Source organism: Clupea harengus, chromosome 8 (genome assembly GCF_900700415.2).
Source record: "Clupea harengus chromosome 8, Ch_v2.0.2, whole genome shotgun sequence".
Classification (NCBI taxonomy): domain Eukaryota; kingdom Metazoa; phylum Chordata; class Actinopteri; order Clupeiformes; family Clupeidae; genus Clupea; species Clupea harengus.
In genome coordinates this window covers 12639829-12711917 of record NC_045159.1, presented here as the reverse complement: position 1 = coordinate 12711917, position 72089 = coordinate 12639829, and the positions used below count along the sequence as shown (strand labels likewise).

General features: G+C 44.8%; 3 protein-coding genes across 6 annotated transcripts; 2 read left to right on the top strand and 1 right to left on the bottom strand.

The window, feature by feature from the left end:
• Positions 1-36462: 36462 nt before the first annotated feature.
• gigyf1b (GRB10 interacting GYF protein 1b) lies at positions 36463-57499 on the bottom strand. Of its 4 annotated transcripts, none has more exons than XM_031571920.1 (25): positions 57038-57499; positions 56669-56732; positions 54906-55035; positions 54620-54736; positions 54215-54335; positions 53869-53974; positions 53134-53414; positions 52366-52562; positions 49410-49500; positions 48939-49127; positions 48324-48472; positions 47577-47874; positions 47190-47356; positions 46894-46994; positions 46569-46711; positions 46303-46379; positions 45980-46120; positions 45417-45641; positions 44900-45138; positions 44597-44760; positions 41876-42051; positions 41624-41668; positions 41399-41507; positions 37720-41264; positions 36463-37399 (listed from the first exon to the last, which is right to left on the bottom strand). In XM_031571920.1, exons 2-24 carry the CDS (start codon positions 56701-56703, stop codon positions 41197-41199), a joined length of 3369 nt encoding a protein of 1122 aa, XP_031427780.1. In that variant the 5' UTR covers positions 56704-56732; positions 57038-57499; the 3' UTR covers positions 36463-37399; positions 37720-41196. The 4 variants fall into 4 exon arrangements, with proteins under 4 accessions (XP_031427780.1, XP_031427781.1, XP_031427783.1 ...); XM_031571921.1 differs by having other exon boundaries at positions 46569-46708; XM_031571923.1 differs by having other exon boundaries at positions 48939-49124.
• Positions 57500-59721: 2222 nt separating this feature from the next.
• zgc:172339 (uncharacterized protein LOC564384 homolog) lies at positions 59722-62540 on the top strand. Its single transcript, XM_012829971.3, has 2 exons — positions 59722-60041; positions 61251-62540. Exons 1-2 carry the CDS (start codon positions 59757-59759, stop codon positions 61842-61844), a joined length of 879 nt encoding a protein of 292 aa, XP_012685425.2. The 5' UTR covers positions 59722-59756; the 3' UTR covers positions 61845-62540.
• Positions 62541-63252: 712 nt separating this feature from the next.
• LOC105902368 (endonuclease domain-containing 1 protein) lies at positions 63253-65219 on the top strand. The gene is made up of 2 exons (XM_012829946.3): positions 63253-63782; positions 64157-65219. Exons 1-2 carry the CDS (start codon positions 63477-63479, stop codon positions 64763-64765), a joined length of 915 nt encoding a protein of 304 aa, XP_012685400.1. The 5' UTR covers positions 63253-63476; the 3' UTR covers positions 64766-65219.
• Positions 65220-72089: the final 6870 nt, after the last annotated feature.

Sequence of the window (72089 nt, the reverse complement as noted above, 5' to 3'; positions counted from 1 at the left end):
ACCTCTCCAGAATAAATAAAACTGTCCTTCTACCTTACCTCTTCTCTCTTCTCTCCTCTCTTCTTCTCCCCCCTCCCCTCAGTTCTGAGCAGGTCCACCTGTCGTGTTGGAGAGCGTGTGGCAGATGCGCAGTGTGGCGGGCGTTTGGCGCGTCACTGCGCACTGTGTGCCCCCCCCCCCCCCCCAGGCTGCCACGACAGGGAGGCATCAAACAGCTGCTGACTGCTGGGTATTATTAGACCTGAGAAACAGCTCTATCTCCACTCTCTCTGTCTTCTATCTCCACTCTCTCTCTGTCTGCCTTCTATCTCCACTCTCTCTCTCCCTCTCTCCATCAACGCAGAGATGGTCTCTCTGCCACCAGCAACACCCAGTGCCCTCCAACAAGTAAATAAATAAATGAAAGGGGGAGATGGAGAGAGACAGAGAAAATGAAAGGAATTAAATGAAAGCAGATTCCAGGCTACTGCTGGTGCTTGTTTTTTGTGGGTATAGATGCTGTGTGTGTGTGTGTGTGTGTGTGTGTGTGTGTGTGTGTGTGTGTGTGTGAGGGGTCATCTGAGTTGTTCTTCAGCGGAGATTTTACTGTCCCTGTCAAACTGTCTGTCTGATTTGGAATGAAAATGACATGGAGCTAGACACCAACTGTTGATGTGGAGAGGAGCCAGAGGATACTGAGGGAGAGAAGGAGGGAGAGAGAGAGACAAAGTGAGAGAGAAGGAGAGAGAGAAGAGAGAGGCAAAGTGAGAAAGAGAGAGAAGAAAGAGAGCGGCAAAGTGAGAAAGAGAAGAAAGAGAGAGGCAAAGTGAGAAAGAGAGAGAGAGAGAAGAAAGAGAGAGACAAAGTGAGAAAGAGAGAGAGAGAGAGAAGAAAGAGAGAGGCAAAGTGAGAGAGGATGCAAATAAGGGAAGTAGGAGAAGAGATAAATGCAGGCGGGAGAATAAAAGAGAATAGAAGAAAGAGGGAGCAAGTTCAAGGAGAGGAGAGAAGAAAGACATACTGAGAACGGCGAGAACAGAGAGAAAAACAGAGAGAGAGCGAGAGAGACAAACTGCGAGGCAGTGATCACACAATTAAAATGCCAATGATGTCACCCTGTGCTTACAGCAAGGCAGCAACCAACCCTGACGAAACTGTCTGCTGATAAACAATAGAGAGAAAGAGGCCTGGGAACACGGAGAGAGGGAGAGAAGGAGAGAGAGAGAGAGCAATCAGGTGAGACAAACAAGGCCCCTCTTAGCCCAAACATACACACACTGTTGGCTAGAGCTGGATAAACCACACAGGAGGCAGGTTTTATTGCAACGGTATTCATTTTTTATGTCAAACGTTCTTCCATAGCTGGAATGTACTTTTATTTTTGAAGGAGGGTGATTCTGGGATGGGACAGAGAAGAGAGGAGGAGCCCAGGAGGTAACATGACCCACTGATAACGCGTCTGACCCAAACCTTCGCTCTCCATTAATACACACACGCACGCACAAAAACACACTCGATGGTCCCCTTGCGTCCTGCAGCGTGCCTCTAGCCTCCCAGAAGTCTAGCCTGGCAGCCCTTACCATTAACCCCCTGGTGTCAACATCAGGACCGCATCTACAACAGCCTCTTCAGGTTTCCTATAACTATCTCCGGCCCCGCAGAGGAGAGCGATGGAGCTGTCTAACTAGGCCAGCCATCCTGCCAGACAAGCCAACATGAACCCCACACGTGCATCTGCTGCCGTCCTCTTTACCTGCATGGCCTCTCACTTCTACTTCCGACTGCAGCCTCGTGACGGATGAGCAGTCTTGTGTGGGTAATGCTGTTATCTTTCCCACCTACAAGTAGTGCCCATTTTCACCACACTAGAAGAGTCCCAACCAACGGTGCAGCACAATGCGCTCCAGACTCCAGTCAAATAATCAAGCTGATAACAGCCTTTTAAATGTCTGATACTGAAGGTGGCGTCTGGAATCGATGCTGCTGTTTAGCATGATGGCAAACCCCATGCCACAAAGGCCTAACACAGGTATAAGAGCCCCCCCCCTCCCCTTGACCTAATAAAACTTAACAAGTGCTTTCTAACGGTAGCATCATTTTTGTTATGTATTGAATATTAAACCTAATTTAAATCCCCCCCCCCCCTCCCACAGGTCTCCTAAATGCTACAACCCACTAGCCATCTTCTCTCGTGCCTCTGCCACCCCCCTCTCCTGCTTTAGGCAGCATTCTGGCTGCCAAAGCCTGTCCACAGCGCCTGTCTCAGCTCATCAAGGTCTCTCTCTCTGGGCTGGCAGTCTCATCACGACTCCGTAGGTCTCTATGCTGTCTCCTCGGCTCCAAGCCGCATCTCACCAACATCTCGCCTGCCTAACACGAGTAGGAAAATAATAATAATAATAATAATAATAATAATAACAGTAATAAAATAAAAAATAATCAGGGCCCCTCCGCCTCCATTAAAACACAGCTCTTGGCACAAGAATGAGTGGAGAGTTATCAGGTGATGGGAAGACAGAGAAAACATCCTCAAAAAAATATCCATGAAGAAAAGAACCATTTACAATACAATACAAAGTGTCAATGTAATAGCCTTCAGGCAACAGTACTAGGGTTTTGAACTGCGGTGTCCAGTATTCTCATGGTGATTTCTTGAAAAATACAAACGTATTGTTACTTTTAGGATTATTATTGTTATTATTTTGTGAAAGGCTGAGTCGTGTGTTGCCTCTGCATGGCCACAGAGGTAGAGAAACGTATGCTGGGATGTGAGATAAAAGCCTCTCTCGCACACACACACACACACGCATGCTCCATGTCCACCTTCCAGCTGTCATCCGCTGTCAACGTAACAGCGAGTGCCGATGAGATGCCGTGGCTAGTGAGGACGTGGAGATGTCTGGCGTGATGGGAAGATGTATGCGGGGCGAAACGCTCGTTTTCCAGAGCGGCTGGTATTCCCTCGTGCAGCGGAACGGACTTGACTGGAATGACACGGAGCAAAGGAGAATGTTCCTCCGGAGAGTCGTATTTTTAGTGTCGTTTGTTGTTTGTTTTTCATTTCTTTTCTCTCGTTTTTTTGGAAGGGGAGGGGGGTCGGGGTAGGGGGCTAAGAGAGAAATTAGTCCATGAAGGATGTTGTCTTCAAATGCTGCACGTTGCTGTTTCTCAGCCTTCACTCAGTGGAACACTAGACCAACACACAGAGTCTCTCTTTGTGAAACAAACACAAAACTAAAATGTCCACGGAGTATGCATGTGTATGTGAACCATGGCCCTCAGTGAAGATGGCCCCAAAAAAATAGTCCTCTGACAAGAAATGACAGTGATATGGTGCTGTTTGTGTTTTTGCTAGTGTTTTGTGTTTTCTTTAAATCTCCAAGTTAAAAGAAATCATTAAATGATTTGGATGTGTGGACTCCTGCGGCTGAGTGAGCGAGCGAGTGAGTGATTTGATTGTGTATGGGTATGAGTGTGTGTGTGTGTGTGTGTGTGTGTGTGTGTGTGTGTGTGTGTGTGTGTGTGTGTGTGTATGTATGGGTATGAGTGTGTGTGTGTGTGTATGGGTATGAGTGTGTGTGTTGTTCAACAGAGGCCTTTTTTTCATGGCAACCTCTGACCTCCAGAACTGATTTGCTGTCCTCTCATCTTGCCTGTGATGTCCACTGAAATCAAACACACGCTTGGCCTCTGATTGTTCCTCTAAGTCATCTTTTTTTTTTTCCTTTCGTTTGACCCAGCCTCTGGTCGAGTCTCTGTTCAAGTTCGTTTCGACTCCATTCTGTTTATTTATATTCTTTCCTTCTTTTTTTCTTCTTCAGAGAAACAAGAATCCAAAGGAAAGGCATCCTGAAGTGGTGGTGGTAGTGATGAAGCCAGACAAGTAGAGGACAAAGTCTTCTTTTTTTTTTTTGTCACAAACAAATCGACAGAAAGAAATAACAGCACCAAAGGGAGTTACGGCTGGGCCTCTAGTTCTCAAAACAAGTAGAGCAACAACACAACAAACACGTCATTGACAACTGAGTTAAAACAAATAACAAACAAAAAACCTTGATGGAAGAAGTTAAAAGAGATTTACAAGGTAATTATATTATACTGTATATATATAATCTATAAATGCTGACAGTGATCTGAAAAAAGGGAAATGTAATCTTGCTTTTGACTAAAGCTTGTTTTTGTGGTTTGGTTCTTTTTTTGTTTTTTTTCTTCTTCCTCATTTACGACAAAACCACCCATGCGCACACGCACACACACACACACACACACACACACACACACTCTACAAACTCAAAATTTTCCAGAAAAAAAACACAGATATACAAGCACACGGGTACGCACTCACACATAAACAACCACCCACACACATACACATACATACACCTCCACACATTTTTTTTCCTACGACACTTTTAAATCTGATTCACTGTAGACCCTACAACGTTTCATAAAACGCATTGCGTAACCCGCCCAAAGATGACGGTCCAAGGGTTCTCCTACACATCTAGTCAACTCCAGAAGGAGTAAGAAAGAGAGAGATGAAAAAAAAAAAAAAAACACAACACCCGCTCTCATAGTTCTCACTGTGTTGGTGCCCACTGCTTCCGTCTGCACTGTGCCCTCCATTGGCACATAAGGGTGGGCAACACCACGTTGGCATCAGGGTGATCACAGGGGGCTGGAATTGGATAGGGGCAGCAGGGCCGTGAGAGAATAGGCTCGGAAGCTACAAGTCTGTTCGAATTAGGGTTGTGTGTGTGTGTGTGTGTGTGTGTGTGTGAGAGAGAGAAAAAGGCAAGGTGAGGTGTGGGAGGGGGAGGAGGAGGGGAGGTCTCGGAGCAAGACCACAGTAGCGTAGCACAGCAAAGTCTCTGTCTTTCATTTGAATTCTTTTGTTACGTTGGGGTTTGCCTCGTCCTCATACTTTGTAGTAGATGTTGGCGGGGCTCTGCGGGGGCATCTCCTGCACGATGTACACGGGGTGGCCGTAGTCCCCGCTCACCTTCTCGTAGTGCGGGCAGTACGCCGAGTCGGAAGTCCTCAGCGGGATGATGATATCGCTGGGCTCCGAGCCATTGTTGTTGCCGCTGCCACCGCCGGCCGTGGCGCCGGTCGCGCTGGTGCTGCCCCGCTTGGGCGTGAGGGAGGAGAGCGAGAGCGCCGGGTGGTGCGTCTCCGAGTGCTTGGCCTGATGTCGGCGGTAGCAGACCACGGCGATGATGGCGGTGACCAGGAGGAGGAAGGCGGCGCCGCCCACCCCACCGGCGATCAGGGCGATGTTGGTGGCCGCCATGGAGCCGCCACTCTCGCCTTTGTCGCCCTCGTCCCCTGTGGTGTCCTTCTCCCCGGAATCTACAGAGACGGCAAGAGAGGCAATGAAGGAGGCGAAGAGAGAGAAAATGCAGCAAGGCAGAGATAGAAAGCAAGAGAGAGAGAGAGATAGAAAGCAAGAGAGAGAGATAGTAAGCAAGGGAGAGAGAGAGATAAAGCAAGTGAGGCAAAGCAAGAAACCTTAACCATTCCCATAATAATAGGTATCATAATAATAATACGAATAAATAAAAAAACATTAAAGTCCAATACACAATGCTACCAATCAATAATGAAATAAGTATCCCATCCGTACCGATTGAGAAGACAGAAAGAGAAAGGAGTGAGAGTGAGAGATGGAGAAGAAAGAGGGCAGCAGTTGAACAGAGATCACTTCAAAGGGAGTGCGTCCTGAGATAAGGATGAATGCACTTAAACATGAGAGATGAAAGAGGCCTCTACTGGATGAGCCTTACCTGTGGTCTTAGGCCGAGCAGGGTCTGTTTTAGGTTTTGGTGGGAGGCCATATGGAGCTGACAGAAATACACAACATGACAGTCAGACTTCTGCACACACTATAAGGTCTACTGCTACCTCTATACCGCTATCTGTGACCTCTACTGTTATAACTGTTACCTTTACGCTAGCTTAGAAATATGTGAATATCTTTTGTTGTGATATTATTAACTAAGGATGGAAATATTCAGTTTGATACTTAATAGAGACTAATCATTGACTAATGAGTCAGCCTGTGAAGGCCGAGGTAGTTAGCCTATTTCCACAATGACACAGAAACCCTTAATATTTAGGAATGTGTGTGGATTCGGGGATTAATAAGGAGTTATTACCATATGCCGACGGGTTAAGGAGAGATGTAGGGTGTAAGTAACCAAATGAAGGGGCTCTCAGTGCACATTAAGGGGTGAGGCGGCATGGTTTCAGGGGAAAGCATTATGAATGCAATTATATTTTGAGGAGTTTTAGTCCTAACGGGAACAGGGAGAAATAATTTCACAGCAGCAGCTAACACAAGCTCACTGGTCATTAGACCAGTACTTGTGGGAAGAAAACGCTGAGTTGTTTGTTATGCAGGTGTGCAAGTCTAATGACTATGATGGTAGATTCAAAATGAATAAAGATGTGCCATAGAGATAAATATAGATGTAGATGTAGTGAAGATGTAATGGATGAGCTGAACACTGAGAGGTGGCAGGGAGGCCGAAAGGCGATGGTCCTGGTGGTACTCACTCTGGCCTACTTTCAGCACCACCTTCATCCCTCTCGTCACACACACGCCCCCTCGCATGCTGTCCAGACCTTGTCTCGAGCTATCCGAAGTGGCTAAGGGGAGAGAGAGAGAGAGAGGGAGTAGGAGAGAGGGAGGGGTGGGGAGAAAGACAGAAATAAAGAAAAAGAGAGGGAGGGAAACAGAGTTAAAGAAAGAAAGACGGAAAAGAAAGGAAGAGACAGCGTGTAAGAGTCAGTGAGAGGGAGAAGGGAAAGAGAGAGGGACAGAGAGAGAGGGAGAGAGAGAGAGGGAGAGAACGAGGGAGAAAGAGAGACGAAAATTAATGTCCTGTAGGTACAGTGCTGTAATCTTATTGTTCTTGTTACACTGCTGTAAAAGGAAATCCACCCCGATCCAGCTGTCTCTGCCTAATCCTCTTGCAGCTCCACATTACTGTAATGTGTCACTGATTCAGTGCCCAGCCACAGCATCCACTCCCTCTGTCTCAAACTGTCTGTAGCTCACTTGGGTTACTCCTGCCGAGAGGCAATCTTGCCAAATGAGAGCCACACACCCACACACACACACACACACACACACACACACCTTGCACACTGTATACAGCATAAGCGCATACACACACACACACATATATATATAGTATACACAGAAATACACAAATACCCTGACACTCAAAAACAGCTATATGCAGCATACTGTTTGCTGCACCCCCCCCCCCCCCCCACACACACACACTCACTCACACACACACAAACAAACACACGTTCACACAAACACTACCACCTCCACAAAACACATTAACCATAACCTCATTCCACAGCTGGCTCTACTCAGCTTCATGAAGGGGAAATCAGGTCAGGCCCACTCCCCATTGCCCTGACAGCCACGCCAAAAACAATATCCAATCACCCAACCACACAGCAAATACACAAACAAACAAACAAACAAAAATGACACTGTCACCGCACTGTGAACATCTCTGAGGGAAGAAATAAGAATGGGACTACTCAGTAATCAGCCCCCCCCCCCAAAAAAGAAAAGAAAGCCATCTGCAAACCACTAAAAATACCACAGTTCTGTGTAACCTTGGACAGAAAACGACACAAAACTAAATAACAAAAACCCAAGAGGGAAAAAAGAGCAAAAGAAAAAGAAAGAAAGGCACTGAGTCTACTGACCCCTGAATCCCTCCAAAATAAACCTCTTAACTCCTTTGAGAGGCGCTCATCGCATCCCCCGAGGTCTGCAGTTCTTGTTCCGCATCTACAGGCATCAGGCTCCTGATTACTCTGCAGTATCCAACACCTCTGCTCCTCACCTCTTCCCATCCCATGATGGAGGAGTGAAATGGAGAGAGCAAGATGGACAGCAGGAAAGAGAAGTGTAGAAAAACAAAAGTAGTCATATTCAATTGGGGGGGGGGGGGCTTCTTGAGCAAAGGAAGGGTAAGGCTTGCAAATGCAGACAGAGGAGAAACAAATTAGATGGTTGACAGACAGGAAGGATAGGTTGATTACTGATGGGCAAGAAGAATGCTTATCATTGAAAAAGTTTCAGCTTTTCTGACATGAGACAAAAGTTGACAGACATGGACACGGCGGGAAGACAAGAAAAAAGTGGGTTGCTAGGACGTCGAATTTGGGGATGGATGGAGGCATGGAGGAAGCGTGAGCAGTGGAGGATTAAGTAATTGAGACGATGATCTGCAGCGATGGGGAGAGCGAGGGGGAAAGAACGAAAGAAAAAAAAACAGAAAAAAAAAGGAGTTCAGAACTGTTGGTAAAAACCAGGCGGAGAGACAGACACAAAACTGTTCATGTGCAAAAAAACTAAAACAAGGGAGGTCACTGACCCGTGCAGCCATTACCACTGAGAGCACAGAGGGTGGAGTGTGTGTGTGTGTGTGTGTGTGTGTGTGTGTGTGTGTGTGTGTGTGTGTGTGTGTGTGTGTGTGGGGTGTGGTGGCCCGTTCCTCTGCGTTCTGGGACATCCTTACACGACCCCTTTAGTGACCCACTTAAACCCCCTCGCGTGGCCCGAAAACGTCCAACCCAAGAGAGAGGAAGAGAGAGCGGGAGAGAGAATGAGAGAGAGGGAGAGAAAGGGAGAGCAAGAGAAAGAGAGAGAGAAAGAGAGAGAGGAAGAGAGCGAGAAAGGGAGAGAGAAAGAGAGAGAGGGAGAGAGAAAGAGAGAGAGAAAGAGAGAGAGAAAGAGAGGCGCTGCAAACGGATTGACCCGCACTAGCCACGGATAGGCGCGAGGCCTCTCGAAAAGATGGGCTTAACCCTCAACAAATGAAGGGCTAAACTATGCCAACCGTCTAACCCCGGGGGAATTAGAAAATCTGTTTGCTGCGCGGAAAGCTCCGTGCCACCGTGTCGGCACACACACACACACACACACACACACACACACACACACACTCCACACTCCACACACACAAACACTCTCTGCTCTGCTGACGTCGACAGCCCCAAGGGCTAGGAAGGGAAGGGAAAGACAAGGAGAGGGAATGCGATGGTGGCTCCAGACAGGGACAGTTAGCGATGTTAGCCGATGCGCGCACACTGACAGGGGGCAGTAGCAAGCGAGCCAGTGAGCTAGTGAGCGAGTGTGCACAGAGTCAATGTGTATTACAGCCATACTCCATTAGAAAGGGGGGTGGGGGTGGGGGGCGCACACTGTAGGTGGTCCTGCAAATGGTGCGCAGCAGCAACGCATCAGATTTTTGGTCAAATATGGCCACAGGGGTTTGTCTGTTTGGAAAGCGCAGCCAAATCGGTGGCCCTGCCTCACTTAGTAGGATGCCATCCAATTTTTTTTCCTCTCTTCAATTTTCTATTTAGACTGAGGGGAACACACACTATTACATGTTGATGTCAGACCTCATCTCTCTGGCTGGCTGGCTGGCTGGCTGGCTGGTAGTCGCTGTGAAAGAATGCGGAGTACAGCCAGTGTGTTTGCTTCTCCCAAGACCCCCTGAGGTGGCCTTCAATCGGGTTACGCTGGGCGATCTGGGCCCACGTGACCGAGGGCAGGGCTTAAGAGAGAATCACTCTCCGACTGTCCCCAGCTGGCCCTCTGTGTCCAGAAAAACCTGGGAGAAATCTGATTGCGGAGGGTGGGGGGTTGGGTTGGTTGGGGTGGTTGCAGGCCTGAGGTCAGCCTTCCTGAGCAAGGAGCTCACCTCCATTTTAACCTCATTTAAGATGTCAAAGGCCACCGTTTGTTTGTGCGATCAAGATATTAAAGCGTAAGAGGATAATGTTGGCCAACAGCCTTCAACTATGCTAAATCAAGATTAATGCTTTTTTTCTCCAATTTCTTTCTCTTTTTTTTTCTCTCTCACTCCTTTTTTCTTTCCTTGTTTCTTTCTCACTTCCCTGGCGTTCCCCTCATTTGTACTTGAAAAGAGAACAATGAAGATAAGTTGAATTTAGTATGCAGTATAAAGTGAATGTAAAGTGTTTTTAATTAATTTTTCAAGACCAGAAAGCAAGAAAAATCTGCATACTTGCAAAATGTATTGTTGATTCAATTATATTAAATAGGTCTACATTGTGAAAGATATACTGTTACATTCCAAAGTTACAATGTTATGTATATTTTCTGAATGTACTGCATTTAAAATACTTGGACCGTTTGCTTCACATGCTGGTTCCTGGGTGTAGTCATTGTAGTTGATATTCAAAAACATGTTCACCATTTCCATTTTCGCCAACACCTATATTAAAACCTAAAAGGGCCGCATGCAGAAGATAATTAAAGTAACATGTTAACGTTCTGGAGACTCAAATATGTCTACCAAAGCTTCGAGCGTTTACGTCTCAATCACACATGTCCAGCAATAACGCGTTATCCACAAGTGTAAACATTATGACAAAATTCACCATAAACAATCACCCTCATCACTGAAAATTAAACAAATACTCCCTATTTTCTAATACGTCAGTTTTACGTTGTACTACAACCCATGATATCTCTAAGCCTGAAAATATTATGTTTCAAATTTGACTTTTGATTTGACTTTTCCTATTTTCCATACATTTAGTGCAAAGAATCACGGAATGTAACTGTTCTAGGTAAGCGCCGCCGCATAATCATGCGATAGGAATCATAAGGGCTCCCCTGAGACCTTCAGGAAGAACCAGGTGTGTGAAATATTCCCTTTATGCATTTGCCAACCTTGTCCCATATGAATACATTCATGCAAGAACACAGGCCAGAGAGTGAGTAAAGTTAACCCGATAAGGACAAAAAAACCCTGTTTGAGAATTGTGCTCAATTGCATCAATTGACGCAGACACCAAAGAAAGAACAGCAGCAAAGAGTCCATGGCAGAAGGAAAGCAGAGTGAAGAAGAAAATGGTAGGTGGAGGAGGAGGAAGAAGGAGAAAGAGAGAGAGAGGGAGTGGAAAACAGAGGGAGTGCAAACGAGGGGAAGCGACGGAGAGAAAAGTCTAAATTAAGAAACGGCAAATGTGTAATGCAGGGGAAGAGAAAGAGAGAGCGAGAGAAAAAAGAAAGAGAGAAAGGAAGGAGAGAAAGTAAGAGAGATGAGAGAAGACAAAGCAAGAAAAAAAAAAAAAAAAGTGGGAGAGAAGGAGACTAAGAGGCACAATCTGAGCCTGAAATCAGAAAGGTTTTTCTGGGTCATGTTCTTGTCAGCTCGGGTTGGGTGCAACACGGGGAGAGAGATCAAACCAGCGGGGACTGCGGAGACAAGGCGTGAGGGAGCTGAACGAGGGAACACACAGACGCAGGAGTGTGTGCATGGACGGGCCTTCCACTCCACAAGCAGCACTCCCTCCCTCCCTCCCTCTTTCTCTCTCTCTCTCTTTTCCTCCGCACTCCACTGCCAGCCCCACACCTGTCTGCCACCACACCTGCTCTCACACCACACAAACAACCTGAAGTCAGGCCACCCATGCTGCTATTGTTGGGTCTCTACCAACATTAACACGGCTTGGAAAATGTTCATCAAATTCCCTTCAGACTGATGTCTGTTCATTACAAGCCTTTAAAAATGGGTTGGCAGCACGTTGTCATCTGTTCTTTATACGGCTGATTCCTCACAAAATTACTAAATGACTTATGACTTTTGACAGCTACTCAAATCTCTCACACTTACAGATCCACATGTCATTCGGGAACAGACTCTCGCACATATATGAGTGTGTGTGTGTGTGATCAACAGCCCCATCATGCATTAATACTCTCATCAAAGACGGATGCCTGCACTGTCACTCAAGTAGAATGACACGCTTGCGCTTTGAGAGCGCAGAGTACAGCGTCGCCAAGGCCTCATCTCCCCTCGAGTACATACAAAAAAAAAAGAAAGAACGAAAGAAAGGAAAGGGAGAACGAGGAGAAGAAAAAAAGACCCCACCCCCACAATGCAACCCTATTTCACAAAGAGCACAAAATAAAGACACATTATAGAGAAGCATCCAGCCGCAATAACTCCCTCTGACAACTGAGTCAGCGTGCACCCATAGGGGAAAAGGAAGAGAGAAAGGGAGGGAGGGAGACAGGGAGAGAGAGAGGGAGAGAGAGAGGGAGAGAGAGAGAGAGAGGAATGCAATAGAGAAAGGGAGAGGCAGACAGAGTAAGCAGAGGCATGGGAGAATAAAGTAAAGAGAGAGAATGAGTGAGTGAGAGAGAGAGAGAGAGAGAGATTATCTCCATTTGTGGCGGCCGTTATGTCTCTACAAACCACAGATTAACCTGGTGGTTGTGTCTTAATGAAAGTGCATGTCCACACATACATGCGCCAGAATCTGCTCCATTTTCGCTGTCAAAATCTCTTCAAACTCAACTGTGTTAATAGCCTCTTCCTCTCTCTTTCACTCTCTCTATCTATCTCTCTCTCTCTTCCTCTCTCTTTCCTGCCTAGAGGCCACCCTGGTAGCCATGCACTCATTTAAGTCTGATTAGAGAACATCTCAATTAGCACTGGCGTTTGCTCCGACAGCCACTTAGTGAGATACAGGTCTCTGCAGCTCTCTAACTAAGCAGCAAGCCTCCGAGAGGCCAGTTGTTCTGCGCTTTCCCTTCGTCTGGGCGGCCGCTATGTACAGGCAGGTCACACGCTGTGCGTACGGCATGAAGCACATCAACGGGGCACCGAAAAATAAATACATAAAACTAAACTCAAATAGATAATAATCGACTATCTACAGCTTTTACAGGCTACTATACCATTAAACCGACGCAGGCAATACACTCTATATTTTCCTGAAATAATCACATGAAGGATTGTTGTGCCACCTCCTCTCACAATGTGGTTTGTTTTGATTGCGCCAACAACCCGTCCCTTATATGGTGCCGATATGAAGACTATAGGCAACAATTTACGAAAGACATGGTGGGAAGGAAATTTGTGAGCAGAGAAGAGAGAGAGAAAAACAATGCTGGATGACGATATTGCATCTCTTGAATACTGAAACATTAGCGTACACAAAGGCATGCATACCAGGCAAGAAACGTCCAAGTTTCCTTAGCTAATAGTAGAAAGCTAAAGATCTTATAGGCTAGATTTGACTTAATTTCCTAAATTCCCCTCAGGATTAATAAAGCATCCATCTATCTATCTATCTAACGTTACAAGCCTAGTGTATGAGGCAAAATAGTTAATGAGTGTGTGGTTTATTCTATGACTGATTAACACATCGGCCTACCGTCCGCAGCCTACGGACCAGTCTCTGATGAACTCCTTACCTCAACAGACACAGCACCATTTCATTTAGTGCAACACTTCCCAACCATATATACCAAAAGCGGTCCTCCCATATACTGTATCATCTTGGTAAAAGGTAAAAATATGAGAATGTAGCCTAAACCAAATATCTAAGTAACAATACATCATTAATCAATATGTTATCATACACCATCAATTGGCGACATTTCTTTTTAACTGAATATTTTTAAAACAGTAAGCAAAGAATTTGAGGATGGCAAAATATGTTGCAATCACAACTGAATAAAGATGAGAAAATCTGTACAGGCTAGATTCTAGGCCCTAGAAGGTATATGCCTCACACATTTATTTGCTTAGTTGTTTCAATTAACATTTATGTGATGTTCATTTATGTTTTTTGTCTATAAATGGTTTATATTTATTCTGCCAAGAGATTCACCTATAAATATTATAATATTATTTATTATTTTGGGGGACACAGTTTTGCTTAGGGCAGCCAAATTGCCAGCAGTTCTGATCTCGGGGCCCATATGGTTTAGATGCGGGTGGATGGCTATGCGCAATGCCGCCTCGAAGACTAGCCACCCTGGGACCAGCAGTAAGGCTAGCAGGCCTCCTGCTTTTCTTTCTTGCCGAGTTAATGATCGTAATTAGCCGCTTAATGACACATATCAAACGTGTGTCGCTAATGATGGAAGGCCTGATGACAGGGGTGAGTTGGGAGGAAGTGAGCAAGCGAGAAAAAAACGACAAGATAAAAAGGAAACAATCTGAGAATCAAATTAAACTAATGAGACGGGTACTAAGGGGGAAGCAGGTAATGAATTCTCTGTGATAGATCTCCAACGGACATCCCGGAGAGTCCTGCTGAGGTGAACTTCTCTCATGTTCCCGCGGTGACATTTTTTCTTTTTAGCGCATGACAATGTAGCAAGACTTTAGCCTTCTGTGCCACCCTGAGACGTCTGTGTCGGATTTTAAACTTGACCAGGGGAGAGCCGCCTCCCCCGCGGACATGACGAGAAGCACCCCCTCGTTCGCAGATTGTGCTGCATTTTTAGCGACTGATTTGGCTCGGGTGGCCGGGTGCCATGGCGAGAGCTAAAGCCTCTGGCATGAAACACAGATCCCACTGAGTCGACATTGCCAACGCTGGCAGGCGTGCTGAAACACTCTTGTGGGTGTTTATGTGTGTAAATGTGTGAGTGGGTTTGTGTCAGGTAGTACTGGAAGGTATGATTAGCGTGCTATGAGTGTGTTGCATTGTAATGGGTTATGTTTGCAAAAGAACAAGCGGGTGAGTGTATGTGCTGCGAGGGAGTGCTGCTGTGTGAACATGTTAATAAGTGAATAGGCTTTTGCTGTTCAGAGCGTAGTGTCATATATATTTCAGAGTTCGTATGTGTTTTTGGAAGTTGGTTGACATTTGCCTTGTCCTCCTCTCCTTTGCACTCTCTTCCTCTTCACAGCTTTCTGATTCTCCTCCACTCTCTATCTCTCTTTCTCCTCCACTCTCTATCTCTCTTTCTCCTCCACTCTCTCTCTCTCTTTCTCCTCCACTCTCTCTCTCTCTTTCTCCTCCACTCTCTATCTATCTATCTCCTCTACTCTATCTCTCTTTCTCTCATCGCCGCTCTCCTGCTCTGTCCCTCTTTTCTCCCCCTCTCCCTGTCTCTAGTGAACAGCTGGTCAAGAGAATTCCCCAAATCCCCCCTGAACACTGTAATCTCCCTCAACGCAAATGTCTGTCTGTCAAAAGGGCCTTTATACTTCTATGCTCTCCATGTGTGTGTGTATGTGTGTGTGTGTGTATGTGTGTGTGTGTTTGTGTGTGTGTGTGTGTGCATGCGTGTGTGAGAGAGAGAGAGGAAGCATGTATTTGCAGTTTTGCTTGGATGATGACAACAAGCGGTTTTATTGTAGAAGGTTATTACTTTGCTATCAAAAGGAAGCTGGAAACAGGTTAATTCTACAGTGATCGTGTGTGTGCGTGTGTGTATGTGTATGTATGTGTGTGTGTATGTATGTGTGTGTGTGTGTGTGTGTGTGTGTGTGTGTGTGTGTGTGTGTGTGTGCGCATGCGCGTGTGCATGAGTGAGTGAGTGAGTACGTGTGAAAGAGAACGAGCCCGTGTGAATGTGTGTTTGAGCATGTATATGAAGAGGTAAGCCTGTGAGTGAGTGAGTGTGTGTGTGTGTGTGTGTGTGTGTGTGAGAAAGAGAGTGAGGGAGTGTTGCGAGCAGCTGGAGCAGCCAGAAGGTTAATGAATCGCTGTGTTAAACCTTCTCTATCCAATTAGTCTAGGAGTCCTACAGCATGACCTTTATCAGCGAGACATATAAACCTGCACACTTCTGAATCAGCGCAAACACACACACACACACACACACACTAAGATATTCTGAGATACAGATTCTTGCGACACAGCCGTGTCACAGTCATACACAGACACACAGACAGGCACATGCAGGACCCGCAGAGCTGAAACACAGACAAACCCATAAACATTGATGTGCGGGCGCGCACACGCACACACACACACACACAGTACACTGTAATGCAGTGCAGTTCTGATTGCTGACCTAGATTGGGTAGGCGACATGTCACTTTATATTACTCACAGTCACTACACAGCAATCTTGCCATACTCATGCGCGTGCATGCCCTTGCGCATGCACACAAACTCCCCCCAAACAAACACACCAACAAACACACACAAACACACACACAAATACAGCAGCAGCAGAAGTGGATTCTGGTATTTTGAGTTGCGTTCACCTCATTCACCCACCCTTTCTCTCCCTTTTTAAAATGTGCAAGTCGATCTAAAGACATCAGACAGGACAAGACAGACAAGCTTGCTCTGTCTCCTTTGCTTTCTCTCATTCTCTCAGCCACACACACACACACACACACACACACACACACACACACACACACACACCTTCAGGGGCCAACAACACGCTTGATTTAGTGAGTTATTTCAACTTAACCTTGATGAATAAACCAGTGCACACTTTTAAATAATTAAAGTCTCTTTACACCACACACTGATACAGTATGACACCCACCCGAACACACACTGTACACTAGAACAACCACATCTTTCCACACGCGCACACACATACACTCGAGCCAATAACACAATGAACTCAATGGGCTCGTCCATCCCAAACATGCCTTGCACATATAAACACACCACACACACACTGTGCAGTCACAAGAGCAAAAAAACAACAACATGGAAGCAACCTTTTTTCTCCTGGTAAATAATTGAGCTTGTGTGTGTTTGGCTTGATGTGATCGGCGTGCTTTGTTTGACAATGGAGCGCCGGTGCGCTGTGCTGGGGGGACTCTAGTAGAGGGGCCCCTCTGGGGGCCGTCTGCGTGCTGAGCCATCAAACACAAACGCAAACGCAAGCCACACACACACGCACACACACACACACACACACACACACACACACACACACACACACACACACACACACACACACACACACAGAGAAAAGAAAAGCTGCAAGCACCGCCACACAAGTTCTAATGCACTCTGTGATCTCACAACGAGACAAACAGAACCTCGAGCCAAGCCTCTAACTCACAAACAATCACATAAGCCTGCAGCAGACATGTTGTACGCACTCACATACCCTCTCCTTCACACACACACAATGTAAATATGTGGCTATTCCCAAGAATACACATACAACACACAATCAGTGCATGGAAACACACACAAACACACACACACACAGTCATATACTGTATATGTATGCACGCACACAAATACACACACCTGCATGCCCCTAATTCCAGTGGCACCTTGGCTGAGTTGGGGTGGTTTGCCCTGGTCCAATCATTTTCTTTCTCTGTTTCGCCCCCTTAAGCACATTACAGCCCATTACGGGCAATTAAGCCTCAGTGCACAAACCACCTTTACATGTTTATGCAAAAATGGAAACCAGAGGTCCGGAAAAAAGTAACTCTCCCTCCCTCCGTGTCTCTCTCTCTCTCTCTCTGTGTCTCTGCAAGCCAACTCATTACTGGCATATTGTATAAATTATCAAATGCCAAGATAGGTTAATTAAAAGTGATTTCCCTGCGGGAAAAACACTCAAAAACACACACATGCCACACACCGTCCCCAAACGCTATCTGTTTTTTTCCCCTCTCCCCATCTTACTGACTGCAAAGGTTGTGAAAACACTTTCCCAAGGTTCCAGAGCTTCCAGGCCACTCACTGGTAAATGTTAACCAGATAGAGGCTTGAGAACGAATGGCAAACAGATCCAATATATATATTTATCAAGATTCCACCAGGGTATGAAGGTCTGCCTCAGTACATTCCAGGAAAAATGACTGGCACTGGCAAATGTAATTTACCACATACAGTAATTGCCTTCGGTAAGATGGGATATTAGGACTATTCCCTTTCATAGGCAAAACACTAAGATGTCAGAGACACACACTGAGTGCCAACAATATGTAAGTTGTGATGGTCATTCCATTACTAATCACTTAACTGCTTTCACCTTTTCTTTCATTCTTCCACACACACACACACACACACACACACACACACACACACACACACACACACACACACACACACACACACACACACACACACACACACACACACACACACACACACTCACACTCACTCAAAAACATTAACATTCTCAGCCACCTCCCAAACACAAATTCTCCAGAAAATGTTACACAAACATGGGCAGAGCTAAATATCCCAAACCTGCTAACAAAAGTTCACCTGTCTCCTCACAAACTACTCTCTTCCCCACAAGATCTCTTTAGTTGCTGGCATGTTCCAGAAACTCTGAGAGCCTCGTATCGCCTTCTGTGTCTGCTCTAATCCCTAACCTCCACCCCTGCTTCCAGTGCCCCCAGCTCGTGCTTACAGATGATAAAGTAGTCCTGCAGGGTCTTGAACTCGTGGCCCCACAGGTTCGGGGAGAACTCCTGGAACTTAATGGTGAAGCGCATGTCGTTGTTGGGCTTGTCGCAGGTGAGCAGCAGATTGGGCGGGCCCATCACCTCACAGCGGTCCGCCTGTTCGCGGGTCGCCACCAGGTACAGCTTGTAGTACTCGTACTCGCCCGTGGACCGCGATCCGGGCGGGTTCGACGCCGGGCAGATGAGGTCCAAGCGGTCACCGATCTGGGGGTAGAGCACGTAACCCCTCTCATCTCCAAATCTGAAGACAGACAGATTGATAGGTAGAGAAAGAGAGAGAGAGAGAGAGAGAGAGGTAGATAGAGAGATGGAATGAGGAAGAAGGGAAAAGTGGGAGGCGTTAGGTAATGATCATTTCCATGGAAACCTAGACTGGCAGAGTGATATTTACCCCACGCTTGGGTTGGACAGACAGCCTGCTGTGTTTGACTTTGAAGCTGTTCTTTTATTCATCAATCTGCTTTTTTGGAGACACATACACAGCCCCTTGGTGCCAACAGGCTGTGTAGAATGAGTGTGAGTGTGTGTGTGTTGGAAAGAGTGAGAGAGTGTGTGATTGTGTGTGAGTGTAATAAAGACACAAACATTAAAACAAGACAAGCCAATGATGAGTGGTGTGTGCATGTGTGTGTGTGTGTGAGAAGAGAGAGAGTGTGTGAAAGAGAAAAAAATAAAGCCAGAAACTGAATGATGAGTGTGTGGGTGTGCAAGAGTGTGATGAGGGCAATCGAGAACCCTTGAGGCTCGGCACATTATTTTATCATTAAGGAGGCCCTCCTAGAGAGTGACTCTGCTCAAACACGCTGACGAGAGCGCAATTAAAACTGGAAAACAGAAATCAATAATGATTCCGTAAATAAATAAATAAAATCAATAAAAAAACAAACAAACTAAAAGAACGCCACACAAGGCCTTGGATAAAAACACCAGATAAGACACAATTTATGGAACATCTGTACTTCAACAATGTGAGACCGCGTTATTGTCCACATTGAAAAAGTCCAGTTTATTCAGTTGTTAATGTAGAAACTGGCATTGTGGGACCTCACCATACACAGTGCATTATAAATATATAATGAATCGATGGCGCTCCTGCGATGAATGCCGAGGCTCACACTTGTCCTTCGAAAGGCGTCGTGTGGCATTTTCGACTCCATTCAATTCAGTGTGCTTAACAGAAATTTACAGGCTGACATTTCCATCTAATTCAGCCCTTGCGTAACCGTGGGACCATTTACTGGGGGTGTGGGGGGGTGTCTGCTGATCTGGCGCGGAAATTACCCTTAACGGAGATAAAGAGAGCAGTCAGAGCGTTTGCCATGCCCTCTAGTGAGGGGGTTTTAACACCCAGAGAATGCTGTGGCATTTCGCCTCAGCGGGCGCATACGGGCAGGAGGGGAATTAACCTGAGACGCATGTCGACACATAAAGATGCCGTTTAAAAACGTGAGGAAGAGGGGTGAGAGACCGGGAGAGAAAGAGAGACAGACACAGACAGAATGGGAGATGGAACCTGAGAGACAGAGAAAGGCTAACAAACTGACAGAGCGAGACAGACACAGACAGAGAGAGTGAGGGAAAAGACAGACATACAGACAATGTCAAAGCGAGAGAGAGAGAGAAAGAGAGAAAAGAGGGATGTCAGGTTGTACTCACTAGAAATATGAAGTAATTTAGATCCTGCTTCCTATCACATGACTAGAAAGTACAGAGGAAATATCACATGACAGGTTGAACACCTGACACACACACACACACACACAAAGCAGATACAAGCACACCAAAAGAAAAGAAACAAGCTGTAACAGCCACTCGTATGCACCATGTTAGTACCTGACCAGTGGTCCTCGATGCACAACAAACACACATTCAAGGCATGAGCAAAACTGTTTTCAAGACGGCTTAATCTGATCTGTCATCCTCTAAAGCACATGCATGTACGTGCACACACACACACACACCCACCCCTACCCCCTTCAGCATTCACCTCCTCTCCTCCTGTGTGTGTGTGTGTGAGAGAGAGTGTGTAAGCCTCTATAAGTGCATTCTAGTTGCCAACACTGCATTTATCATAGGGCTGAACGATTTGGGAAAATAATCTAATTGCGATTTCCCCCCCCAATATTGCGATTGCGATTTCTTTTTATTTTATCCTAATTTTTTTCCCAACAAATCGTAATGAATGATTACAATATGACCAACACAATATTAGATACATTTAGTGTAAAATATTATTTCCCACATTTTACATTTTTATGCTGCTCATTACAGAATCAAGAACAACAAATCGGTGGCTTTGCCACTGTGCATTTAAGTAATTTAAACAAAGTAATTGTAAGAATAAACACAAGGCATGCACTTTTTAAACACTGTGTGCAAAATTTACCATCTTTTGGTTTTTTTTAGACCACGTTTTTAAACGCGAACGTTGCGGTTAGAAAATCGCGTTCTATCATATCGCGATTAAATCGCAAATGCAATGAATCGTTCAGCCCTAATTTATCATAGTAAATACACAGTGTCATAGTATGCTAAGTTTACATTTACAGCTTTTTTAACTATTATATTGTTATATTTTTGCACAACCTGTTATAAAGGGCTCTTTATCCACCTAGTACTGGACGCCACTGCCCTGTCCCTTACTGGACCTACCTCAGTACATTTTATAGCGCGTTGCACTGTTTGGACACGTGCACTTTATGTGGTCCTGTGTAGGTCTGTGTAGTATTAGTAAGTTCTGTGCAGTCTCTTGTATCTCAGTGTTGTTCTATGTAGCACCATGGTCCTGGAGGAGTGTTGCTTCATCATCTCACTGTGTACTGGATTAGCTGTATATGATTAAAAAGTCTACAGGTACCTGCTCTCTCTCTCTCTCTCTCCTCCTCCGAGATCTCCGCTCTGAGATCTCTGACATGACAACTCACTCAGCCAGCACCAGCACTCAGACTCTCTGAAGATCATCATGCGTGTGTGTGCGCACATGGGAGTGTGTGTGGAAGAGAGAGAGGGAAACTTTCCACAAGTACCTGTTTTGTCCTCATCCCCCCTGACTTCATGTTCAACCAGACATCAAGACACTCCGAGGATCACTACATGAGTATGAATGTGTGTAAGCATGCGTGTGTGTGTGTGTGTGTGTGTGTGTGTGTGTGTGTGTGTGTGTGTGTGTGTGTGTGAGTGAGAGAGAGAGAGAGAGAGAATTGGTTACATTGGTTACTGCTCTCTCCTCCTCCCCACTCCACCTTTGTTTAACCAGCACCCAGACACTCCAAGAGTCATCACATGAGTACGAGTGTGTGTGTGTGTGTGTGTGTGTGTGTGTGTGTGTGTGTAACCCTCCACAGGTATCTGCACTCTCCTCTCCCTACTGCACTTCCCTGTTTAATCCAGACACTCAGCAGACTCCCGGCACACAGCAGCACACCGAGGAACCTCACTGTAGTGCTGTAGTACACCTCTTAAAATGCCTCAGCGTGCCAGACACTCACACACGCACGCACGCACGCACATCTGCCTCCACTAGTGTTGACTCACACACCTAAAGAGAGCCAGAGGCTCTGCACATTGACACGTACAGACATAAAGGTGTCATCTGCACTGAAACCACAGCGCTGCCTCATTGCTCTCCTCCCCCTCCGCTGACTTGAGGATGTAATGTATAGTTCTCACGGTTTCTTTATGGAGGACTGTCAGCTCTCGTCACGGATGCAGTACCAGGGGTGCAGCTTGACTAATCTGAGGCGTGGATGTGTCAGGAGGGACAAACAACTAATTATTACGGAAAGAAAAGCATCATGAGAGAATTGGGCGGGGGCAGGGGCATTAGATGAAGCCATCAGGTGACGTTGGGTAAACCTCGACACGAGTGTGATGGCCATGCCCACCGCTGCCTTGGCCCACACATGGGGATGGTGGCTGCGGGAACGTTATGTATGCATCCCAAGATGCAGTCCCCACGGCTCTTTCTGTGGCTATCCATTATTAAAGAAAAAAAAGAGTCAAACTAGACTTTGGGCTCTGGGGCCTGCCAGACCAGTTCTATGAGTAATGTGAACTCAATGCTATTTGTGTTAAAGTACTATCCCAACCTTGGGGTTTTCTTTAAAAAAAGGTATGTGTGTGTGTGTGTGTGTTTGTGTATGTGCGTGCGTGCCTGCGTGTGTGCCTGCTGGTGTGTGTGTTAAGGGTGCACATATTTACTGTGCTCCTCCACAGGCTTCTTTCTACGTTTCCCAGGTTGCCCGGAGTAATCACCTCCTAGCCGCGGCGGCCCAGGCCTGAACAGCTCCCCAGAGCAGCCGTGGCACCAGAGCCTGTCGACTGCTCAAGCCTGCGGCCGCGAGCGCGACTCAGGCACACCTGTCCGGACCACAGAGGGTCCAGAGGGGGTCCACAGGCATTCACTTCAAAACGAAACACTAGGTTTCTATTATATTTAGTCACTCGGCAGGCACTTTTATCAAAAGCGAAATGTAATGACACATTCTTCAGTCTTTCGGAAGCCGGGGAAAGTCCAACTAGGGATTTTCCTGTAGAATTTCGGGCAGTTTTGATCAAACTGAGTGCCTCCTGAACAAATTGGTACTGGCAAGGCAAAACAGTCTAGTTATTCAAACAGGCTGGATACGGAAGACCTCTGTTGCGCTCCATGGAACACTGTTAATAGCGATTCTGAAGTAGCATCACTCCGCTATGGTGCTACGATGTACTTAGTACACTAAAACCACAAAGGGAATAGTTAAATTACCTATACAGAGAATTCTCTTCCTTTGTACCCCATCAAATTATTGACAGTTGTTGTTCAATTTCCAAAATTACATCATATGAGTTTAATATTATGGCTTGTAGATTTAGTTAAAAAACATTCTAAGATTAACAAGGACAAGGACATCAGGACAAGGACACAATACATCATTAAAACATAGCCGCAAGCGGCAATCGTGGGGTCCACGCAGAATGTGCGAAGCGCCCCAAGTCCTTTCGAGTTTTGAAGATGGCTAGAAAATCTGGCTGATAAAATTTGGAGTGAATGGATGTGTTAGATCTATGGTCCCCGAGATATGAGCAAATCAGACATGTTCTTATCACAATGCCCCCTACGAGCAAAAATCTGTAATTTCATATGCCTGAGAAGATGCACCCATTTTTAATCTATGGTGGAGATTTGGTGCGTGTGCAACCCACGGTTTGTGCTGCTCAGTGGGTTTTGCGGGAGAAAAATGAGGAGGAATAATCACAACAGGGATCCAACAGTCTTTAACCCCAAACTATAATGAACAACCCGACCTTATGCATTAAGAGCATACATTATATGATATATATCTATATAATGTCTACTGACATTATTCCTAAATTTCCCTCGGGATTAATAAAGTATCCATCTATCTATCTATCTTATGTATATAATTGTGGTGAGGATCTGACACTACTTATTTAGTGCCTCTTCCTAAGACTTCATAAACACAGAGCTGCAGGTCGTGGCCCTCACTGCCTGAAGGCTTTCATCTAGTTCAGAGCATAATGAAGAGGGCATGACATGTTATGCCAAAAACACTGTGGCTCCACGCTAGACTGGGGTGTGTGTGCGTGTGTGTGTGCATGTGTGTGTGTTGGGTTGTTGAGTATAGAGCAAGGGGAGCTGGGGGTTGGGCAAGTTACTAGACTGAAGAAGAATCTTAAAGGTTTACATTTTTCGTCTTTTGTTATTTTTTGCATTTATGCGTTTGTTATTTCTGAAGGTGGTTAATTTAAATGTATATACGTATGTACCGTCCGTGACTTTATCCCACACTACTCTTTACACTGGAAGCCTTTTTATTCTGTGTATAAGTGAAATGAACTTGAATTGAATACATCACGGCAGTTTGCGTGCACACAATGTCTCACTCTGGTTCAGTAACCAACTCTGTCCGCTGCAGGTAAACTCACCCCGGGTCTGCTCTTGTCTCTGTGACCATACGGCTGAACTGTGTGAGTGCTGCATTCACTCCCAGTCTTCCATCTCCCCCCAAAGCTACACTGAGGTCTCTTTTATAATGGGCTCTGCATGAACGACAGTGCTGTGATGACTACGGGGCCGTCGCTACAAACTCGCATGAAGCAGCTGCGTGATGCAGTGCTCTGGGAGCGCAAAGCTCACGGTGCATCGCTGCACCAGGAGCGCTGTACGCAAAAGCTTGCTCTTCTTTTTCTGTTTCTTTCGATTTATTTTTCAGCCTCATACCGTCTCGCATGCAAAAGGACTTTTTTTAGAATTCCAGAGTGTTGTTTGCTGTTCTAGTGCGTTATGACAGCTGGGTTCAGAGTCCATCACATGTTACAGAGGGTTGTTGACCTTGGAACTGAGGAAAAAGTAAATTGATGTGGTTCGTGCTCTTGCCCCTTTCAGCTTGACACCAAAACTAACGCTGTTTAGATCACTGGCGGTCATGTTTTCAAAGGTAGTTTTAGCGTCAAGGATTTTGCGGATGCTAAGAGTGATACAAAGGGATATTGTGAGTGTGGCCTCTTAATGAGGACTGTAGCAATACTCCAGATCACTGCTGAACAGATGGCTAGCAATCCAGGCTGGAAGACTGTATGAAGGGGCTTTAACAAAAACACCATCCCTCTTATAGGATTTTACTTGCTTTCTGCGAGATGTATTACACACTTTCATTTAATTTTATATTTTGACACTATCTGATACGTTATATCAAAACAATAATTTCCAAATGTCCAAATGTATTTAGCGTAATTGGGCGTGATTTCTGCTGTATTGTACACACTTGCTTGCGCTGCTGAAAGTAGGTTAGATAAAAATGGTAGTCTGTCTTTCATATTCTGAATGTACTTCCAAAAATGCTCGACTGCTTTAACAAAGATCGCATAGAGGGAAACTACTGTGCTGAGCACAGAACAAGTTTGAAGGCCGGCACTGTGATCGCAGTGCGTGCAATTCACATGACTGATTAGAGAGATCGGCCTGCGCTCCGGAAACCGTTTCACAAAAGAGAGCCCGCGATAGAAAACATTTGAAATCTCTTGAAAATACACCCCTATTCATCGATTTTCTCAAACACAAATAATAGCGACCGAAGTGACAGAAGTAGAGCATCAACAAATTACGCATTGTGTGGAAACTACACCCCAAATACTGTCCGATTTGATCGCATGAAGGGGTGGGGGGCGGGGGGTGTTCGACGAGACTAAACGTACAGAGACACAGTCCCTTTTCTTGTTGACCTAGAGTGGCCTGAGACTCAGAAAAACACTCGCCATGCTTTGGCCAAGCGGAGCACCGTGGCAATCACATTATGGGTGTGAACCGCACAGACCTCACGGGTCAAGCTTCAGCCCGCAACCATTTAAATAACATGTTCCGCAGATGCCATCAGTAATGGAACAGCTCTGTGACATCTCTCTTAGACTGAGACTGAGAGGAAGAGGTCTGAGCTTTGAATGGGGCTACAAAGAGAGAGATGGCTTTGTGGTATTTAAATTATTTGACTAATAGTTCTAAAATAAATAATTAATTCATTAATTAATAAATAAAACTTTTAATGATATGGTGAAGGACTACTTAATTTGTGAAAGGGCCAATTCAAAATGAACTTGACTTGAGCGGGGTACTCTAGACTGTCTTACAACCATAGTGAAATTATTTTGAAGATGTTCCACCGAATCTGACATGGCTATATGCAGTAAATGTCTCATCTATCTGAGAATTTCAATTTATTTCAAAGTCAAATGACAATACCCCTGGTAAACCTATAGTATACGAACAGCAACAATAAACCTACCTGTCAGAGAGGTTTGCGTTTGCTACCTTGAAGCTACTGCTGCCTCTACACTCATCCTTGTCAGGTATGGGTCTCCTGAGGGTTGGGTTTGTATTTATGAGTGTCAAACCTGCTACAGAGCCTGGATGTCTACTTAATTAAAAAAACTCACAGGGGAACAGTGACGGTGGCCATAAGCTCATATCAGCGATACACGCCAACGCGATGACAAAGCAAAACATTAGATGAACTGAGAAAACAGGTACTAATCCAGACAGGCATTCTGAACTTAAGTTGACCTTGAGGTGAGCTATACTGTACCATTTGAAAACGAATACCTCAGAGCCGACAGCGCGGTAAACCCCTTTAGCGCAGGGTATTACACATCATAATAATAAAAACACTTACAAAGCCTTTGCAATTACGGAATCATAAGGGCACATTGCATAGATAGTGATAAGGTGTAAGGGTCAGGTCAAGAACTCTCTTGTTGACCATGAAAGACTAAGCAAATTATGGTGAAGATACTGAACTGGGTTGAACTAGTCATTTTGTACTTTTTTTTAACAAATTTTACAAATTATTCACAGTATCCAAGAAAAAAATGATTAAATTCATAACGATCACTGCTTTTAGAGAAGTGCGCTGAATGACTGAACAACTGTGTGCTCATTAGTTTTAGCAGCGCTTACGCCCTCATTGCATTAGACATTAGAGAGAACATTAACCAAACTTTGGCAGAGGCAAGGGGTCATGTGGTAAATACCACAGTAGCGAACACATTAAATACTCTTTTAAGATGGATGATGACCACATGCGGTTGACCTGGAAAATATGTAAATGGCATAGATGGAAAGCACTTGGTAAGAGATGAGAACGCTAAATATTTATTGAGTATATGGTCCAAAATAAAATCCACAAAGGGTTTAAATTATTTAGAACACAAAAGTGCATTTACAGGATGGTATACAGGAGATACATTTATCCATAGTGAATTTCTGTATTCATTTTATGAGCATCATCATGTTCTCACATACTTTCACCTGAAGGTAGCAAACTAGGATGCAGTCCATAATTGATCTGAAATATACATTATAGGCCTACAAATTGCTCTGGAGTACAAGTGAGACCTTAGGTGAACCATAGATGTACTGTGTCTTCCAAGAAAGTCACTTTTGTACTTAAACTGGTTTAAGCAAGTAGTGATTTCAATCTCTAAATCTGTTGTGACTGAAATCCAGCTTTCATGTCAGTCACATTGCCGAGGTTGTCACCTACAGACACACACACACACACACACACACACACGCGCACACACACACACACAAAACACCCAGCTTTGGATAATGTTGGCCTTGTCAAAACAGGAGGGAGAGAGAGAAAGCGAGTGTGTCGGCAGTCCCTCTTTTTAGCAAATCCATGCTCAGCTACCAGTCAGCATTTGCATATTCAAATCCCAAGGAAGGCCCTTCTTGGTGTTCGGCATGGGTGGTCGTCGGAGACACTTCTGTGCTCCTCTCTCTTTTTTAATTAGACACGTAAACGTGCGCTGTGAACAAATGCTGAGGCTCAGCTCAGTGTCACAGCGAACCAGGAGTAAAGGGGGGGGGGGGGTAAGTGATATCCCCATCTGTCTCTGTTTCTTAATTCCTTTAATTGCCATCCCAATTTTTTTTTACAGCAAGTGTTTGTTTTCTCTTGATGGTGCTCTCCGGGCGCTCACAGTCCGGAGGTTCAGACGGCCTCCTGAGGCCCCTGGGAGCCGCGCTGAGTGCCGTGCTCCTTTATCCTAAGTGCTGTCTGAGTGTTGTTTCGACTTGTTATCGGCGTTATTTAATGAGTTCGGGGGGCACGGAGATAACCGCTGCATTTCTGGCAGATGACTCATGGTTCGGCCTGCAACACACTTGCATCGGTTAACTAAAACCGTCGCTGTGAACAGAGCGCCGGGACCGCCGGGACCGCCGAACGGCGCGCCACGGTGCTTCGGCTCCCCCTGCAAAGGTCTCTTGTGAGGGGCTCGTCGAGAGCCCATGGGTTTTCCTCCGCCCTTCATGTTAATTGACTATCCTCAGGTACGCGGACACAGGGGGCCAGCAGTGAGAGAGGCCCCCCCCACGGCCTTCAAAAAACACACATGAAGACTCATCAAGCCCAAATCACAGAGATGATTAAAAATGAAAGGGAGGGGGCTATAAATACCGTTGCCTTTGTTTTGAGGATAAAGTACTCGATGGAGGGAAGCGGAGAGAGGAAGGGAAGGAGAGAGAGAGAAAGAGAGTTAGAGATAGCGTGTGTGTGCATGAGAGAGAGAAACAGAAACAGAAAGGGAGGGAGGTGCTGGAAATATACCTCACAATTCCCTGTGGTCTATCCCATCTCTTCCTTTCTCCACTCCTCATTCTCTTCGACTCTCTTACACATTGGCCTGCACTGGGGAATTCTGTGATTCACATTCTCTTGAAAGTTTCTGAATAAAACGTTAGAGACTCTGTGTGCTGTGTGCTGTGTGTGTGCGTTGAGAGAGAGAGAGAGAGCGCAAGATGGAGGGAGGAGAGGAACACATGACAGAGAGAGGAGAGCAGGAGGAGAGAGAATGAGACAGAATGGACTGACAGACGGAGAAAGAGATGGACCTAGAATTTAAATAAGCGACTTGAGAGAGGAGAAGAAAATAGTCATCTAAACAGTGAAAGAGTGCATGCCGACCTGAGACATGAGAGACAATGAAGCTCTGCATTTCCAGCAGTTTGTTAAAATAACTACATGTCATTCCCAATAAGCTCGTTTTTTGTGTTTTCTTTTGTCCCGTGGACATTGTTATTGTATATAATTTGACATTTGATGTTTACCAATTACCTATGCCCGTTATCTTAGCGTATGGAGCAATTTTTCAAGCCACTTAACCTTTATCAAAGAAACACAGCAGTGGGGGAGGAAAGAAGAAAAAGAGAGAGAGACTAACAGGCAAGAGAGTCCATTGAGTCCATTAAAGGGAGAGAGAACTGACAAATAGAAACACAGTGACTGAAACATAAATATAAGGGCAGTAGTTTGTGGACCGGGAGCGGGTAAAATAACACCCTTGTTATTTATCTTAAACGTCTGTCAAAAAGATATTTGCTGTTTTGCTATATGCAGCTAAGATAGTGGCTTGCTATTTGACCATCGGATGACATAACACAGTTGAATTAGTATTCAAAAGATATAAGTATTTTATCAGTTGCGCTTGGGTACTTTTGAAATGCTCTTTAGAAGCAAGTCTTAAGAAGAATGACAATCTACCTTACTAGCGACTAGCTACACATAGTACTTGCACTTTCGCCAGTATCCCATCTGAACAGCAATGATAATCCAGTTCAAATGTATTTGTATGTCTTGCTGTAGCACAAGTTGATATATGTATTTAATATATTTGTGGTTTTGCTACAATACAGTCACTTCGGGCGGTAGAGAAGACAGACAGTAGTACAGAATACAGAGTATAGAATAACAAGATAAAAGAAAAGATTTGTAATGCTTTCTGACTTTTGTTTTAGTAGGTAACTTGTTTTTGTAACATCCTCAAATTAATTTTGATGATATGTAGTCATGCGAAAGACTAAGAAAACTACACCTGCCATTTTCACTAGCCGCCCCGGCTATTCACTATGTAGTTTTGTGATTCAAGTCACCGCAAAAATCTTACAACAGCTTTTACGGCACATTGGCCATAAGAAATATATGGCCAAAATAGATTATGGTAAACAAATCCATTAAGCTCACATAAACATTACCATTTTGGGCTCAAATGAATGATGTATTAACCAATTAATATGCTTGTTATTACATACCTCCTGCAATTTTAAGTCAATAAGATAATTGCATACTCAGATATGGGTATCCATGAGTTCACACTTGCTGGCGGCCATTTTGAAAGCTGTCCGAAAACTTTGACAAGAATGTTTATTTATTAAGAATGTTAACTACGCATAGTATAACTTGGAACTTGGATGTGGGAAATAGTTACAGTTAAATAAAAAGACTGTTTTAGAGACATAGCACAGGCACAGCAGTATATAGTTAGCATTACAGCCTTAATACCATACATTTCCAATGTATTGATGGTCAATAGTTTTAATAGTTTTCATTTAATAATTTTTTAAGAATTTATATCATTGTAAGGTGAGCTTAAAGGGCATAGTACTATAAAACCTGATCAACAAGGAAGAGTAATTGAATAGACCTTATCAATATTGTTTGTTCATATTAAACTATTGTACAAACTTGATGTATAACCTAGATCATTAAAATGTAATATAATATTTTCATTAAAAATGGCTACTAATCCAGTTAGACTCAGTGTGCTCCCTTTAAACTTATTCAACGTCTATGTAAATATTTCATCAACAGAATTTAAACATTCACTAATGGTTGTCACTAATCATCCAAAAAATTATAAATACATTATTTTCGCAGCCTTAAGATGACAAAAAAATTATAATAAAATTAGTATTGTAATTATAAAAAAATCAAGTGGGGTTTAAAGAGAGAAAAAAATTCACTAAATTTCTCGCAAATATTTGGAAATCTCCATCACAAAATCTGTTATTTTGATCGCACAGAAATTTCGTGAAATCCTAGAGCGTTGGTGCTGCCGCTGGAGATATATATAATTTGTAGTGCTCGAAAATCGATGTAGTGATTGAAGAAAGCAAAATATTAACTTGTATGTCCATAGTTCCTGCACCGCAATGGAAACTGAAAGGCTGAAAAGGCCGATTATGGGGCCAATCCTTGCACCACCTGGTAAGAACCCCAAATTCCAGCAGTGGAAAAGCACCTTATGTAACTGGGTGGAGGTGCCCATCTCTCTGGGGTTTGTGGGCCGCGATGAGTACAACCGGACATGCCCGCCCGCCCCCCCCCTCCCCCCGAAAACCATCATCAGTATAATCTTAAGACTGTAATTACACTGTGCTCGACAACAGAGCTCTCAAGTTATGCCAGAGCTTTGATGGCATGCCAGAGAAGCACCTTTGAAACAGAAAATTGAATCTGAGAGATAATTTCATTGTGTTTAGGGTATTAGGATGACATGAAAATGGGCAAAAACTCAGGGATAGTTCTCATGACAAATGTCATGCGAGCAAGTGCATAACTGTGTTTGGAGCAACCTAATACAACAAGTATAATTCTTGTAACCTCTAAATTATATGTTTTTTCCCCCTCTCTCCCTCTGGCTATCCACACACACTTGCTTGCTTTTTCTTTCTTTCTTTCGCTCTCCCTCTCTTTCTCCATGCATTCTCTAAAGTGGTTGAAGAAGACCACAGGACCAGGGACCTAATTTACATTTATTTATACACATCACTTCAATGAGAACAAATGCCCCTGTGATAGCAATGACCTCCTGGGTTTCCATGTTCTTCCTGCTATGTTTCACGCCCGTTGTTATCATTCCTTTACGATAGCGATAACAGCAAAACAATGAAGAAACTTAAGTGAGCTGCCCTTTTCTGTCTTAGTTTTTATATTTTTAGTGACAGATAAACAGAGTGGGGGGGGGGGGGGGAGGGGTAATACCCTCACAGACAGCTTTGTTGCCTGATTTATGGTAGTGTGCTCCAACTGAGGGGTGGATGTTGTATAGGAGATAATCCCCTGCGTCACGAGCACCAGGCTCAAGTGGTACGACCCATTTCATCCCCTTTTCCTATAGCCGTCGCTCAAAAACTTGGAAAACCCCTCCTCCATCCACCCCCATCTTTAAACTTGTTTTCTATGTTCTGTTCTTTTCATTGCAGCATACATTTGGACTCTGGCATTAAACCACCCATCTGCCAACATCCAGGGATAGAGAATTCAGGACGCCTTGCTCGCCCTGAATCTTCCCAGAGGCACTTTCCTCCCTCTCTCAGCTGCTGAGACACACACACACACACAGCAAAGGCTTCAGCTGCAATATTGGAACTCGTACACCTGAGTCCCACGACACACACCCACACGCAATCAAGTGAAAAATACGAGCTCAGACTGGGAATGACTGTTTGGAGGAGCAAAGTGTTTATACAGTATTGGCCAAAGCTGGATGAGCAAACAAAGGTTTTGCTGAGTACCTCCTCTTTCTCTCTCATTCTGTTTCTCTAACACACAAACACTCATAAACCCACTCACAAACAAACACACAAACACATAAATTCCATCTCAGGTTTTTTCGGGTGAGAAACTGAAAAGCAGATTATGGGCAAGTGACTACAATGTTGTCTGCCAAACGGCACATCTGCAAGGACTGGCGGATTTGACCCGCAAACACCCTCTTCTTCTTAATGCCCGCCTAAGCTCGCCATCCACAGCATGTCTGTTTTTCTTGCCTTCTTCCAGTCTTTAAAATGTTTTAATTCGAAACGCTTAACCCAGTTAACCAGGCTTTTATCTTTGGCCAATTAGCAGCTGATTCATTAAATATTGAACAGGCTGTGAAGGATTAATTTTTAATGCGCATTTGAGGCGGAGAGTTGTACAACAACTTTCCCCGGAGCGATGCAGAGAGACAGCCTGCACTCAGAAACGTTTAGTCATTTACCCAGCGCAAACCAGCGCGACTTGGGACGCCATTGCGCCTCCCTGCCCTCGAACTCGATAACCCTGTACGTCCACAGCAGAGCGCCAACTGATGCACACACACACACAGACACAACCACACATTCACGCAGACAAAACCATACATGAACGCGCCTCTCAAGAACTTCCAGTCGACTGGAGGAAGAGATGTATACGTCCATATAAACTAAAAGCACCCCTGTCCTCATTGTGTAGTCTTTATCTAATGGAAGTCATTCCTCTCAGCAGCCTGAAGGTGCATTGTACTAGTTTTCACAAACCAAATTACACATGACACAGGAGTTTCAGAGATGCTCAACCATAAAGTTTAACTTAAGCAAATAACTGCTGCCTTATCCTTAATGGATGGAATCGTGGTCCATGCAAAATATACTTATATTTACGGCCTTTCACGTCTGTGTGTTCCTACACGCACATACAGGAGCACTAGAAATTTTTCACTCCCTTTGTGTGAGTGGTCTTTGGACATCTGTCAGCAGAGCCACTGCCTGATCGACGGTGAGGCAACACAGTGACTTTTCTGACATCGTTCATCATATGGATATCATTCACTCCATATGGATAAGATGCTCAGGGGTTTTCCTGCCTGTTTTTTCCCCCTCTGTCTTAATCTTTACATTTTTGATACATTCATTCTTGGTCTTGTGTCTGTCGTCTCTACACCTCTCTCAGCGCCCCCCGACCATCCCCTACCCCTCCTTCTCTTGCCTTGCAGTCGCCCACTTTTTCTTTTGTCCTCTTCATATGATTTTGTCTCGCCCGATCTCTTATCTGCGTCGATCTGTCTTTTCCCTCCTTCCTACTGTTTTTTTAATATCATCTCTCATTTCCGGACACTCAATTTGTCTCTTTCCTTTCTCATGTGGCTCTGTTTGTCCTTCACGAAGACCCATAAAGTACTACGTCTACATCTTGGGAAGACAATGGCCAAAGCGATCAGGAACTTGCAGTCTATAATCTTCTGGATGCTGCTAATCTTGTTCATCTGTCCTGTTTGCCAGAGGAGGATTGATTATTCGATTGTTTTTTGTCTTTTTTTCCACGATAACACTGAGCACTAGGCCTTTTTTCTCCCCCTTTCTTTTTTCTGCATTTCAACATCCATTTCAGTCTCTTTGGGAGCGTGTGCCGCAGAAAGATAGCCACTGGACCTTGTTTTCCCCCCCTCTCCTGCTAACATAGTAGGCCTCTTCCTCCTCTCTCCCTGTCCTGGTTCTGTCTCGGTTCCACGCAATCTTTCCTGTCCTCTCCTCTGACTCTGGCCCAGCAGGACTGGTGCCCCAGAGCAGGAACATCTTAGAGAACGCAAGGGACGGGTGGGGGAACCCATGGCGGATTTGGAGCATGTTCTCGTGCAACGTGGGGTTCCAGACCCTCCAGGGGTCAGTGGCATAAAGGTCTTATCCTTGGCCGACATGCACGCAACCCTTAATGAGAGAGGTGACCATTCGTGGCACACACACACACACACACACACACACACACACACACACACACACACACGGCATACAGTGCCCCCCACCACACACACACACAAACACATCAACATCAACGTCTGAAAAGGATGACAATACCATTCCCATGCTGATAGTGCTCACGGTGCTTGCCTTTTACTTCCAGAAATGTTGCCAAACTGTTGACGGACCATAATGCAGAGAGTTTTTCTCAAGTGATAAGGGTGTGCTGACATTATGAACCGTCAACAAAGGCCTACAGTTCCTCAGAGCCATAAATACCAAAACAAAACAAGAATGCAGCTTGTCAAAGAGACACATTTTTTTAAAGGTTTCTCTCAATTAGAGGTAGATTTCAACTGTGTGTTATTCAGTTATACAGTTCTGCAAACAGTCAGGTGGCATCAGTTTTAAATTGTTAGGTCTACATCTGACACCTACCAGTGGAGAATGACATGACTTATAACATTGACAGTATGAAAGTTGAGTCAGCAACAACGATCAGTGGGCTACAACTGCTTAGCATAGGAGAGAATGTCTAAGGTGTCACATTCTGTGTTATTGATTTTCAAAAGCTTATGTGGTCATTTTTGTTTGAAGCTGAAAAGCCTACCGTTTGTTTAGGGAATTCCAGTAAATGGGTTCCAGGTTAATCGCCGCAGTTCCAAGGAAATCCACAAGAAAAATCACCAGGAATCCCAATCCATTGGCACCGTCCCAAAGCGCCATGGCCATTCCTACTCCCCGTGTCGCTGCTCCCATCGTTCTCCTGTGAAACAAGCGGGCAGGGGGAGCCGTTGTAGACAAAGGCTTGCCGGGAGATCAAGAGCGAAGTTGACTAAATCCCCCAAAGCGCACACAGATGGCTTGACCTCGGCAACCACATCAGGGAAAGCGCCAAAAAGCAACCTAAAAACCTGATGTATCAGTCTACGAATAAAATGATAGACACCTTTACAGTCTACATGATATGGCCTCTCTCATATAGCCTTACTACAAGGTTCAACCGATTGCAAGGTTCAGGTCAAGTCTTCCACCCCAAACATACATAGTGGCATAGCCTAAAGTCTTCTACGAGAAAATGTGCCAAAATTGTCACATCTATCCAAACACCACCATATTTACCAATGTTTTACAATGAATGTTAATTCGGTTACAGATTAACACATGATATTTAGTTACTCGACATTTGCTCACTCTGGGATAGCCTACTTGTTATAGCATTCTCATGCATTTTTTATAAAACGGACTTACCGTTGATCAACATGAATTACCCCGTTATAACTTCTGTCCGAAACAAACGACTTTTTATGGTCCAAGTTGCGCCGTACTTCCCTCCACTCCTTACGCTAGGCTTCCCACAGAGTAGGATATCGCCGTTATCTTTATCAACCGAAGACGTGGTAGCCCAATCAGTTCCTCAAAACGTGAATGCCGACAACAGAACAGCGGTCATCCAATTAGCCTGTCCGAATCTTCAATAGGGAAATGGATATCCATGTATTGCGTCCGAATGTCGCAAGGTTTCAATGGAAGATGAAAAGGCCACTGTGTAGCCTACTGCAGAGGCAAACTTGAGCGAATTGGCTTCACGGGAAGGAAAAGATAAGTGTGGCAACGGTATGCGCAAACAGGTGCGATTTGTCCTCATACAATATTGGACGCAGACACTGACGATGAAAACGGAGCAATGGACAGCTATCTATTCGCGCTGTCAAACTTGACCATTCGGCTTCGCGTGTTCCTTCCCGTACTCCCTTTCCTCCCGTCTAAATTTCGCACTTGACTCGCGCACTGTCAGTGTGGGGACGCTCGTTGGAGGCGGGGGAGGGAGGGACGTGTGTGCAAGCGGCAGCCGATGTATTCAGCTTGATACAAATCTGGATGTAGAGCATTGTCCAATAAAACTTAGCCTATAGTGTTTCTACTAGTTAAAGGTAGAGACCACGAGAGGTTTCGCGAGAGGTTGTTGATATCTGAGCTCAACGCCAACCAAATGCAATGCAACTCCTCAAATTGTCCGACAGTTAAAAAACATCCTGCAAAATGTGCAAAGGGTATGCACGACACAATTTCCGTAACATAATTACAAAAAATAAGAATTTATATAAACATGATAAAATATCAGGTTAAACATGAAAAAAAAAAAACTGTCTTAAGTTATTTAAAATGTTAAAAGCAGATAATTTAGGCTACTCTTACACCCAAACAGGTGTTCCGTGGTCTGGGGCGGGTGAGTCAAAACTTGATTTAGGTTGCCACCATGTGGCAACATGAGAAACCACATATTGGCTACAGACTAAAAATCTCAACAACACCCAAAACAAGGTCAAAGAAAGCATCTGCTACCGTTTTGTCGTCGCGTTAATGAGCTTGTCTCGGTGTCACGATAAAACACGGATTCTCAGACACACAAGGGAGAAACTCTTAATGAACGTTTAAAACAAATGTTTATTTATGTTTAACATTTTTTTGATCTCTTCAAAGAAAAAAAAAAGCCTATGCCCTTGTCTTAGTTCTCACCATGTTCATTTACAAATGGAATTTAATTGACTCTTGACTAAAGGAGGGAGTACAACCAGTCCAGCAGTGGTGTTTCTTTCTTTATATAAATGCCAACGTTAACAATGTTAAAAAAAAAAAAAAAAAACAGAATTAAAAAGTATTCATTTGCTGTGACATTCAGACTGTACAAGCACAACATCGTGGCATTATTTTCCCCCAGCAGCTCTGCAATTTTTCCATGACTATGTTTACTATGTTAGACAGTAACAACCTCGTCCAAGAAACAGAGGGCCCAGATCATGGACACACTGCATCCCCAAACTTCCTGTTGGTATGTCTGGTAGCGTCTGGGCATTTTCATTTTTAAAGTGTTTTTGTACATGTGTCTTTGGGTAAGAAACCCAACCATCTCTATGGCAGTTCTATTTTGTGTAGTTAAGGCATGTTAAAAAAGACAAAAACAACAAAACCCAAGAGGTCAATGGGGACAAAAAGCATAAACATTATATACAGGGCATCCCGTGCCAAGTTCAAGACCCCTAAGCAGGTATTTTTAAATGTGTATCATGTGTTTTAGTCAGTGTGTGTGCGTGCGTGTGTGCGAGAGAGTCAGTCAATGTATCGCAACAGTCACCAAAGGTTCAGTTTGTGAAATGGTCCACATTCACTTTAAAGGATCTGCCCACAACGCAATGCTCCAAAATGGTGAACTCTGAATCCAAATGTGTCCAACTTTCGTTTGACACCGTTCACATCCATGTTCTCCTTCTCCAGCGCTTCCCATTGGCTGCATGCCAGACCATCAGATCCTCCAGTGTGTGAGGGGGGCGAGTCCATCAGTCCCAATTGGTGACCAGGTAGTAGACTGAGGAAACAGGAACAAATAACGCTCATGAAACCATAAGCAGCTAACAGGGAAAGGCTGGGCATAGTGAGCAGGACATCTATCTATGAAATGGCGACAAGTGCACCACACAAGCCTGTGTTAATACAAATGAAGAGGCAGAACTGTGCAGCATGTAAAACATTGTGAATTTGAAAACTGAACATTAAAACATTGTGAATTTGAAAACTGAACATTAATGAACACTGACCTTTTTTGGTAGCAGTAATGTTCTGTCAACATGGAAACTGTTAACATACAATATGAAAACCCTAGGGAGTGAGGGGAGAAGGTTTACATACCTGTCCTTTTTGTGTCTTTCAAGGGATTTTCCTCAGATTTTCCAGAACTCAAGATGTTCTCCATCCTCTTCAGGAATGACCAAAGAAGGATTCCACTGGGATACTGTCCATTTACAACAGATGTCCATTAAACTAAATAGGGAGAAACTGGTTTCTTGTAAAAGTCCACAACCCAACTTCTCTCCAGAACATTCAAAATATTCAGCAAAGCATCACAGCCACAGCACCTCAAACAGAGTTATTTTTGTTACTCGTTCAGTCATGGTAGCTTAGATTTCTTTTCCCACAAACTTTCTGCTGAATTACTCCTTAACATGTTTCCTTCATTCTAAGCAAGGGCATCTTCTGTGGCAAAATATATCTCCAAAACCAAAACCATGTCTACAGTTGTCTCAGAAGTGCGCCCCCCTCCCAAAAAAACTAAAAAAAAAACGAAATAAAAAAAAAAAAAAAAAAAAAATCACTGATGAAACAGAGAAGTGGAGGGGAGGAGAAAAAAAAAAAAGAAATGTTCCCCTCCAATTTGAGACATTCCTCACTGTCCAATTTCCTCAACTAAAAGTGGTGGATGGTATTGTGCCTGAAGCTGGCTTGAAATGATAGCCTCTTCCTTCTGCAGAGAGATAGTTCCTATGCAGTCACAAAGGCAAGAAGTCCACTGTACATCCTGTTCATCTGCTTCCGGTAAAAAAACCAAAAAAAAACTCCAATAAAACCCAGACCAAGAAACTAATGACTGACAAATGCACAAAGCAGTCAAAAGGGTTGGTTTCTGTGAAGATCAAGTACCGACAATTCCACTGCCCTAATGTTCAGTTTCTTCGTGAGATTTGGGCCACTAAAAAAAGAATCATATCCCTCAGTTCCAACAATTGATATATGTAAAGAACAAAATTGATATCTTTTTTTTTTCTTTTCTTTCTTTCATTGATGAACACCATATCTCCTTGGCTTTAGTGAATCACACGGATGAGAGGAAGTGACATCACAAGATGCAGCACGCTTATGTTCGCTCTGTTGTCCATGCATACAATCTGCCATGAGTCTATGAGAATGAAGTCTCGTAAAAAAACAGAAAAATGCCACTCAAGATGCTCTCAAAAGCTTCCTCGAGGGGAAGAAAAAAAGTCTATGGAAATCTTGGAAGAACAGTATGACAAGGCAGTGTGCTGAATCCATGCACTTTCCTTGTTCAGTTTTCATTCTATTTATGTTGAAGTATTTCCCCCCCAAAAAAGCTCTTCTTCCCAGACATTTTTTTATAATCTTGCTGAAATATCTGGTTTTATCATAGTTATACATTATATACTTTTTTTCTCTCATACATTCATAATTCACTTCCCACAGAGGCAAGCAATTAAAACGTCAGACAAAAACACAACCAAAATAAGAAACAAACAAACATTAAAAACAAGAAATATGACAAAACAAAATGCAATATTCAAAAATACAATAAGGTAGCAGCCTTAAAGTGCTCCAAATCATACAGTTCAAATACTTTTTCACTTTGTGTGTACAACAATAAAAAAATAAATCGTCCTATACATCAACAAAAATAAGTAACTTAGCACGGCAACGCTATCACACAGAATCACAGCGCCATGACGACTGTGTAAACCAGCCAATTAGAAATCAGAACTCACTCAAACAGAGTTAAAGGCAAATAGTTCACATCTAAATGCGCCCTCCCCCCCACCCCACACCACACCCCCAGCTCAGGGTTATAGACTATGCAGTAACTCTGCAAAAGCTGTGAGTGGCATTAGAGTGGGGAGTGGGGGTGGCAGGTAATGCAGTTTTATAATGATGTAAAGAAAGAAAAAAAAAAACAGAGCAGTTACACACACAATATTAGATTTCAGCAACCAATCACTTGGCTCTTAACTGTCCAATCAGAGGAGAGCGAGAGAGCAACACAGCACCAATGGCAAAAGAAGAGAGTGAATACCTCAACCAGCCCTTCTGCTGAGTGCTGGCCATGCAATTTTCAACTGCCCTCGCCAATCACTTTTTTTTTTCTTTTTTCTTCACGCTTTCAGAAACCATGTACAAAATGATTGCAAACATTCTTTTCGCGCTCATTCTCTAAATCCCACATACATTCACACATGCAGGCTAACTTGCATACACGCTTGCATACACACCAGTATATATGCTCAATGAAGTACAAAATTATCATACGAACCAAATAAAAACATGGCATTTGTTTATACATGTTGGTATAAAAACAATTGTGCAGAATTCTTCATCCGACACACTCGAACTCACAATCACACTTGTGATCATAAAAATAAGTCTTCCAAACCCCTATGCTAACGCTAACTTTTTTCTGTACTTTTGTTTGTTTTTCTAAACAAGTGCAAATCTTCAAGTTAAAAAAACATGTTTTTATAGCTCTACCTTTTTATATGAACATGAAAAAATACAACAGTGTTTTTTTTTCTTTCAAGAACAAATCAATTTTCTGCCGACTCATAAAAAGACTCCTGTTCACTTTGTATTCTCATCCTTGATCTTTCCAAGACTCTAAAAAGCAGAAGTTACCTCTGGCGCACTAATGTATATACATACTCACACAAATGTGTGTGTATATGAATACTCTACACATAATATATGCAACAGAAAAATATTCACACAGTTTCCATTGTAAAAAAAAAAAGAAAAATAAGAAAAGAAAAACAAACAAGAAAAAAAACAGATAAAACAAACAAAAAAAATCAACTTCCATTTCAAATATTGAAATTGAAAAATCGTAACAAAGTGCGTTAAGTTCTTAAGGTGCTTAATGTAGGAAGTGCAGAAGGAGCCTTGGCAGCTTCACTGCACACTCCAACTACTCTCCTTACTCATGCTCAGAGGAGGGCTGGGGCTTGACAACCCACAAACAAACAAACGATCAATATGAACGACAGGGACAAAAACTGACTTTAGCCTTCCACAAACTTCATTGAGACACCCTGGATTTCCCAAAATCTGCAAACCGTCAGTCTCATGTGTAACCGGTGTAGGCCTTAACCACCCTGCAACACAGATAACCTCAGCGGTCACCTTTCGTGAAGCCTTAGCCCATTCACCAGCGCATGTTAGCCTGAGCTAACTGTTGCTAACAGCGCTGATGGCAGACTGAGGGTTGAAGTGCTAGGCGCTAACACACACTGTGAACCAGCTAAGCTACACATGCTACCTCAGCGGTTTAGCGCTCGGAGGCAGAACACACACATATAAGGCAAGTCTTTAAGGATAGTCAGTAATGGGAAAGAGAGATAAAGACAGAGGAAAGATAATACGTTTGGAGGGGGGGGGGGGGGGGGGGGTGGTTGAGGGTAATCGATATCGAGGAGATGGACTTGGGGACATACACACACACAAAGGCTGACAGCCCCTCCCACCGTCCCCTTCTACTGAGCAGTGCACATTCTTCTTGCTGTTCAGTCCAGATTTTAAGGCCTCCGGTAGACTCAGGTAAGTTCTGCTGGGTTAGTAATCCTCCACGGTTTCCATCTCGCCCAGGATCATTCGCTCCCCAGCACCCAAGAATGAGTAGCCTGAACACAGCACAGTACAGGGGAGTTAGACCCACCCGGCCCAGGCCCACACCAACACACTACTCAAAACCTATTCAAATACAAATTATTTTGTGATTGGCCCCTCAAGCTTGGCTTGCTGACTGGCTGCTTACCTAGAATGCTGGGGTCAGAGTGGAGCATCATGTTGGGCTTCTTCTTCATCTTGCTCCCCTGGGTGTCGTACACGCTGCTTTTCCCACTATGGGATGCCTGGAACATGGACTAAAGGAGAGAACACCACAAAAAAAAAAAAACAAGACAACAACAACAACAACGTGATTAAGAGACATGGAAAAGAAATTCTGATATTAAAAAGGAGAATATACCGCGGGCTTTACCTGCAGAGGGAAGTTCATGTTCAGTCCAGACAGCTCCTTTGATAGCTAATGGGAAAAAATGTAAGTTCAATTAATGACAAAAAGATAAAAGCAACACTGTGTGTGTGTGTGTGTGCACACACACGCACACACGCGCGCACACACACACACACACACACACACACACACACACACGAGTAACTAGGCATACTTTAAAACGAGACACACAAAGGACAGGAAACACACACTGGATAAAAACATGCTGACACAGACCTGCTGTTGCTGCTGCTGCTGCTGCCTCTGCTGGTTAGCTTTCTGTTTGGCACGACGCTCCAGGAACTGCTTGGCGAACTCTTTGGCTTCCGCAGTGTCCCCCAGGTAGGCGCGGATGAAGTCGTGCACCTCGTAAGGCGACTCCACCTCCTTAAGATACGCCACGATGGTGGCCACTGTGAAATGGAGAAACACACCGCAACAAAATTAATAATTAATTACAACTAATTACCACCACAGGAATGGATTCGGAGTGCTTGCTTTAAAAGAAGCGCCCTGTGGTGCAAAATTGGAACAGATGTTAACTGGAGAGAAAGCGAGAAAAAAAAAAAAAACTGCCACTGTTCAGAGAACAATGTGATACACGATTACAGAAGTAGGGATGAGTGAGGGAAAACATGGCCACAGTTGACAAGCAGTGATCCAGAAAACAGAGCTCAGACTCCATCCAGTGGGAGATTTGAAAGGGGTGGGTGGGGCGGAGGGGGTAGATGTGTGACATAACTGTGATATATTTGTAGATTTTTAGGAGTGCCACTCAAAAGCTGGAATAGCTCGAGGCAGGCGGTGTAGAAAATCATTAGGCACAGCAGTGCAGCAAAACCATGTCCCAGTTCTGCCAGCATGTGGTTTGCCTCACAGAAACTATTCACTCAGAGGTTGTGTCTGGTCTGTGCAATGGGAGCCTTTGCTTCCCTTAAGATGCTCTTAATTCTAGTGTTCATGGCAAAAAAACTGAAGCAGGAAACACACTGTGTGGCTAGACAGAGATGCCATGACATTAGACGCTGCGTGGGAGATGTAGACAGACTATGTAGAGTTGCTCTCTTTTGGGAAAGGGAAAATCAACAATTCTGATTACTTCTGTGGCTTGTCACTGTAAAATGCCAATGTGTGATGGCATCCTGGACGGCGTGAAACGTCTCAGACTCAAAGGAGTCACTTAGTCCCGGTAATAACAGGCTGTCGGGTTTTAAAGGTCATCCACAAGGGGAGGACGAGCTTTGACGATATACAAGGGGATGGAGAGGACGAGTGAAATTGGCCTGGAATGTGAGATTCACTGCAGATGTGAAGTGGAAGGGTGGGAGGGAGGGAGAGACTGAGTGGGAGTGTGAGGAAGATGGAGAGAGTGAGAAAAGGAGGGCAGGAGATGGAGAGCGGGTGCTGAGATGGAGAGACGGTAGCCATTTGAGACAGACAGGCCTGAGGCATGAGAAAGAGCAGAGACGGAGAGGACTAAGACAGATAGGAGTGAACAGAGATGAAGAATATGGAATCCTATCCAGAGAAGCCGTTCGTCCCTTCCAGTTGGGTAAAAGACTAACTTTTTCCTTTACATGACAATTGCAAGAGGGACAGATAACCCATAAAGATACCATGCTGAGAGAAGTATTTCTCACGTTGGTCTTTGAAAAATTAGGAGAAAGAGGGCAACACCACAGGTCACGTTGACCGAATATTTTCGGTCACTGACTGAATTTGTTTAACAGGGACGGAAAAATCTGAAGGCCGTCGCCCATTTTTAAAGATTAGAACACCGAGGGCGATCTACCGTAACTTGAAGTAATTTACACCCTTGTCCAATTGGTGGTGAGTGTGCATATTAATTAGCTACTGTCTAGTCTTTTTTGTGTGTGTCTAGTCTTGTCACGTGCATAACCCCATTGTCTCGCTGGGTTTAGCAATCGTATTGGTAGACTATATCACTACGTTGCCAGCCGTCATGGCAACTGAGTGTCCAGAGTTTCTTTAAAAAGCCCAATAATTATGATAAACGAGGTGAAAAAAAAAAAGAGAGAGGGAATGATGCGCTGGAGGACAAGGGACAGTAATACTGATAACGTAAATCAGCCAGCAGCAGCTAATGCCACGGGGCAAATGTAATTGTCTCATTTTATAAATTGGCATTGTTCAAATTTTCCTGTTCAGGCACAATGGCCAGTGCTTTAGTAGCCTCTGCGGTCATATGCCTCATGTGGTGATGACATGGGCACACGGTCGGTGTCTGTTCATCTGCTCTCTTCATGCCTTCATATATATATATATATATGCATCATCTAGAAGCTTGTTCCGTGTATTCGTTTTTAAGAGTTAAATTAAACAAATGAAAATTGAATGCTATTAAATATGTCTCAACATTTAAATGACGGTGATGGTAATTATGACCCGATTAAGCTGGTCCGTCATAATGACGGACAACAAGAAAGTCTAACGCAACCTCTGGGTAACCCAAGACTAGGGGACTGGGGAGCTGGTCTAGATAAAATGATTAAATATATGACTGCAGGCTGAGCAACCTAATATTCAAGTCACTGACAAATGTTACTCTACATTTCCTTCAGGAGCACAAAACTGCAGAAGGATTGGCAGATGACAAAAACTAGCTATCTACAACAAACCTTAATAACGAAAAGAAAAAAAAAACACCCAGTACAAACCTGCATAATATGTTTCTATGCTTTTAATGACAATATTAAAAAGGGATATAGGATATATGGGGAGGCCATGAAAAACTACACAAGATGACACTAAAAAGCTGAAAAATGTGTATTACACTTTGGCCTTAGACAAATGAGAGGTGCAGTAGATACACCAGGCTATAGATATACAGAGTAGGGCCTGGGGATCTTAGATACATTGATTAAATGATGAGTGATGGCAGGATTACTTGCCAGAAAAGGGGAGGGAGGGGGAGAGAGAGAGAGAGAGATTACTTACCTTCCTGAGAGGAGGAGGAGTTGTTGGCGTTGGTGTTGAGCGCGTGCAGCATCTGCTCGCTCCAGGTGGTGAAGCCGTCCTGAGGCTGCGGCTTGATGCCCTGCAGCAGACGCAGCAGCTTCTCCTCATCCTCCGTTTGCTTCCGCCGCATCATGTACTGCTCGCTGCGCGCGCACACAGAAACACATTAACAATAAAACATGTGCACATATACAGGCGAACATGCACGCATTCACACACACACAAATTTACACACAATAAATTACAAACTCACTAAACCATACAGGACACACACACACGTACCTAAGTGAGGGGCTGCTGCGGCTGTTCTTGAGGCCCATGCTACGGTGGCTGCTCTGGTTCTTCACGGCCTCGTCCCACAGGCCCATCCCTCCAGAGCTGCCGCCCCCACCACCACCACCACCACCACCTCCGCTGGCTGTCACCTTCCCCTCCAGACCCCCAGCGCCCCACATCCCCCCCACGCCACCATCACTCCACTGGCCCATCGTCAGCCCAGCATGCTGCTGCTGCTGCTGCTGCTGAGGGAGAGAGAGAGACAGATGGTATATAATAAATCTCCCGCTCCTAAATCCTAAATGTATCCTGTAGCTCATAGTCACAGGTAAAGCCACTGGTAAAGGTGCCAACACCCCATGGGCTCAATTCCCCTTAAAGAGGGAAGGGCTCTTCAATACACAACACTGGGAGGGCAAAATACAGCTAAAAGTGCAATTAACCATTCAACTAGTCCACAAAGAGCTCATCATTGTGTGGCATTACAGTATAACGTGTGTGTGTGTGTGTGTGTGTGTCTCACCCGCTCTCTCTGCTGCTGCTGCTGCTGTTGCTGGGCCCTCTGCTGCTGCTTCAGCAGCCTCTCGGTCTCCATCTCCAGCAGGTTGAGGGAGGTCTTAGGGGGCTTGGGCTGGGCTGAGTTCCAGCAGGGACCCTGTGACTGGGCCCCCACGCTCCCCACCGGCTGCTGCTGCTGCTGGCTCTGCTGGAGCAGCTTCATGAGCAGCTCCTGCTGCTGACGACACTGCTACACACACACACACACAAATTGAAAGTCTTATGATCACACTAAGAATGAGTGGTTCATTCTTTGAGTGGGAATAGTCTCAAGGCGCTTGGAAGAAAGAACCTGAGGCCTTCAAAGCAAGCCTGTGAATATAACAGAAATTTGAATGCATATCATAAGTAGGAGTAAGATCACAGAATGTGTGTGTGTGTGTGTGTGTGTGTGTTTCACAGTTTATCTGAGCGTGTGTGTGCAATATTTTCTCCGCAGTGGTACAGGCCTTCCTCTCTTTATTTTCTTCTCTATGATGTGTGTGTGCCTGATCAGTGTTAGTGTGTGTGTGTGTGTGCATGCCTAACCTGTTTGCGGTGGAAAATTTCCTCCTCCTCCTCTCTCCTCTTCTGCTCCTCCTGCTGCTGCCTTCTCTTCTCCTCCCTCCGTTTCCTGTCCTCCTCCTCCCTCTTAGCCCTGAGTTCAGCTTCACGACGCTCCTGCTGAAGCTAAAAAAAACCACACACACACACACACACACACACACACACACACACACACACACACACACACACACACACACACACACACACACACACACACACACACACACACACACACACACACACACGAGTGAAGAATGAAGACATGGCTGTAGGAGTTGACTACAGGAGAAGAAGCGAGTCCTTACCTTCTGCTGCAGCTGCTCCAGACTTAGCCCCTGAGGTAAGTTGCCTATGGTTAAGTCCCACAGACTGGCTTCACCGCCTGTTTCACACACACACACACACACACACACACTTTCTTCAGAATAAAGAAGCCACTGAAGAAATCCATAATGTTACTCAGTCTCCCAGGTTGTGTGTGGGTGTGCTCATAAGTCTATGTGCACAGGTATGAGTGTGTATGAGAGAGAGAGAGACAGAGAGTGGGAGAGAACGAGTAGGAGTGTGTTACCTGACTGCTGTGAAGCTGAGGTATGCATATCCCACATAGGTCCGGTGTCCGGCACAGACATGGACCTGTTCATAGCTGGCATCATGCCGGACTCCCCACACCTGCTGCTGCTGCCACTGCTGCTGCCGCTTCCGCCACTGCTGCTAAGCACACATTAAAGCCACACAGACACACAGTGAGTTCCTGAACCATTGTGTAATGGGTGCTTCTCTGTGTGCATTTGTATATGTTCTTGTATCACTGGTTACTTGTTCAAATGTTGGTATCTCCTCTGGAGTTGTGAGTGTGTGTGTGAGCTTGAATTTGCTTTTGGATCACTGGTTACCTGTTCATATGCTGGTATCTCCTCTGGAGTTGCTGCTGGTACAAGGCTGCAGAGGCCACCTGCTCAAGCTGCTTCTTAAATACTTCCTGGTCCATGTTGCTCTGTAGGGAGGCATACATAAGTGTTCTGAATAATCACAATGCATTGTAACACAGCAGAAATGGGCTATACGCTACATGCTATAAAATAACTAGGTGCAGGATGTGTCTGATGAAATTACTGAATGACTATGATAAAAGTCAGAGAGCTGTGACCAGGCTGGAGGCCTAAGGAAGATGTGGACAGGTGGGGCGTACCAGCAGGGGTGGTGGGGAGGGCCCGGGGGAGAAAGGCACGCGCCCCCACATCTTGATGACGTCGCCCAGGGGCTGGAAGCCCTCGTCACAGCCCCGCTTGACCAGCAGGGTCATGGTGAAGTAGCCCGCCTGGAACCACTCACACATCTCCACTGTGGAGAATGGGCCTGATGGAAAGAGACACATGAGTGAGTGAGTCAGAGAGAGTGTCAGAGAGAGAGTGTCAGAGAGAGAGAGAGAGAGAGAGAGAGTGACAGAGAGAGAGAGAGTGTGTCAGAGAGAGAGAGAGAGAGAGAGAGAGAGAGAGAGAGAGAGACAGAGACAGAGACAGAGAGTGTCAGAGAGAGAGCGAGACACTTGCTCAACTCCAGCTCAAGAGTGCTCTACCTTGGATCTCTGCTTGGGGGTCTTTGTAGAACCACTTCATGGCTGCCTCGTGAGAGAGCGGGAGTGCGCTGGCCGGGTACGACAGGGAGTGCGATGTGGCCGGGTGGGGGTGGGAATGGGAATGCGCCGAGGCCCCCGTCTGGTGCGTGTGGGGGTGTGTGTGCGTGGAGGCGCTAGCTCCCGCCCCAGCACCCACGGCCACACCCATGCCCACACCGTGGCTCTCCTGCAGGGCCTGTGTGAAACGCTCCTCCTCCAAGGACGTGTCCTGAAGGGACGCCACCATCTTCTCTGCCTCCTGCGAGATACACACACAGAGAGTGCAATAAACCACACTGAGTATGGGAGTTTATATACACGCAAAGCCTTCAAATAAAACTAGTCTGCGGCAGAGTGTCTACTCTTTTCAGCAAAGGGCTCTGGTGGTTCCATCTACTCCTCCAATCCTTTTAGCACAAAATATCAGCCACTTATTCTTGCTCAGTTATCTATTCCAAAAACTTGTCCCTGTTATCACCATGTGCTATGGAAATAAAACAGCATTGCATAAATATACAACTACTGAAGAAATCCAGTAAATGTCATTACAGCTTATAATGTAATATCTACAAACCAGCAGCATCTTAGCCAGCCAGCCCCCCCCCCCCCCCAAAATTCAAGAGGCCTGCTCAGTGATGAAGATGCACCACTGAACACAAGTAGTCAGACAATGCACTGAGAGTTCACTGGTGCATATGGGATGCTTACCTGCTGCAAGTGCTTCATGCGCTCCTCCTCCTCATTGTCTCCACCTGCTGGTGGGAGGTCTGCTCTTGCAGCGGCAGATGAAGGGGGAGAGGAGACACTCTGGGAGGAGTTGGTGCTCAGCCGAGCGATGCCCCCTGGTGGTGCCTTATCTGTAATGACACAGTGGGCCATTACATACAGGCAGCATACACTAATCTCTCCTCCGTGCATTAGTGTCCTCCTACTACTACAGACTACTGCAGTAGTTGCCTGTTAACGTTGAGTTAATTTAGAGGAGACTCCTACTTATAAATAAATAAATAAATAAATAGATAGATAGATAGATAGATAGATAGATAGATAGATAGATAGATAGATAGATAGATAGATAGATATAATAATCTTTAACAAAATATTTTCTCAAGTTGACCCAGATCTGGCACTGGCAGGCTAGAAAAAGGTCATTCCAAAATGTCTGGTAAATCAAGTTTTTGTGCACTAGAGTGGAGACCAGATTCCAAGGCTACAGGATAAGTAAGCACTATGGTAACTGAAAGATCAATGAGTTTGTAAGCATGATTCACAAGGCTTAACAGACTGTCACAAAACCACCTGCATATGCACTTTAACACACACCTTCAGCAGGCTCTCGAGTGGTGTTTGTGGGCGGTGCTGCAGCAGAGGATGCAGGCTCTGTATTGGTGGAGGGGGGCTGAGACTGAGGTGGTGGAGGGGCAGAGAGGGCAGGGGGCGAGGAAAACGAAGGTCCAGTCATAGACATCATCTCCACCTCACTTACAGTCAGCATCACCAGCCCACCATCTTCTAGAGAGAGAGAGAGACAAATGACAAACATGAACACTGCACACAAATCAAACCCAAGGGCATTAGTAAAAAGTATTTTGTGAAGCCTCTGTTTCAGCGGACATAAACAGATACAAAAAAGAAACGAAGAGCATATAGTGGACGAGAACAAAAAGAAAATCTAACAACAGTGAGAAGAAAGGAACCTGGTGACTTAATGTCTCAGATGTAAATCTATTCAAACTGAGCACCAGAATGGAAATTAATGGAGAGCGATCTACAGACACGGCCATCTCATCTCACCTCCCTCTCCAGCACTCTCCAGACCGTTCTCCTCCTCCAGAGCCTCAAACTCAAACTCCTGGTCCTCAGGGATGGGGTCCCGCAAGTTCTTCTGTGGAACAAACAAACATCACAGGATAAACAACTTAGCACAGGCCATGGGAATTGATTCACACGTAATCCTCGGCACGGAAACACAAAAGCACACAACTAATTAAAAAATAAAAAGGTGATCCACCGGTAGAGATCCATTTCAAATCAACCTGATCGAATGTAATAACTCGGAGGCAATAATATTCACTGGTCACAGAAATTGGTTACACCTTTTGTGGAAGTAAAAAAAAAAAATGCTGGCTATGTGCATAGATTAAGATAATGAGCAAGATACTCAGACAGCAGAGGAAACTAGGACCCAGAAAATTCCTGGCAAAATGTTTGTTTATGGAGTTAAGTATTATAAGAGGGTAAAAGCAGTGCTAAGGGGCCAGCACAGTGCACATCAGTCAGTCATGGATCTTCAAAAATGTAATGAAATCAGGGTAGGAAATTTACATATTTTTGGGGGGGCAATTTTTGCCCCCACTTACTGAAATCCAGGGGCATTTAACAAAAAATTGGGGGCACTTTTAGAAACTTGTGAAATAACATTTAACCTTTGTTCAAAATAATAAACACACTTATTTAGGCTTACAGTATATAAGCAATTGTCATCAAATGGCAATAATAAGACTATTAGGCAGTAGTCTACAAATTCAAAGTGTTTTCTTAGATTTTTTTGAACAAAAACCAAACAGAAAACATAAACCAGACAATCATATTCAATTTTATTCTTATTTCTGTGTGGTTATTTATTGTTATTATTGCATTTTTTAAACAGCTATTAACAATCGTTTTTTCTTTCTTTTTTATAATAATAACTAGTGCTGTCAAACGATTAAAATATTTAATCGCGATTAATCGCATTTATGTCATAGTTAACTCAAAATGAATCGCGATTAATCGCAATTTTTTATCTATTTTAATGCCCTTATCAACATGAAAAAGTTGATTGGCTTGCTTTATGCAAATGTTTTATTTTATTGAAAACCAATATTGCCAAACAGGGCGGTACAAAATAAAATTATAAAGTGCACATTTTAGGTAAACAAGGACTCAGCCTATAGTGCAGTTAAACCATGGCTTAATATTTTTTTTTTTCAAGTTTGCTGGGAACATAGCAGTCAGGCCTCTTATTTCAGAAACATTGAACCGTAACAGTTAGGTTACCAATAAAAGGTATCGCAACGACCCGTATTACCGCCCGAGACCTATAATCGCCCTCACGCGGGTAAACGTTACTTAATATTGATTTCTGTATCAACCAGGATAACGGACACCATACGCTCCTACCCAAAAGGGGTATTTAACTTGTATGTGTGCAAAAAATTGCAGTTGTACAGCGTTATTTAGTGTACTAGACAGAGATTCATTTCTGTGTGTACAAACCCTCATGGAACCAACTGAACGAATTCGATTTCGCGACGAGAATTTGTGAGGGTCATAGAGCTTTCCATAGACATATATACAGAAAGGGTGTTTATGGGTTCCACCTCCTGTATCAGCTAAATTTGCGTGTCGGTCTACACAACGGAAAAAAACTGAAAACATGTTTCAGTTGAAATCCAAACAAGTTACCAGTCCTAATCTAGACACCCACCGCTACTGAAATATGTAAGATTGATTGATTAAATATTTTTCGATCTATAAATGTTTTTAACTGTTTGTCACTTTTTTAATAGCTGGGGCGGTAATAGGTATCTTTACGATAAGCCTATTACTTCTTTGCTTTCAGCCAGCTGCCCGTTGACAGTTTCAGACAACAGTGAAGCTCGCTTCTTTTGCACAACACAACTTTTAAAAGTAAACTTTCCATTGAGAAGCTTTTTTATCATCCATTTTGCCGTATCGCGCTCACCATTCACTCAAACCGTAACGTTAGCCTACTACACAGTTTGCGAGGCCAAAAAGAATGTTAATATTAAAAAAAAAAAAAAAAATTTAAATAAAAAAAAATAAAAAAAAATCGCGTTAATCTCGCGATAAAAAAATGTACGGCGTTAAAATGGGTTTGCGTTAACGCCGTTAATAACGCGTTAAACTGACAGCACTAATAATAACTTATTATATTTATGGATTTTTGTGTTACCTTTAATCATGTTGTACCTACCATGGTTAGCTAGCTTGCAAGCAAGCCTATGTAGCTAACGCACTATCAGAGCTAGCTAACGTTAGCTAACTATCATTAAACTAGCTAAACCGAACTAAATCATTTATAAAATTATTATTACTAGTTATCATTCACCGTAGGCGATGGTGTGCCGCTTGGCGTCTGGTGACGAAAGGCCATGTATTTCTGTATGTTTTCGCTCCCCTTGATGAAGTCAGCAAAAGATTTCGCCTGTGCTGGATTGACAACGACTTTGGCAACTCGCTGTCCACAAGTCCGACATGCCTTCAAAAAAATGTGGGTCTTTTTTTCGTCGTCGTCATCCTCCACCCCAAGCCAATCTAGCTTCCAGTTTTCGACAGTCGCTGGGTGTGTGAATTGTCAAAACATTTAGCAACAGGACGGGTCATAGGCTACAATGTTTTTGACAAGTTCATTAAATTATTATTACAGAAAATTATGGGGGCATTTTTTGCCCCTCTCCTAGTCATATCAGGGGCAAAATTATATTTCTTAGGGGCAGTTTTGCCCTTTGCCCTCGTGTATTTCCGACGCTGGATGAAATAATTACATACATTCAATTCTCATTTAACAATTGATGCTTGGGGGGGGGGGGGGGGGAGTCAACTGAAATCATCAAATCAATAACTATTTTAAAGTGTTGACAGTATTCCAATAAACTTAGCCTAATCTTCTCTCTCACAAACAAACACACACACACACACACACACACACACACACACACACACACACACACACACACACACACACCTTGATGCACATGAAGGCTCCGGACGAGTCGAAGGTACCCATCTCGCCGTCCTCCTCGTCAGTGCACCACTCAGGGAGCCCGTCGTTGTCCATGTTGCGCCGCCGGCCCCCCTCCCCGAAGTCGAAGTCAAAGTCAAACTTCTTACGCCGGCCCTCCCCAGTGTGATCGCGCCATCCGGCCGAGCGAGGGCCCCCGTCTGTGAGCGAGCGTGTGGTGTGAGGGGTGAGCAAACGAGGGGAAAGAAAGAGGTAGTGTGAAAAAAAAGGGAAGCAGCTTTATAGGGCATGTTGCAGCCTTGTGAGATATTTTTCGGCAAGTTTGGTTAGACTTAAAAGCAGCAATAAGGAGTTCTGTTCCAAAACTAGCAAGCTAACTATCTAAAAGGCATGCAAAAACCTTGCAAACACCACTAGCGTGTATTTTGGCAGTATAGCTGCCAATGACATGCTATGAAAGCTTTTCTTCCATTTTTGCAGGGTATTCCAGCCCGGTACACAGAACTACATAGGGCACATCCTGGATGGCTAGTGGGAAAGACGCAGGTGTTTATCTGTCCTTCACATGACCATATGCTATCAAAAAGAATGGTACTAAAACTAGTTGCCTATAAAAACATACCTCAAAAAGTGTCAAATTGTTGCATAGTGTTACTTTAAAGTGCAGTGGAAGTTGCTTCAGTAAGCGCAATACACACGCTTTTCATACGCGAATGTATATGTGTGTGCCTGAAGCATACATGAGAAATGTAAAACTGTGTGTGTATGTACCATCATGTCTCCCTCCCATGGTCCTCCAGCTTGAACCTGGCTCAGTTGTTCCAGCTGATGCTGCTGCTGCTGGTGCTGCTGCAGCTACTCCTCCTGCTGCTGCTGCCGCCGCCGCCGCTGCTGCTGCCGCTTCCTCCTCCTCCTGCTGCTCCTCCCTCAGCGTGCGCCAGTTGTCGCTGTCAGAGCGCGAGTAGTCTTTCCGTGGCACTACGGCCGCCCCTTCCTCGAAGCCCACCCGCACCCCTTCTCTCCGCAGGGGCTTCTCAAATCGCCGCTCTCCTCTGCCATGAGCCAGGCGTCAGGAAAACATGACAAAATGACAACACGAACGGGCCAGTTCAATAAATTGGGGCAGAAATCAATTATAGTTTAAAGAGTCATTTTAGAGACCTGACTCCTTTCATTTTACTCGAGCCCAAAGTAGCTGACAGTTTATCACACTGATAGTATTCATTAAATCACAGCTACATGTTTTGATGTCAAGATAAGGGGTAGCAGTGCCCATCCCACCGATTGGAGATCCATCATTCTTTTCTGGGATAATCACTACTCAGCCATTTTAAATCAATATTACATTGCAATGTCAATGGTAAGTAAATAGGTTAATACCCAGCAGGCTGGTCAGTGAACCCATCCGTGACAGTGGTGTATGTGTGTGTGTGTGTGTGTGTGTGTGTGACAGTGCTGTGTGTGTGACAGTGCTGTGTGTGTGTGCGTGTGGTCATCTGGACGTACCGGTCATCCCAGCTCTGGCTGCGATTGATCTCTCTGCTGCGGCCAAAGCCCACCTCGCCCTCCTCTGGACCTCTTTGGTAGAATCCGCCCTCTCCTCTTCCCCTTCCTGTGGACACGGACACACACACACACACACACACACACACACACACACACAAATGTGGGAACAAACACATTTAGTAATCTGTGTACAGAACTAGGTAGAAACCTACTAATAATGTACTCATTGTATGATATTTGAAACAGGTTAGGTCAGTACATTGAGGGGCACTTCGGTGTCTATTATGATCATAAAAGGGTTAATATCATCCATTATCATTAACTACGCCCCAATGTTCACACTTACCTCTTCCTCCTCCTCCTCGAACAGTCCCTCTGCCACGGGCCACACCCATCGGAGGGGCCCCGCCCCCTTTCCCCATGAGCCTCAGCACAGCAGAGCTGTTCACAGACATGGAAAAGTTCCTCTGCAGGAAGCAGCCGAGGGAATAGAGAAGGAAAGGCAGACAGGGGAATGACACAAAGGGGTTGGTGGTTGGTAAAGATTGGGGTAGGGAACCAGTGGAGTGGAGAGGGAGAGAGAGCAAAAGAGTAGTTCAGACTTAAGTGCTTCAACCTTCACTGGCATCATCAACAACAACATCAAAACCGTTGGGTTAGCCAACAACAGGGAATTAATATAATTTCTCCACGTCAGTTTATAGTCAAAACAATTAGCCAGAACTAATGTAACAGCATTTTAGGTGCACACCAACGATAGCCAATCTTCTACCTGCTCCTCCTCAGTCAGAGGCTCCAGAGCTAGAGGCTGCAGAGGTTGGTCCTGCAGGACCGGGCCAAACTCCTTATCCTGCAGCTGATCTGGAACCTGTCCACAGACAGACAGACGGCGAGAGAGAGAGATGTATTTAAAGGGCATTCCATTACATAAAACTTCCCTCTGCTGGCATGAAGATGCTTCTGCTCAGAACTGTATGGGGGCAGTGCTCTATTGCACGGTAAATCATATTTAACAAGACTGCTCAGTGTCAGCTCACCTTATTATCTTTGATATAAAGTGCTAGCATCTCCTCGCGGCCGTAGCGATAGTCGGCCAGCTTGGACTTTGGCATGGCGGGGGATTGAGGAGGAGAGGTCACACTCCCCCCTCGAGATAGTGCACGGAGCCTAAGCAGAGATGGAGAAGCAACACTGTGCATTAAAATCGGGCAATACCATTGACTGTTTGCAAACGCAATGTGCAGGGGTGCACAGATGGTCAAAAACCAATTTAACAATATGAATGTCTGATCATGAACTTAGAACATATCCTCAAAATACTTAATATGCACACAGAAAAACATTAAATTCAATGCACCCTTCCAATCTCACGATCCAGTAATACGCAGACTATTAAATCAAAAATAGCATTTTTGTCAAATATGGTAAGTGACTGCAGGTAATGGTAAAACTGGGAATGTCTTGGGTAAGTGCACCCCCCTGTGGTAGTCACAATTTCCATTTCATATAAACATCTAATCTCAGCAATTCCTTATAAAAAAAAAAAAAACACTTGTTTGATCGGCCTTAAGTTTAACACCAAATGTAGAAGTAAAGGTGGTGTGAGGGTGACTTCAATGATTTGAACTTCAAAATCATGGAAAACTCAAGTTTCCACTGTTTACATCATGGGGAGCAACATGACAGTTAAGATCGTTGCATTCATCAAAATATGAAAAGCTTGTTTCCACTTTGCTCTATAGCAAATAAATAGGTAGGAACTACGAGTAGGTAGATAACAAGAATGACATGTTCTTTACCGAATGTGTTAAAATCACAAGACAGGCTACATGTTTGTTTGTGCTTTATAGGTAATTTGTCTGACGTGGGCAGCAAGGTAGAATTGAACAGCCATGTCAGGGATGCCAAAACTAGCTTTTGAAAACAGAAAACTATACTATGCCCAGGATTATAATTTTCAAGACAAGGGATGGGGCAACAAGTCTGACTGAGGAAACGGAGGTGTGTGATTTTGCTTTGTAGCTTGTTTTGGGACATTTTCACTGTCACAATTCAGTGGTGATTCAGCCTGTGTTTTAACTGGCTGTCTCTAAGAACAAAGTGGAGGGTGTGTACACGTTTTAAATAGACATGGTTTTAATATTTGGGATAGAGGGGGGAGGTGCAGAAGTTGTGATGCAGAATTGAATTAGGAGCATAAAAAAAAAATGGCACTGCCGCAGGACACTGAATGAAACTTCAGAAGTCACTAAAATAGATGCTTGCCCAAAACAAAAAATGTCACTGACAGCATCCTGTGCTCTGCAATTTCTGCAACTATAATATGCTACAACAAAGATGTTTTTTATTACAGTGTGAACTTTCCCTCTACAATCAATAAGATACCCTGACTTTATTAAAACTTTGGGATGACCATCTTTTTCCCTTTTCTGTAATTTTTCTGTGTCGTCGCTGCATATATAAGCACTCTCAAACTAACGTTACCAATGTTGCATTTGTATATTACAGTGGACAGGAAAGTGAAATTTGATGTATGTAAATAAGGGCAGTCGTGCTGTTAAATGCTTCGCTAGCATGAGTGTTGTTGTGTTTGTTTTACTCGGTGACAGTGATCGGAAATCTGAAGAATAGCGTGGCTGGTAGTCTTTAATGAGCATGTTACGGTGTGGAGTACAGTATGGAGTTCAATGCTGAGACCTAATAATGTTTTGCCTTAAAAAAATACAAAATTCATATGAAACGCACGATGCGCAGTCCGTAACTCATGGGGTAGGCGGTCGTTATGGACAGAAGAACTTACCATTCTGGACCGAAGTTAAGGGACTCTGCAGTCATATTCCTGTCCTCTGCGGGGCAAGACGTTTCTGTTTGGAAAACAGTGGAGCATGTTAAACCCTAACCTGCTTCCAAAAGACAAAACATTCTGACCTTATCAGTCCATTGAAATGGTATTGACCCGTCACTTCTGAAACAAACACAGGTCTGTATCCAAGAGATATTATATTCAAACACACTGGACCATACAAAACCTGCCAAATCACTTGACAGGCCGTTTTATAAAGACACAGTTGTTTTTCTTTGCAAAGGCATAACACAGAGAAGGGCAAACAAGGTAACACATTTAAAAATCACCCTCACTGAAGCACAGCAGTGTAAAGGGAGCCCTCACCTCCTCCAAAGGAAAAGCCTGGATCAAGTGTTGGGTTGAGTAGGTTTTTTTTTTTTTTTTTTGGTTCTTGTGTGCAGTGCGCTGAGATGAACTTGACAGGGCTGAGCTCAGGGGCTGTTAGCCAATAGCTGCCAGAATCAATAAAAGGAAGAGTGGCCAAACACCAAAGCTCCCTAAAGCTGTACCCTACCAATCAGACCTCTCGGAATTATTATTTCAGAATAAAACAAAACAAAGCTAAACCAAACTTAAGACAGGGCTTGACATTTAACTGTGATTTTATCAACTCAGTGTTAACAGATTAGAAATGTTAGCCTAACATAAGCTGAAATATCTCATCTAGTGCCACATCATATTCTTCTGCAGGTTAAGATGACTGATTTTTTTTTTTTTTTTTCCCAGGCTGCTCGTCTCACTTGCACTGTTGTGTTGGTGTGATGCCAGATTTACTGGCTGGTAACACCTGTAAAGGACAAGAATATTGTTGAGATTGATGTATTCAAGTATTTCATTTAATACTTAAACAGCAAAGCAGGCTTAACTTTCATCACTCTTTGGCCAGATTTGAATGTGATACACTACTACAAAACAGAGCCATCCAAGTAAACCTGTTATAATTTTTTTTCAGTCAACTGCACAGTAAATCCAAATATTTCCAATATTTAAACCTTTGCGAGTAATATTAGTCTAGATATGTTCACATACAATTCAATGTATATTTAACGGTATATAAATGATACTACAGGAAGTACATAGTATTCAAATGCTAAGACGTAACATGCTCATTAAAGACTAGCAGCGACGATATTCTTCACATTTCCGATCACTGTCACCGAGTAAAACAAACACAACAACACTCACGCTAGCGAAGCATTTAACAGCACGACTGCCCTCATTTACACACATCAAATTTCACTTTCCTGTCGACTGTAATATACAAATGCAACATTGGTAACGTTAGTTTGAGAGTGCTTATATATGCAGCGACGACACAGAAAAATTACAGAAAAGGGAAAAAGATGGTCATCCCAAAGTTTTAATAAAGTCAGGTTATCTTATTGATTGTAGAGGGAAAGTTCTAGTACAAGTGCTACTACAGTGTTGACGATAGCTAACGTTAACGTTTGCTCATGTCAAGTTGGGGTAACGTTATGGCTGGCTAGCTGAGCTAGCATTAGCAACACATCGAGAGGGTTCTTACGCTATGTTAATGCATTCTCAAAAACACGTACACGAACACAAATAACCTCTCATACGTAAATATCGTTGCATTGCAATTCTAACACCAGACATAACCGTACTCTAAAGCAACACTAATTGGAACTACGTTACCCGCTCACAACCCCATATTGGAAACGAGGACTGCCCACTAAATTTATTTCGGTGCTGCAAAGCTGCAGGCCTAGACTATTTAAAAAACAAGAACCAAACGTACCTAGATTTCCAAATGCACTTTTAATGCAACGACCGGTAACATTACGACACAATCAATATATGTACAGGCTACTTGATTGTGTCCTAAAGAGATCAAATTAAAAGCAATGAATGAATGCACATGTAAGATTTAGCTAAATTAAGTTGTTTCGCAACTTGCCTTTCTTTGCAGACTGATAGCAGGCTAGCCAGCTAGCTAGCTAGCCAGCTAATCTTTCTTCAGAAGTTCGGTTATCCTTTTATTAATCCACGCTTGTGACACGAATGTAAACCGTGACAATTCTCTAATATGATGACTTTCCAGTTCCTTGTAACTATATCGTGTAATTCTGATCGCGTGTACAAGTAAAACAAATCTCTATAACTGCAACGCTAGCCGTGAGTTTTCTCTGCCTCGCTCGGTCGTCTAGTTGTTTGTGTTTTACAAATATGGCTGCACATTGCATAACATGTGACTGGCTTAGCCTATCAGTGAAGACTTTCACTGGGAAGCAACTTCACTGCAAGACTGCAGATAGACCCTTCTCCTTCTGGTGGAACGCTATTGCCCCCTAGTGCCGCTCACACTGATGATAAAAACCATGTTAAATGACTAGACAGAATTATGTCTGTCAGGACGGATCGGATACGCCTGAATGTAGTCTATGATTCAGAAGTTACCAACCTCACAGTAGGCTACACTATTATGAAAGCCCTTGTTGACCACTATGCTAAATGTCTCGTGTAAAATATTGACATATATAACATGCATACATAGACTGTATTGGTTTGATGATATGTAATAATTAAGACACGTTCAGTTTAATTATTTAGGACTTTTTCTGTAAAATTGTGGCTAGTTCCTCCTCTTCTATCCGTGCTGCACTAACCAGCAAACCTTTAATATGTGACTACTGGCAGGATCTTCAACAGGCAGTATACACATTTTGAGAAGACACGTTTACCTATGCATAATGTGTGTTGTACTGGGAGTCTTGGACTACATAATGTCTTTACGATATTTGGATCGTGTTATTATTATTTTATCTTACTTGTAAATCCCAATTAAAGCACTTCAATGTGTGTGTGTCTGTGTGTGTGTGCATTGTTGGTACTGTTAGTGCTGCTGGCATGTATAGGCTGGCCTACTACAGTGGAGAGGAAAGGGAGAGGGTGTGGCTCATTTTAATTTGCAGTTGTAAAGTATCCCTCCCGTCGACTTGTGAGGTGAGACACTGAATACCAGCATCCACAAATGTGATAGTCTGTAACAGCCACACTTCTTCTGTGGCCTGCCTGCTTCATAATGGTACCCAGAGTAATGATCTTAGCCTGCCTCACCACTGTAATGGTCCAGGCAGAAGTACAGGAAGACTTCTCCCCTGAATGCAGAGAATTCTTGTTTATGGGCACACCACCTCGGGGACTGGAGGAAAATACCCTGAAGAGGATCTGTCAGCGCTACAATGGCAAAGCACGCTATGTCACTCTATACGATGTCGTCAATCATATTCCTATCTACTCTGCCTATACCTTCAAACGTAACGATGGATCCAAGCAAGTGGACGCACCTTGGATGTATGAGCCCCAGGTAAGGGCTATGATAGGCCATAGTAAGAGAGACACAACAGCACACAACAAAAGACATTAAAGTAGTATAGGAGTGGCTTGTAGGGTGACCAGACGCAAACAGACCAAACATGGGACGAGTAATAAGTTTGTGTGGGAAAATGTGGGGCATGTTTCCGAAGGTGAGAGGTAACCTAAAACTTTGATATAATGTCTATGTAACTGAATAAGAAACATTTGTATTCTGCCTTTTGGCTCGTAAAACCCCTTTACTTTGTCCTGTAGTTGATTCCTCTGCACATCAGTTAGGCCATAAAAGATACAGCCTAAAGCTTTTGCTATGCGAAAGATATGATGAGCACATTCTGTTTTGTCATCTCAAAGGCACACACATTTGAAACTTAACATGTCTTTACTGATAGACAACCAACATACATTGGCCATTATCGGCCCATCAAAGGCAACTATCCTTAAGCAAAACATGTGGCCATGACGTCGCCTGGTAGCTTTTAACTTATCTGCAAAGTATATGTAAGTTTGGTTTTAGTGATGTAGCAGAGTTCACCAGTCCCACGTCTGCACAGTGTTTTGATGACCGCCTTCAGTGCTCTCTTCTCAGCCATTGGATGAGATCCAAGCTTTTAGAAAAGTTTGGCTATGTAGCCTTTGTATGAGCCAGGTTGCTGCTTATGACGTAGCTCTATAGCTGTATTAGGCTGACTATTAATAACCAAATAACCAATGAAAATGCAGGACATTATCTCAATATGTAGGATGCTGGGTCAAAAATTCAGTACAACGCAAAGCAGGACACCTGGTCCCCTCAGTGGCTTGGCATTTTAGGTGTCCATTTTAAAGTTAGTTCTTATTCCAGAGAACTTCAAGGATTTCAGTTTATGTGGTGCCGTATAAAAAAACGCACTTAGGTTATTGTAAAATATGGGCCATAGGCTTTTGGACCAAATAACTTGCCACAGTGGTGTACATAGGCTATATACAGTATAATGAAGATGTAGGGGAAGCTTCATCATTGTGCAGAGACAGACTAAGAGGAACCACAAAGCTAAACCACTGTCCTTAGTCGAGCAGAGAAGCACTTTGTTTCCATATACAGGGAATGGGTTAGGAAAGGAGTGTATGAAAGTAATTATACCAGTAAAGCCTGAAAAACACTTGATGCCCAGGTGTAGCGACAGCTTGTGCTTGATATTCCTCCTCTCTAAACCTACAGCTGTCCACTGTCGCTGCCGATAGAGAGATGCAGCCCTTTCCCCTTGAGTATGAGATCCATAACCGCTTTGAGGATGCCCAGGCAGTCCTGGAGGACTACTCCAACACAGTGAGATTCGAGCGTGGCCACCTCAACCCAGACGAACACCAGGACCTCCTCGACGACAAAGCGGCCACCTACACTCTCACCAACATCATCCCGCAGGCCCGCGAGTTCAACATCGGGCCATGGCAACAGCATGAGCACACCCTCCGCCGTCGCCTGAACAACTATTGCCGTGGAACTGCCTACGTGGTTACTGGTGTTACCACCTCGGGCAGCATGATTCACAAGCACAACGCATACCGCGTGGCTGTTCCCACTTACTTGTGGTCCGCATACTGTTGCGTGGACTACGACCATAACGCACCCTTTCAAGAGCGCTCCAAGTTCCCAGCTCACGCCGTGCACGGTCTCAATGAGGACGAGGGGGAGGTTGTGGGGATGTCGGTTCAGCAACTGGAAGGCTTTCTGCGGATGAACACCTACGTAGACAAGTCCTTCCAAATATTCTATGATGACTGCGTCCCCACTGAGACCAAGTTAAGGCAGTAGAATACACACTAATGTTAACACATATCCACACCATTAAATGTTTAAATACCTACTCCACCAAAAAACTGCCACTTTTTGCTTTACATTTTTTAAAGGGAGGATAGAATGCATAACATGTATATGACCTATAGGGCCAAACCAAAGATGAGGCTGTTCTTTTTATTTCATTCAACAGACACTAAAGATATGTATATAGTGATAAAGAGAAGACTTTGGTCTTTGACCTTTTAACTATAGGCCTAATTGATCATAAATACAGTATGTTTATCTTGATTACACTTAGAGCTACATGATGTACTATTTTTCCCATGATATAATAAAATGACAGATCTCTGAAGGATTGCATCTGCTTAAATAAATGATGTGAGCATAAATATATAAATGTTCGCTCTTTCTGTCTTGTCTACATATCTTTGTGTCGCGTGTGTATGTGCAGTGTGTTGTGTGTGGGCTACAGACCACAAATTAATATACTAAACAATCGTGCAAGGAATTCTTCCTACTGGAATGCTGGCATTATATAATATATACATAATAAAATATAATATTATATAATAATACATTTAGACAAGAATTTAGACAGGAAATAAATGGAAATAAAAAAAAAATAAAAAAAGGAACAAAAGTACAAAGAATTAAAACAACATAACACAAAAATAAATACAAAAGCACTAATAAATAAAACACAAAACAAATTTGACTTCACCAAACCACAGAGCCTCAGGCTGAACTGAAAGCACAAATAAAATCATACTGGACTAAAATTCACTAAAAAGAATATGGCACCAATTTAAAACCCAGGGAATGCAAGTGTGAAAAAATATGTTTTTTGGTCTAGCTTTAAAAGTCTCTATACAGGCAGCAGATCTAATGTTCAATAGGAGATGATTCCATAATTTAGGACCAGCAACAAAAGCTTGATCACCCTTAGATTTAAAATTAGACCAAAATTAGACCAAAATTGAGAGACACTGCTGAATTTGTAGCACTTGACATTTTATATGAGGACACCTTTGTAAGAGGAATGAAACTATAAAACCATCACCTCCATGAAGAACACACAGTCCATTCACAGAAAGAACTGTATAATTTGGCAATTCCAACAGCATTATCTTCTGGAACCTTATCCGGCTGCTTCACCAGCAATAAACGATCTGCCAGCCTGTAACCTAGTCTGAGCTGCTTTTATTTTCAGTGAGATAAAGTAGAGAGAGAGATTTGCATATTATGGCATTGCCACTCGTGTGCAGTAGTCACAGACAGAGTGAGAGAGAGACGTTCGTGAGGACCTGCAAGACGCAGTCAAAGGAATAATCCCCCCCCCCCCCCCCCCCCGTAACTGCATCCATTGAGGTTTGTCTTAAATCAAACTGAGCACATCACTCTTCTGAAGAACTTCAAGCCAAAGACAACATCTATACCCACGTGAACCATGACCTGACACGACACTGAAAATGGTCTTTTCTAATTGGAGCATGTTAGGTGATGTGGTGAAACAGTTTATGTGTGCTACTTTGCTTATCTGCCCACCGGTCTATAACAGCTCTCATTCTCATTTACTACCAGTCAGACCTCATTCTCACTCTATACCAGACACTTCCCATTTGCTCTGGTTACGCGTTGTATGCAGCAATGCATATCCCTCTGACCTGGTTCTTGCTGGCCCTGGCTGTGTGGCACCCTGCTCCGACCGCCTGGTCAACCGTGGTTGAAGACTTCAACCATGTGGAGAGGTGCAAGGACTCGCTGTACATGGGCACCCCACCCCGGGGCATCTTTGGTGCCAACCTAAAGAAAATTTGCCAGCGCTACGCCGACAAACCGCGCTTTGTTACCCTCTACGACTCCAAAAAACGCATCCCTGTCTACTCGGCCTACACCTTCAAGAAGACAGAGGGTGACAGGCGGGTGGATTATCCATGGATGTTCGAGCCTCAGGTATGTAACAGCTGCCAACCTTTTTCACCACACATGCACCTACTTGTTATTGTCACAACAGTTGGCTGTTGGTTACTTTAAAGTGACAGAAGGACAGGCTCCACCAGGATCAGGATTCAATGGAGAGTATCAAGGGAGAGTTATCATGTATTTAAGTCACGGAATTCCACTTGGATGGATGGTGTTACAAAGAAAGGTTACATTTAATCCTGCTCTAAATTACAAGTGGCGACTGAAGACCGAACACTGTTTACTTGATCTTTGTTTAAAATTCTTTATCTTAATTGCTAATGTGGTAGATTGAATTGCACTGATGTCATTGTATCTTCTTCATCAAATCTGAGATGAATTAATGATTCTCCACCTGCTCCTAGCTTGCAGAGACAGATGGCAATGGAAACATGATGCCTTTTCCCACTGGATATTTGCACATGAAGTTTGAAGACAGCCAGGCGGTTCTCGATGATTACTCTGATGTGGTTCTCTACGAACGTGGCCACTTGAACCCAGATCAACATCAGTCTCACCCTCATGACCGCGCTGCCACCTACACGCTGACCAATGTCGTGCCAGAAATCCGTGAGTTCAACATCGGCCCGTGGCGTGAATACGAGGAGCGCATCCGCATTCGCCTCAACAACTACTGCCGAGGCACTGCCTTCATCGTGACGGGGGTGACCACAAGGGGCAACATGATCCGCCGCAACAATCAAGATCGCGTAGCCATTCCCGAAGACATCTGGTCGGCCTACTGCTGCACCGAGTACGACCGTAACGCACCTCACGACGTCCGCATACGCTTCCCCTCGCACGGAGCTCTGGCCAAAAACTCCAAGGAGGGCAGCTCTGTGCAGGAGTTCACCGTGATGGAGCTGGAGAACTTCCTGAAATTCCACATGAACGTGGACCAGAACCTGCAGATCTTCTATGACAACTGCATCTCTCCCTCGCCTCTCCCCCTCTACCTGCACCACACCATCTGACGCAAATTGCCGACCTCCAGAGCCAAACCGCGCCGCCGCTCTCGGGGTCGGTGCTTCCCATGATCTATGACTATTTGTGTCTTCGGGTTTATGAGAGTCATCTTTTTTCCCATATCATTTCTTAACTGATATGATAAGAAATTGCGGTTTAGATTGTAGTCATAGTTCACAAGCTTATTGTGTGTCACAAGGTAAAAGAGGGTTTGATAAGATGCCAACATGTACTTCTTTATGTGATGTAACAGCAGTTTGCAGATGTTAGAGATGGTTAGAGATACAATGTTATGAGCTTCTTTCATTTCCACTTAACGTGTTAACTCACCATATTTAACAATGATTGCAAAAGTTATGAATGGATAAACTCCCCATTGCCATTCAAATATGTGCTGTCTCATTTCCCTTGATTGCTAAGAAGCCATTTTTCTTTGACATTAAAACACAGACATATTTCCAAGTAGTCCATTATTGTCCTTTTGTGACCTTTCAAAGCATCATTAAAGCATTACACTGCAAATGCAAAACATTACGCTGAAATGCAAAATATCTGGTTTGGGTAGGGTTGCACACAGCAGCATTAAAAACCACATCATTAAGTCAGCCTCTGCTATAGCAGTGCTACCGTGCCCCTGGCTCAGAAGAGACTGTACTCTATCCTCTCACTGTTATCAGGAAGGTAATTAGCAGTCATGATGGTAATGGAAAATATTGCACCTAAAATCCTACAGCTCTGCTTCCTGCTGATAAAAGATGAAGGGGCACAAGGAGAGTTCAATTTGGAAGATGAGGAGATGACTTTGCCTGTGTTTTCTTTTACTCCTTTGCGTCCCACATACACTAAATCTCCTCTCTCTTGTAAGAACCCGTCCCAACCCTTTTTTAACATGCTGGCATTCCTAACACTGCCTGGATGCAGTAATCTGGCGCTCCACAGTACACACAGAGCTCTGCAAGTCTGTGCATTAACTTACAGCAGGGGGCACTACCCTCTACCTAATTTCACTTTCAGATCAGCACTTACCCCTACATGTAATGAAACACTTCTCCGGACTCACAGAGCAACCCCTTGGTATAATCAAAAATACTTGAATGACATCTCATTTAATCATTGTTAGTTGAGAACACGTACACTGACTTTCTGCGAATTGATCTGTACTCTATAGGTTGACACAGATGAGAAATGCACAGCACTGTTCTTAACCCACATCTGCAGAGAGCCATACACACTCACAGTCACACAAGTGACAGATGTTAGAGATGGTTAGAGATACAATGTAGGAGAAATGAGGATAACAATAGCATAACTCTAAAGGCATCACATTGCATAGTTGCATAGCAGGAGAATGCCTTGTCATATATTGCAAGCTCATAGGCACTATAAAAACAATGAAACAGCACTGCTGTTATAACAAATGCAAATTACACAGTTCTGACAATTGAATTGGACATCATAATATCTTTGAACTACATATGATTATGAAAATGTAAGAGCACGGCTCGGGTAATAAATCTTCCGGTACACTCATGCAAAATCAAGTTAATGGTTCACCGTTCGCTGGTGATACAAAGTGACGGATAAGTAAATTGCAGCGATAACACAGCTACACACAGACCTCTTACAAACTCAGCACTACAACCATAGCTGTTCGGGCCATCATGGCATCAGCTGGTCATAAAGGGTGTGCAGTGCCTCATGCACCTTACAATCTTTTTATGACAGCCTTTGTGACATATAGTTGACATGAAAGTAGAGTGAGTCATTTGTTTGAACTGGTGCTGTGGGGAAACTTATCTTGTGTACAGAGGCAGGAATTTCTCTCTCTTTCTCTCTCTCTCTCTCTCTCTCTCTCTCTGTCTGTCTTTCTCTCTCTCTCTTTGGTTTCACATCAGAAAATGGAAGCACTGTAAAATTACAGCCGTACTCATCCTTGATATGTCATCCGCTGCAAGAGTATCCCACTTCCATTTCAAGGACTCTGCCACTCACCACAACGCACAGATGTAAAAGTCAGTTTACATTTTAGCGTACATATTTTATTGTTAGCAGTTACAAGGGAATTACACTAATGGAGCGCATAATCTAATGGTGCTCTACGCTTTACTGAGCCTTGCATTATGACTGTCAGGGCTGCTCAGTAATTGGCAGGATTCTACACATACAGATATGAAAATAACCCCCTCTGTCATCTCAGTGTAAATGCAACCCTGTGAACATCTGTGTTGCACGCATGAAGAGGGAACTGTGACTGTGTGGCCGACATAGCCCCTCTTTGGCTTCTGAGCTCTAAAAAAAAGCCAGGATGATGATCTACGTTGATTGAATGTGACAGTGCTCTAGCGCTAATTTTAGGTGGATGCCTCTTACTGTGAAGTATTTGACACTGCATGAAAAAATTCACTTCAGAGGGAAAAAAAAGCGTAGCAGCACTTAACAGAGGAGTTGCTTAGCTGTGGAATTGTGCATTGGTTAATGTAATAAAATGTGATAAATGAAAGGTGTTGTTGTTGTATACTGTAACAAATCACGGAAACGTGGAATCTTTGTTATGGCTTATTTATTAAACACTAAAACACAACACACTGACAAAATGGCACGGGCTTTATGCCCTGGTGCAAGTGACCACGAACAGACTGTGCTACAGTCACACACCTGCACAACCTCTGTCCCAACACATAACAACGACAGGTACTTAGAACCGTAAGGAACATCGTTAGGGAACATGCGCTAGTGCATCACATAGGGTATAACACATATAGTCCAACAGTGTGCGCCCGCTGCACGGCATTATGGGGCGACTATGCCGGCACGTTACACAGCCCCCACTAAGACTGGTTGGTGTCCTCATCAACCCAAGTCCTTACAACAAAGTCCTTCAAATGTGCCGGCAATCTGTGCTGTCGAGGTGTGCGCCCTGCAGGGGCGACAGCCGGCACAGCAGCCAGCGCAGCCTCCGGAGCTGCCGACGGGGCTGGCACCAGTGTTGACGCGGGGCCCACTGTTTCACAGTCTATCTCAGCTCTAGCCGGTGCCAACGGCCGGTACGGGGCCAGCCGATCGCGATGGAGGGTCACAACCTTCCGCCGCCCTAACACCCGCACCCGGTACACCACATCAGACAGTCTTTCCAGTACAGTACACGGTCCTACCCACTGATTAGAAAGTTTAGGTGAAATACCTTTTTTTCTTTCAGGGCAGAATACCCACACCTTGTCACCGGCGTGGAATTCTTGCCCACAGCAGCGTGTGTCGTAAGCCCGCTTCTGTCGGACTCCGGCAGCGCACATTGCCTGTCTGGCCATTTCATGCACTTCTCGCATCCTCTCACACAACTGCCTGTAGAATTCCATCCCAGGTTTTCCATCAATCTCTGGCTCCGGGGGTGAGCCAAACACTAGGTCAATGGGTGTGCGCAGCTCTCGTCCAAACATTAGGGCTGCGGGGGTGCACTTCGTCGAGTCCTGCACTGCTGTCCGGTATGCCCAGAGGACCATGGGCAGGTGGCAGTCCCAGTCCTGCTGTCGACGACTGGTTAGAATGGCCAGCTAAACAGCGAGTGTCCGGTTGAACCGCTCCACCAGCCCATCGCTTTGTGGGTGGAGCGGCGTCGTCCGGGTCTTCTTGATACCCAGCCGTTTGCAGACTTCACTGAATACCTCCGCTTCGAAGTTCCGCCCCTGGTCACTGTGGAGCTCTTCCGGTGCCCCGAAACGGCAGAACATCTCAGTCACTAATTTCTCCGTTGTAGAGGCAGTCTGATCAGGTACCGCGTATGCCTCGGGCCACTTTGTGAAGTAATCCATGGCCACGATCACATAGCGGTTTCCGAGGTCGGTGAGAGGAAATGGACCGAGCACGTCCACTGCTACCCGCTCCATGGGTGCTCCCACTGCATACTGCTGTAGCGGGGCATGGGAACGTTGTGTCGGTCCTTTCTTGGCTGTGCAGGCGTCGCAGCAGTGAACAAAGAGCTGCACATCCCGTCGGCATCCAGGCCAGTAGAAACGGCCTCGTAAGCGGTGAAGTGTTTTTGATATGCCAAAGTGGGCAGCCCCCACTGCACCGTGCACAAGCTCCAACACGCAGGCTCGTAAGCAAACTGGGACCACCAGCTGGAGGACATCATGACGCCTGTCAGGAGCCCGCCAGCGTCGATGCAGCAGCCCGTTGTGTGAGGTAAAGCAAGGCCACTGCGAGTACAAAGCCTTGGTCTCAGGGTCAAGTGCAGAGACGTCAGTCCATGGTGGGCGTTGCCCCGCACTTACCCATGACAACACCCTGGTGAGGACCGGGTCTTTGGCTTGTGCTTCCTGCAGCTCCTCCGCTGCAAACGTGTCCCTCTGGCTGTCCCCCGGTGACGGAGCCTGCGCGGCTGAGCCTTTGGCCGTGACTCTGCAGACCTGCGTCGCGGCATCCACATCCCCTCCGTCGACCCGGCTGGGCTGAGGTGCGCTGCTGGGCTGATGTGCGCTGCTGGGCTGACGTGTGCTGCTGGGCTGATGTGTGCTGCTCTCTGCCGCCTCTTCGTCGACCGGGCCGGGCTGAGGTGCGCTGCTGGGCTGATGTGTGCTGCTGGGCTGATGTGTGCTGCTGGGCTGATGTGTGCTGATCTCCGCCGCCTCTCCGTCGACCGGGCTGGGCTGAGATGCACTGCTGGGCTGTGTGCTGCTGGGCTGAGGTGTGCTGGTCTCTGCCGCCTCTCCGTCGACCGGGCCGGGCTGGCCCGCGCTGCTCGCTGTCGTGTTGTCGTCGGATGGACCAACTTGGAGCCGACAGACCATGTGAGGCTCTGGCATGGTGGCAGCTGGACTCTTTGCCTCGGTGCGCTGACAGTAGCGACACTGCTCTGCTACACAGGGGCGCCTGGACAAGGCGTCTGCGTGGCCATGCAACCGGCCAGCTCGGTGGCGAATTTCAAAATCGTAATCTTGAAGAGTCTCCATCCACCGAGCCAGCTGGCCCTCAGGCTCCTTGAAACTCAGCAGCCAGGTGAGTGAGGCGTGATCTGTTCTGAGTAGGAACCGCTTGCCGTACAGATAAGTACGGAAGTGGCGGATGCCCAGCACCACTGCTAACAGTTCGCGTCGGGTGACACAGTAATTTCGCTCTGCCCGACTGAGTGAACGGCTGAAGTATGCTATTACCTGTTCCCCCTGTTCTCCATCCTTGTGTGTCAGCTGGTGCATTGGGCTGCCAACCGTAGCGAAATCCTGGATAAACCGTCGATAATAAGATGCCAGACCCAAAAAAATCCTGAGTTCTGCCACATCACGAGGAGCAGGCCAACTTTTTACCGTGTCCACTTTAGCTGGGTCAGTGGCCACTCCCGCTGCCCCCACGACATGGCCCAGAAACCCAGTCTGTCTCCTCAACAGGTTGCATTTCTTTGGGTGCAATTTTAATCCCGCCCCGTAGCATTGAACACTTTCCCCAAACTCTCCAGAGCCCCTGAAAAGCTGGTTGCATGACATAAAATGTCGTCCAGATACGCTCTCCACACCTGTAGCAGCCTTCGTTCCTTGTGGCCCTCTTCGGCCCTCGCCAGCTGCGTTGAGGGGGGTTAGCTGATGCTTGTCGTGTCAGCTCCAACTCTTCTTCATCCTCGCTCATCTCCACCTGGTGTATGCAGTGCCTGGTTTCCGTTGCACATAAGATGTGCTCAACCCGCTCTGCCTCATCCAGGGCCGACACCAGCGAATGAGGAGTGCTCAGGCGAATGTGCTCTCTAAATCGCTCCGGCTGGACACCTCGCACAAACGCCTGTAGCGCCAGCTCGTCTTGTTGGCTTTGGTTGAACGTTGGGTAACCTCGCCGTGCATACAGTCGGAGGTCTGCCGCAAACGCTCCCAGGCTTTCCACGTCACCTCTGCGCCTGGAGGCGAGTTGATCTCGAGCGTCATCGGTTAGGGCCAATGATTTTCCGCGATAACGGAAAACGGACGGAATTCGCGAAATGAACACTTTGAAACGGAATTGCACCTTTGAAACGGAAACATCATTTTGTTCATACAAATCGCCCAAATTCCCCTGTATTTTGGGCTGCAAGGCTGTAATTTCAAATAAACACAACAACTATTACAAAGATCAACAAACATTAATTAAAGAACAAAACCACTGAGAAAATGTCACGTCTGCGCTGAACTCTGCTCCGGCCACGCCCCCCTTTTCAACGGTTGACCCACAGATCTCCGCTAAAGCCACATTCAGTCACATTCACGCGCTCGTCTTCCCAATCGCATCTAAAACAAAAAATGTTTAGTCTTCTGTTCTGTTGATGGCTGGCAAACAACAATCTAAGAAGGGCACATATTATTCACTCATTTTAAGCCATCAATCTACCTCAGGGTGAACAAAATGAGCTGAAATGGAAAAAAACGGAATTCACCAAATGTGAAAAGCAAAATGCATTTTTTTGAAACGGAAAATCATTGGCCCTAATCGGTGAACACTCTCCGTCCGTATCTGCGTTGTAGGGCGGCTTCGATGGCGGTCCAACTTGCATGTTCTTCGGGGGGCAGGTCGACCAGTACCTGTAGGGCCTTCCCCTCCAGTGCCAGCACCACCTGGACTCCCGTTTCCTCCGCCGACCAGCCGTTCAAGTTCGCCGCCAGCCGCTCTTGGACTAGGTATGTCTCTAGTGGGTTCTCGTCAATTATAGCGGGGCAGCTTGGTGTTGGTCCGACGGGGTGCCTCTGCTATCGTGGGTCGCTGCTCTGGGTCCCTTGAGAGGGCGGGTCGTAGCGGATGCAGCGGCCAGCTGTACGCTCCCGGTTCTCCAGCTTGTGGCCCTTCTAGGGGTGGGGGGCGTGGTTCTTCGCCTAGAAAGCGCGGCACGCTTGCTCCGTCCGGTCTCCCAAGCGAGTGGTCCTGAGCGTTAGTTCTCTGGACCAAATCGCCGTTGAAGAGGCGTCTTGGGATGAAGGTCCTCTGAACTTCATCAGGGTGCTTTCCCGTGAATAAAGGGGTAGCCATAATCCCACTTCTGACACCAATGTAACAAATCACGGAAACGTGGAATCTTTGTTATGGCTTATTTATTAAACACTAAAACACAACACACTGACAAAATGGCACGGGCTTTATGCCCTGGTGCAAGTGACCACGAACAGACTGTGCTACAGTCACACACCTGCACAACCTCTGTCCCAACACATAACAACGACAGGTACTTAGAACCGTAAGGAACATCGTTAGGGAACATGCGCTAGTGCATCACATAGGCAGTGTTGTGCACGTTCACACCTCTCATGAACTAGTTCAAAGTTCAGTTCATACAAGTAAACATGAATCGTTCACGTTCATAGTTCCCCATTTAAATTCTGAACTAGT

What these genes read in the sequence shown, in the direction of transcription:
- gigyf1b (XM_031571920.1), bottom strand. Translation starts at nt 56,703, where the DNA reads ATGACTGCAGAGTCCCTTAACTTCGGTCCAGAATG. An exon ending in GCATGAAGCACTTGCAGCAG is followed by an intron (nt 47,875 to 48,323) that starts GTAAGCATCCCA and finishes TGTATCTCGCAG; the next exon opens with GAGGCAGAGAAGATGGTGGC. An exon ending in TGGAGCAGCTGCAGCAGAAG is followed by an intron (nt 46,121 to 46,302) that starts GTAAGGACTCGC and finishes GGTTTTTTTTAG; the next exon opens with CTTCAGCAGGAGCGTCGTGA.
- zgc:172339 (XM_012829971.3), top strand. Translation starts at nt 59,757, where the DNA reads ATGGTACCCAGAGTAATGATCTTAGCCTGCCTCACCACTGTAATGGTC. An exon ending in CTTGGATGTATGAGCCCCAG is followed by an intron (nt 60,042 to 61,250) that starts GTAAGGGCTATG and finishes CTAAACCTACAG; the next exon opens with CTGTCCACTGTCGCTGCCGA.
- LOC105902368 (XM_012829946.3), top strand. Translation starts at nt 63,477, where the DNA reads ATGCATATCCCTCTGACCTGGTTCTTGCTGGCCCTGGCTGTGTGGCAC. An exon ending in CATGGATGTTCGAGCCTCAG is followed by an intron (nt 63,783 to 64,156) that starts GTATGTAACAGC and finishes ACCTGCTCCTAG; the next exon opens with CTTGCAGAGACAGATGGCAA.